Raw genomic sequence first — 72,089 nt, forward strand, 5'->3', positions numbered from 1 at the left:
ATTATTATGTGAAGAATGCTTTCTCCCACAGAAAGGATACAGTATTGAATACTCATTTTCCACTTATTGAAAGTATATCCACGTGTGTCTGGAGTTGGGCTTGCATTTTCTTTTGAGTGACTTAAATACTAACAATCGGTAAATGCCCATTACAATTCACAGAGCATTTTTATTTTATTGTGAAATTGTGTACATGTAAGGATTAGGGCTCTAGAATATTTAATAGAAAGTTTTATTTTATTTTTGCTATTGTAACTAGATTTAATTAAATTTTAGTGGAGGATTTAACCTAACTAGATCTGGAACAATTGATAATTCTGTAGTACAACTTTGCAAAGAAACTCTTATCTCACAGGTGTTCTTGTTTGATTGAAGTCTACATTAATAAAAATGGCTGACCTTGTTCAATTTTTTAGGCCCATTTAACAATGCTGGGGAAATCATCCACCTATTGTTCAGTAAAACCCAGGAAACTACACCCTCTTACAATCTGTAGTTACAGGGCTCTCTTCAGCAGCTTTAGATAAGAATCTCATCATCCCTATCTGGATGCCTGCCAACCTCTCAAAAGGTTGAAAAAAATGCTCTGAAAATAAAAAGCCAATAGTGTTTGTTGGAACACATTGGGTAGATAGAGAAGGTGTATAAAATCTCATTCATCTCAATATTATAAAGTGGGCAGTGTAATCATTTTTACAGATGAGGAAACAGACTGAGAGTCAGTGACTGCCAAGTTCACAGAGCTAAATGAGGATTCAGGACCCATGTGATCTGGGATGTTTCACACAAGATTTTCTCTGCCCCCCAACATTCTTTCCTTTTAAACTTTCAAATTCTCTCCTACTACACTTTCCCTTCATTCTCAGTAATCTCTGGCCCATCAGCCCCTCCCTAGTCTAACAGTCTGGTAATATTTTTGTTTCCCTTTCCCCCTACCCAATCTAAATACCATGGGCCACAGTGGGCCATTTCATTCTCATCCACTCTCTCCTCTTCACAGATGCCTAACCTCTCCTTTAATACTGAAGCTAATTATGATACATACACTGAAATTCTATCCACCCTTCCTGTCAAATCTCTGCATCTTTAACCTCCATTTATTCATTGCCTCCATCATTCATTGGCACCTTTGATGACTGTTATCACTTTAACCCTTTTATCTGAAGCTTTTGTTATCATCTCACCTTTTGTCTTTTGGGACCTTCCTCCCTCAAGCACCCTCTCTTAAGGCCTAATTTCAGTATCTCCTGTTCTAAAGGCACCTTTGCCCTCTGGTGTCTCCCTTCCTCCACCCCATCAAGTGAAAGAGTTCCTGCCAGATCATTCTTGAATAATGTCAACTCCCTTCTCCCTTGTTAAAAACCTTTCATTCTTTTCTTTACCTAGTCAATTACCAGGGGCTAAATTCCTTAGCCTGGAATTCAAACTCACACTCACAAACCCACAGTCTTGTCATTGTCACAACCTCCCCTCCAGTCAAATGTTCCACTTTTACTCTTTGGTTTCCTTATATACCCATCAAACGAAGTTCATTTTATCTCAACCTTTTTCCCTTCCCCTGTACACTGATGTATAGTGCTCCCTCCACTCTGGAATGCTGATTCTCAGAATCACAAGACATATGAATCCTACACTCTTTTAAGAATGGTTCAGATTCTACCTTCTCTAGGAAGCCTTCCTTCATTCCCCCTGCTGGAAGAAGTACTTTCTTCTCTGAACTTTTGATCCACTTGATTTTCTTATGGGACTTGCTGGCTTTTATTTTATAATGTAGTTATCTATGTACGTTTGGTGTTTACTGGTCTGAAAGCCCTTTGAGAAAATGTTGGCTTTTATTTTATAATGTAGTTATCTATGTACGTTTGGTGTTTACTGGTCTGAAAGCCCTTTGAGAAAATGTTTTGTATATCTTTATAAATCCCAAAATATTTAACAGTATTTTATAAATGCTGAATTTTTAAAATCAAAAGATCACTTGTGAAAAGGCAATTTAAAGAATATTGATAAAATTTCTCTATTAATAAAAGTATTAATAAAGCACTGTATTCTGCAATTATAATCCAGTTCATGTTATACAAGGTTACACATATTATTGCTCCATGAATTAAAGCTGGAAATTATTTTTCTCTTATCCTACCCCTTTTAGTCATTAGCTGTCAATTTCCACATAATTCTTAAGATTTTAAGATATTTTTCCAGCTTTCAAGTTTTAAAATTGTTTTCCTTTCTTTGTTATGTAAGGGTTTGGACATAATTTATAATATAACTGGTCAGGAAATACAAGGTAAATATAAACTTTTGTTGATACTATTAAAAAAGAGACAACAGAGCAAAATGGAGTCATCTGTGCTAACCCCAAGTCACCAAACTGAGGTTTAATACCTAATTAATTATAATTTCAACCTCTCCCAGGAGTGTCATCTGAAAGCAGTCAATTTAGAATTGCCTGGTCAGCACTAGTGATGTAATCTTCTTGATAGTCCCTGTGGTCCCCTAAAGGAAGGTGACCTAGCCATGAATGATCGATCCACTCTTTGCTGGTAACTTGTCCCACCCACTTCTGCCTATAAAAGTCCTTAATTTTTGTACAGCTCTTGGAGCTCTTTTCTATTTGCAAGAGGTGATGCTGACCAATTCATGAATCACAGGCAAAGCCAATAAGACATTTAAATTTACACAGTAATATGTTTGCTACTTTTTAGTATGTGCCAAATTTTTATTTCATCATTTGTAGAAAACTGTACTAATTAAGACATACCAGAGTATAAAATGTCTTTATACTTTCTAAGAAAATGCTCTTCAAAACAAGTGAATAATTCTATCAACAAGGGACCTGTTTAATTTCTCTAGGATCGAGGGCAGTTTTAAAGCTTCATTTCAACATGTTTTCAATATTGAATGTGTTACTCATAAGCACTTCTTAAAGATGGTATAAAAATAGCACTCTTCTAAGATCTGTAATTGGATTCCTAAAGTTGCCCCTGCCACTTAATTTTTCATTCTCAAACTTTCCTTCCAGATATTTGAAATACCATGAATTACACTGAAATTGCTACTGTCAAGAAACTTATTTTTCTAAATTTTAAGATAATACACAGTAAGGAGTATGAGAAAATTTCATACATAAAGATATATTCATGTAAGACTGGATTTTCTGTTGCTTGAAAGCTGAAGTATCCCATTTTCGAAAGAAGAACAAATGTGTGTTCTTCTCTTTGATATTCATGAAGAAACAATGATGCTACTCTGAAATCATTACCCCAGTCTTCACCCTTTTACCCCACCACAGAGTCCATATAAACTAAAGTGTCTACAAATGGGTTGGGGGTGAGGAGTAATGGGAGAGAATGAATTGTCCAAATTATGTAAGAGGATGCGTTTGTCAAAGTTTCAAGGAGTTCTATCACCTAAATCACTCCCAAGGCATGTAAACGAATTTTAAAGTGAATCACCTGCAAATACTGAAGGCATTTGCCATGGAAAATAGCTATTAAGCAGGGTGAGTCAGAAAAAGGTATCATGGAAGAGAGGAGGGGATATGGTGAAGCACCTCCTTTTCCATGATTTTTTAGAGCAAGGATGTGTTCCTGTGGCTAGTAGGCATCGCTGACGGGAGCTGGTCATGAGTCATCTTGCCAAGATCTCACTAGGAACAAGCAACTGAAACAAGCCCTCAGACTATCCCATTGGGGAGGGAGTTAAAGAGGTTTTTAAAAGATGAAGTTGGAGTGAACCTCCCACTTCAGGTAATCTGTGAAATGGGGAGACCTCCAAGGCCACAAAAACCCATAAAATTCATACACGCAGCACCTAACCAGAGAGAACCACATTTATAGGCCTGCTATACATAAGGCAGCAACAATCAGAGAATGAGTAATAACCAAAAACAAACAACAAACCCTACACTAATTGGATTTAAGTAGATTGCCTAGAACAGAAGCCCTCTTTGGTTATTATAGGTAGCACAAGATAAATAACAGACACATGTCCCTTACTAGTTCTCTGTACCTTTCCTTAACTAAAATTTCCTCTTCTTATAAAGACAAGTCAGATTGGATTTGGGCCCACCCTAATGGCCTCACTTAAACTTAATCCCCTTTAAAGGTCCTATCTCCAAATACAATTATATTGTGAAGATCTAGGGGTTAGGTCTTGAACATACAAATTTTAGGGGAACACAATTCAGCACATAATACCAGACATGGAAGAAAAAAGCTATTTCAAATAGCTAAAAGCCTATGATGTTGAGGTCATTTGTAATAAACATGTAAGGTGGTCCCAAATGGTAAGCACAGGGTGAGGAGTATAATAATAGGCTGAAGTGAAAGTTAAAGGCTGGAGTTTGTAGCTCACCAGAAAGTGGAAGGAGCTCTGAAGATGAGGCCGTGGTTGACATCCATGACCCAGTCCCACTAGAGCATTCAGCTAGAAAAAAAGAAAGCGTTTTCCTGGCCAGAACTTAGCAATAAATGCATAGCCCTGTGATGTAGGGCATGGGAGGAGGGTACTTCAAGCAGTAAACTTCAGTCACAAACAGAATCCTTATGATCAAGCAAATTCCAAACACTTGGAAGACATAAAAAAAAATGTGTGAGAGAAAATAAAAGGTAAAATTCAACTCAACTCTTGAGTTGGGGGAGAGAGGAAAAAAGGGCGATGAAGCACGTACTGGCGTGCTGGCCCTACATACTCTGGCAGCTGGCCTGCTGCAGGAAGGTGAACTAGGGCCATTTTAGGGAGGCTAGAGAAAGGATCTGAGCAATTAGACTTCCTATATCACCTTTAAATAGTACCATAATTAAACACTGAATTGTTTCAATGTCTATGAATATTTAAATAAAAGTAATTCAGCTGAATTGTCACTCCTTAGCTTTGTTCGAAGAAAACTGGACTGCTTCATCCTACTACTTATACTCTCCCCAATTCCATCTCTAAACATATTACTAGTTTAATCACACTTACATCATGTATTTGTGGATCTTCTGAAAAAGGTATTCCACAGGTTTGACTTAAACTAGCAGTGTGCCACAGTAAAAATCTATCCCTCTTTTGAAGTGAGCTAAATTCAGTTTTTTACTTCATGTTCTTAAAATCTTTAAAGGTTTATTAAGATCCTTATTAACTGACTTAAGTCAGAGAGACTGTCAGACATACAAGGCACATGGTTTCCTTAAAAAAATAAAATTCCCGAGAACCATATAGTTACTGAAATTTTGATGTACCTGCCATGCCACTTATCTGGTACCTATCTATTGGATCTTTCATCACTGGGGCAAAATGCCATACAACTTAATTAAGTTCCTTTGTAGAACCCTCTTCTTCCCTGGCCCCTAGCTTTCCCTGGACAGTACTGTAATAGACTGTGATCATAAACTGCAAGGGAAGAGGTGGGACTTGGGTTACTGCGATAAAAGCATCTAAAATTTGAGGAGAGATGGAAGTTAAAACACAATGGATGTTCTGTACATATTCAAAATACTTGAGTTTCCTGAAAAAGCTATGAAAAGGGATTTGTAAACTATTTCTTAATATCCTGGGAGCAGGTATAACATCCCTCCACAGCAAACATTCCTTAGGTCAGGGTGGCTCCCCACAGGCAGTAAGTCTCCACTACTAAAAGGAAAGCCTGGACACTGAGAATCTGGCAGGTTATGGGAAAGTTGTCCCCAACTTATCCAAGGTCTCCATCTGCTTTGTCATAACCAAATGGGAGGATTTAAAAACAACACTGAAACACAGATTCAATACAATCAAGTATACAATCAACATCACCAAATAATTTATTTGGAATCAAAACTAAAAAGACATTTGGCAGCTGTGAAATGTTGTTTATTGATACCTTCTGATCAATTGTACAACTAATCTAGAACAAATTAGCAGGTAGATTTTATGTATTTCTTCAGGACTGGGGTTTTTCGATGACTTCAAATTTCGGATCTAAGAAGAGGAAAAAAGTTGAAGCTTAGAAGCCTTCAATATTTAATTCATCTATCTTCTAGTTTTATTTTTTAGTGAATATGTACTGTTTTAAAACACCTACATGGAAATATAATTGCTAAAGATTTATTCCGCACTTGCTATGAGCCAGTCTATTAACTATGTATTTCATATCATTTAACTACAACAACCATATGAGGTTTTAAAATTTTCCCTAGTGTCAGATGAGAAATAGGCACCAGGTTAACTATTCAAGATCACACAGCTCCTAAGTGATATTGTCAGAATTCCAGATCAGGGAGTTTGATTTCAGATTCCCACCACGTAATCGCGATGCTTTCTGAACTATAAAATTGCAGACACTTATCTCAGAGCTCCCCATGCACATGTCACTATCCGAGTGAAGTCACATGTAATTGTAATTTAATCTTCCAAACAATTCAAGTAAGTATAAATATTCTCCACTAAAAATAATTTCCCATAAGAATGAATCTGTCTTTAAGGACGCTTACCTTCAAATTTGAAGTTAGGGAATGTAGTCATGTCTCCTTTACCATACATTTGTTTAAGCTTAAAAAGCTCCCTCTCCAGATCTTGTTGATACTCTGGGCCAGTATCAACAGGTCCTGCAGATGACCTGTTGTGTAAATGAGTAAGTCAAATCTCATTTTACGAACTACTTTACAAAAACAAAATTACTTTTCACCATCAAGCTTCAATAGATCTCTATCAAGTATTCATGTAAAGCTTTTCTGAAAGAAAACAAGTACTTCCACTTGAATTTCAAACTATTTCAATATTTTAAAAGAAAATCTTCAAAGGTTTATTAAGACCTGTATTTATTGACTTAAGTCAGATTGTTAGACAGAAAAGGCACAGCTTATTTCCTTTCCTTGAGTGCCATCTACAGTTACTGAAATTTTGATGTGCCTGCCATGCCATTTATCTGGTGCCTACCTGCTGGACCTTCTATAACTGGGGCAAAACACCATATAACTTAAGTTGTATGTAATGAGGCAACTTCACATAAATGAGGTAACTTCAAACAAATCTCTAACACTAAAAGTTTGTTAGTATCAAGGATACTTATTAAGTCAGAATCTCTAAGGGTCCAAGTTGCAATATGGTGTAATGGCTAAGTCTGTGGGCTCTGGAGTCAATGACTGCTTCCATTAGAATGTCAGCTCTACAATTTAGTTAACACAGTAAATTAGAGCAAGGAATGAAGCACTTTAAACTTTAGTTCCCACATCTAAAAGTGAAGGTCTTATCTAATGGTGGTGTTAAGAGAATTATAGAGATAACACACAGGTACCATTTAGCAGTGTCTGGCACAGAGTGAGCACTTGGTGTTACCTATTAAAATGATCTGATTTAAATAAGCCATGACTAAATGGCTTTTAAAAGATTTTAGTAACTTTAAGTCTCTAGAATAAGGGCTTAACAAAGAAGCAAATTAAATCTTCTACTTCAGAGGTTTTGCCCCTTAGAAGAAAAAACAGCATGCTTATAAACATGTATGCTGTAAAGGAGTTACGTGGTGAGCTTCAAAACATGGTTTAACAAAAAGCTACTCAAGCAGAGGAGAGAGCACTTTCACTGAGGTAATCAAGAAAAATTTTATTTTAAAAAGGGGTACTTATGACACATGATGCATTTGAGTCATAATTTGAAACATTGTAAGACTGAAAAAGCAAAAATACAAAGATGGTAAAGCATTGGCTGTATGTCTATGTGGAAAAGCCAGCAGGACCACAGGTCATGGGAGGCTGGAATGTTAAGCCTGGGAATTTGTATTTTATTTGCTAAGCAATAAAATGACAATTAGAGTTGTGCTTTGGGAAGATAAATATAGCATCATGGACCAGCAGCAGAGCCAATTAGAGTTAATTAAATCTTTGCACAAATTCCTCCATATATGGCATAACATTACTGCCCACCTATCAATGAACAGTATAATAGACACAAAAATTTACAAGTGCAAATTCTATTAAGGGTAGTAATACTTTCACACGTCTCTGATAAAAGCATAGGGCCTTACATATGTTAGAGAATTTCCAAAAAAAAAAAAATACGCCTCTAAATTATGAACTTGTTAATGATGTTTCCTGTCATGGACCCAATTTTCTCCTAGATCAGCATGTGCAGTAGAACTTGCTGTGATGATAAAAAAAATGGTCTACACCTGTGCTGTCTCATGTGGTAGCCACTAACCAGATCTGGCTATTGAGAAATAAAAATGTGTTTAAGGCGACTAAGGAATTCAATTTTTATTTATACTTAACTGTAACTAGAATTTGAATAGTCACGTGTGGATAATGGTTACTGAAATATATAGTGCAGTTCCACAAAGAGCCTTCAACCAGATACTAATTAATGATTGTCTTCCAGCTCTGGGATTCACAAGCTTTAGAAACTATTCTGAAAAGATCCAACCAGCTTAGTAACACACTGGTTACTGATACATTACAGCTGTTACAACTTTACTATGTATTCTTATGATTAAAAGGGGCTAGAATTATCTACCTCCTCAACTGAATGTAAGTCTCCCAGCCCATCTTGTTTATTATTACATCTCTAGGCACTAGCATGGTGACAGGGCCAAAGTAGATAGATACTCAAGGGATACTTGGTTTTTTAACTTAAAAAATAGCAGGCATGCTAATTTATTAAATCATTTAATTTTTATACCATCCAATGAAATAGGTATTGATATTATCATCCCCATTTTACATACAAGTAAACCTAGGTACAGAAGTTAAATAACTTGCCCAAGGTCATAAAACTAGTTAAGTGGCAGAGTCCATGCTCAGAATACTTCTCCACCCTGTTTGCACAAATGAATGAGCCACAGACTCCTTAGATTCAGGGTAAACCTAAGGACTGACTTCTTATTGGGCAAGCTTTTAAAGACAACAGAATCAATACAAAGATGCCACAACACCTCAGAACAGAAGACTCTCAAATTCCCCAACCAGCCCTGGACACCTGCTTACTAAATAGTGTAAGTTTGGGCAAATTCTAACCTTTCAGCCTTGGTTTTATCATAATAAAATAGGGCCAACATCTAGAGACTGTTGCAAGCATTCCTAGAAAAATATCTTTATTTTAATCCTTGCAGTTTCCACCGTTAGTTTTGGTAATGACAAAATCTTTTTATTGACTAGCTTCAAAGGTTTCAGTGTTCTTTAACTCTTCTCTTACTTCTACCTCTCCACCAGGTAACTAAAACCAGTTCTCAGTCTATCTGTGACATTCTGTCACTTTTTTCCCTAACATTTTTATACTGTTTCGAGAAACATCTTAGGAGGTGCAACAATTTTTCAAAGGCAGGTAATAACATTCAGCTTATCAATGTTAACTGGATTTAGCCCAAAGTGAAGTAAGAGTGAAATAATGCAATTTTATATATTGTCAAATGACCCCTCTGTCTCTGAAAGGCTGTTCTCCACCATGCCCCATGCCTGTGCGGCCCTAGGGACAGAAACCCTTTGCCGCACTTCAGAATCCACTATTACAATAATTTCAAAATGGTCATTCAGATTATACTCAATAGCCCTGAGAACTGGAGGGCCCTGAAGGCCAGCCAGTACCAACTGATCTTACCAGGAACAAAGACCCTTCTGCAGCAAACTAAATTACTTTCCAAGACCCCCTTGACCTATGACCCAAACTAAGTGAAGTCTTTTTTTTCCCACTGTATTTTTTTTGTTTGGTGGTGGGTGATCCTACTTTTTTAAAGTATCATTGATATACAATCTTAAGAAGGTTTCACATGAACAATATTGTAGTTTCAACATTCACCCATATTATCAAGTCCTCATGCCTCCCACTGCAGTAACTGCCTCTCAGCACAGTAAGATGCTACAGAGTCGTTACTTGTCTTCTCCATGCTATACCACCTTCCCTGTCACAGACCTATATTGTGATTGCTAATTATAGTGCCCCTTCATCCCCTTCTTCCTCCCTCCCCACCCATGCTCCCCAACCCCTTCCCTTCTGTAACCACTAGTACTTTCTTTAAGTATGTGAGTCTGGTGCTATTTTGTTCCTTCAGTTTTGCTTTGTTGTTATACTCTACAAATGAGTGAAAATATTTGGTACTTCTCTTTCTTTGCCTGACTTATTTCACTGGGCATAATACCCTCTAGCTCCATCCACGTTGTTGCAAATGGTAGGATTATTTTTCTTATCATGGCTGAATAATATTTCAGTGTGTATATGTGCCACCTCTTCTTTATCCATTCATCTACTGATGGACACTTAGGTTGCTTCCACATCCTGGCTACTGTAAATAGTGCTGTGATAAACATAGGGGTACATATCTTTTTGAACCAGGGATCCTATTTTCTTTGGGTAAATCTCTAGGTCAAATGGTATTTCTATTTTCAGTTTGTTGAGGAACTCCATATTGCTTTCCACATGGTTGACTAGTTTACATTCCCCCCAACAGTGTAGGAGGGTTCCCCTTTCTCTGCATCCAAGCCAGCATTTGTTGTTTCTTGTCTGTTGGATGTTGTCCATCCCAACTGGTATGAGGTAGTATCTCACTGTGATTTTAATTTTAATTTCCCTGATGATTAGTGAGAAGGAGCATCTTTTCATTTGCCTATTGGCCATCTGAATTTCTTCTCTGGAGAAGTGTCTGTTCTGATCCTTTGCTCAATTTTTAACTGGGTTGTTTTTTGGGCATTGAGATGTGGGAGTTCTTTATATATTGGACGTTGACCCCTAACTGAATATATCATTTCCGAATATATTCTCCCATACTGCAGAATGCCTTTTTGTTCTGATGATGTCCTTTGCTGTACTGAAGCTTTTTAGTTTGATGTAGTCCCATTTGTTCATTTTTTATTGTTTCCCTTGCCTGAAGAGATGTGTTCAGGAACAAGTTGCTCATGTTTATATTCAAAAGATTTTTACCTATGTTTTCTTCTGTTTTATGGTATCATAATGTACATTCAGGACTTTGATCCACTTCGAGTTTACTTTTGTGGATGGAGTTAGAAAATAATCCAGTTTCATTCTCTTAAATGCAGCTACCCAGTTTTGCCAGCAACAGTTGTTGAAGAGGCTGTCATTTCTCCTTTATCATGTATTAATTGGCCATATATGTGTGGGTTTATATCTGGGCTCTCTATTCTGTTCCATTGATCTAGGGTCTGTTCTTGTGACAGAACCAAATTGTTTCAATTACTGTGGTTTTGTAGTAGAGCTTGCAGTTAGGGAACGTAATCCCCCTGACTTTATTCTTCCTTCTCAGGATTGCCTTGGCTATTTAGTCTTTTTTGGTTCATTATGGATTTTAGAACAATTTCTTCTAGTTTGTTGAAGAATGCTCTTGGTATTTCAATAGGGATTGCATTGAATCTGTATGTTACTTTAGGCAGGATGGCCATTTTGACATTAATTCTTCTTATCCATGAACTTGGAATAGATTTCCATTTATTGGTGGCTTCTTTAATTTCTCTAGAGTATCTTGTAGTTTTCAGGGTATAGGTTTTTCTGCTCCTTGGTTAGGTTTATTCCGAGGTATTTTATTCTTTTTCATGCAATTGTAAATGGAATGCTTTCGTGAGTTTTCTCTCTCTGCTAGTTCATTATTAGTACATAGGAACGCAACAGATTTCTGTGTATTAATTTTTGTATCCTACTACTGTGGAATTCAGTTATTAGTTCTAGGAGTTTTTTGGTGGATTCCTTATTGTTTTCTATGTACAATATCATGTCATCTGCAAACAAGGGCAGTTTAACTTCTCCCTTATCCATCTGGATGCCTTTCATTTCTTTGTGTTGTCTGATTGCCATGTTTAGGACCTCCAGTACCATGTTGAATAAAAGTGGGGAGAGTAGGCATCCTTGTCTTGTTCCCAATCTTAGAGGAAAAGCTTTGCTACTAAGTTGGATATGAGTTTGTAGTACATGGCCTTTATTATGTTGAGGTACTTGCCCTCTATATCCATTTTGTTGAGAGTTTTTATCATGAATGGATGTTGAATTTTGTTGAATGCTTTTTCAGCATCTATGGAGATGATCATGTGGTTTTTGTCAATTTTCCAATATTGTACTACCCTTGTAACCCTGGAATAAACCCCACTTGATTATGATGGATGATATTTATGTATTTCTGAATTCAGTTTGCTAATATTTTGTCAAGGATTTTTGCATGTATGTTCATCAGAGATACTGGTCTGTAATTTTCTTTTTTTGTACTGTCTTTCTCTGGTTTTGGTATTAGAGTGATACTAGCCTCATAAACTGCATCTGGAAGTATTCCCTCCTCTTCTGCTTTTTGGGAAACTTTAAGGAGAATAGGTATTAGGTCTTCTTTAAGTGTTTGATAAAATTCAGCTGTGAAGCCATCTGGTCCAAGCATTTTGTTCTTAGGTAGTTTTTTGATTACCAATCCAATTTTATTGCTGGTAATTAGTCTCTGCAGATTTTCTGTTTCTTCCTGGGTCAGTCTTGGAAGGTTGTATTTTTCTAGAAAGTTGTCTGTTTCTTCTAGGTTACCCAGTTTGTTGGCATATAATTTTTCATAGTATTCTCTAACAATTTTTTGTATTTCTGTGGTGTCCGTAGTGACTTTTCCTCTCATTTCTGATTCTGTTTATGTGTGTAGACTCTTTTCTTTTCTTGATAAGTCTGGCTAGGGGTTTATCTATTTTTTTAATTTCCTCAAAAGAACCAGCTCCTGTTTTCATTGATTCTATTTTTTTTCTGCTCATTTATTTTTTCTGCTCTGATCTTTACTATGTCCTCCTTCTAGTGACTCTGGGCCTCATTTTTCTTCCTTTTCTAATTTCATTAATTGTGAGTTTAGACTGTTCACTTGGGATTGCTCTTTCTTGAGGTTAAGCCTGTACTGCTAGATACTTTCCTCTTAGAACTGCCTGCACTGTATCTCAGAGGTTTTTGGCTGTTTAGTTGTTGTTTTCATTTGTCTCCATATACTGCTTGATCGGTTTTAATTTGGTCATTGATCCACTGATTAATTAGGATTATATTGTTAAACCTCCATGTCTTTGTAGGCTTTTTTGTTTCTTTGCATAATTTATTTCTTTTTTCATACCTTTGTGGTCTGAGAAGCTGGTTGGCACAATTTCAATCTTTTAAAATTAAAGAGGCTCTTTCTCTGGCCTCTTTATGTTGTCTATATTCAAGATGTTCCATGTATACTTGAGAATGTGTATCCTGCTGCTTTTAGGTGGAGTGTTCTGTATATACCTGTTGGTCCATCTGTTCTAATGCATTGTTGAGTCCCTCTGCCTCCTTACTTATTTTCTGTCTGGTTGACCTGGCTTTTGGAGTGGTGTGTTGAAATCTCCTAGAATGAATGTATTGCATTCTATTTCCCCCTTTAATTCTGCTAATATTTGTTTCACATATATGGTGCTATGTTGGGTGCATATATATTTTTAATGGTTATATCCCCTTGTTGGACTGACCCCTTTGTCATTATGTAATGTCATTCTTTGTCTCTTGTTATTTCTTTGTTTCAAAATCTATTTTGCCTGATGTAAGTACTGCTACACCTGCTTTTTTCTCCCTATTATTTGCATGAAATATCTTTTTCCATCCCTTCACTTTAAGTCTGTGTATGTCTTTGGGTTTGAAGTGAGTCTCTTGTAGGCAGCCTACAGATGGGTATTGTTTTTTTATCCACTCTGTAACTCTATGTCTTTTGATTCGTTCATTCAGTCCATTTACATTTAGAGGGATTATCAATAATGTACTTACTGCCATTGCAGGCTTTAGATTTGTGGTTAACAAAGGTTCAACAGCAGCTTCTGTACTATGTAGCAGTCTAGCCTAACCAACTTTTTATGCTATCTCAAACATAAAAGGTTTTTTTCCTCCCCTTCTCTTCCTCCTCCACTGTATATATTAGGTATTATATTTTGTACTCTGTGTATCCCTTGACTAACTTTGTGAGTAGTTGATTTAATTTTGTATTTGCTTAGTAATTAATTGGTCTACTTCCTTTACTGTGGTTCTATCTTCTCTGATGACAGCTATTTATCCTTAGGAGCACTTCCATCTATAGCAGTCCCTTTAAGATACACTGTAGAGATAGTTTGCGGGCAGTGAATGTCCTCAACTTTTACTTATCCCGTAACTGTTTAATCCCTGCTTCGAATTTAAATGATAATCTTTCCAGGTGGAGTATTCTTGGTTGGAGGCCCTTGTTTCACTGTACTAAATACATTAATGCACTCCCTTCTAGCCTGTATGGTTTCTGCTGAGAAGTTTGCTGATAGCCTGATGAGTTTTCCCTTATGGGATCTTTTTTCTCTCTCCAGCTGCTTTCAGGACTCTCTCCTTGTCCTTGATCTTTGCCATTTTAGTTATTATATATCTTGGTGTTGTCTTCCAAGGATTCCTTGTATTGGGGAATCTCTGCACTTCCATGACCTGAGAGACTATTTCTTTCCCCAAACTGGGGAAGTTTTCAACAATCGTTTCCTCAGAGACTTTCTATCCCTTTTTCTCTCTTCTTCTTCTGGTACCCCTATAATGTGAACTTTGTTCTTTTTGGATTGGTCACACAGCTCTTATTATTCTTCATTCCTAGAGATCCTTTTTTTCCTCTGTGTGCCTCAGCTTTTTTTTCCTGTTCTCTAATATATATTTCATTAATCATCTCTTTTACCTCGGATCTTTTAAATCCCTCCCTTATATGTTTCATTTTAGCTACTGTGTTTTTCAAAATTTCTATCTCTTTCTTAAAGTTTTCCCTGAGATTTTGAATATTTTTCTGTAGCTCCATGAGCATGTTTGTGACTTTTATTTTGAAATCATTATCAAGAAGATTGGTAATTTCACTTTCACTAAGCCCTCTTTCTGGCATGTCTTTCCTGAATTTTTGTTTGGACCAAATTTCTTGTTGTTTTTTTTAAATTTTTTCTTATGGGATAATAGATTTGTGTAGGAGGTGCCCTCTAGAGCCCAGAAGCTCTACTCTCTGGAGCTGCCAATCACCTATAGCAATGGTGGGGGTCACAGTTGAGCAGAATTGGTGCCTGCCAGAAGCCCTCTCTCCTTCCTTCCTGGCTATAAGGACTGCCTTCACTGCAAGTTCCAGTGGGCCAAGTGCTTAGGGAGGAGCTTCTATGTTATGCCCCCATAGCTGCCCTAGGCAGGGCCACCCTCCAGATGGCTTAGTGAAATGGCATGGTCAGCAAGTGTATGGGACTGGTGCCTACCAGGAGGAAGGAGCATCAGGCTGTTCACTACAGTATGGGGCCTCAGGGCTGTATTACCAGTCAGGTGGATAGAACATCTTAAGCTCCTGGGAGTTCTCAATCTGCTGGGGTGAGTGTGCTGGAACAATTTTGTCCACCTACCCTTTCTACTCAGCAGCAAGCTCTGTGTAATCTTTCCCCCTTTAGCACCTCTCTCGCTGCTGGAAGTTTTTCACACCACCTGCCTTTCTTTTGTCCCGGGGGGCCAGTTGTGGATATCTGTTTTCTTCAAGTGGCTGGAATCTCAGACTCTCCAAGTATTCCTCCTGTCTTTGTTTTCCACCCCATTAATCTACATAGCACCATGTAATGTGGGTTTGTGATCTGAGAGCAGATCTCCAGGGCTAGGTATACAATGGTCCTGGGCTTCTACTCTCCACCTGCTCCATTTCTCTTCCTGCCACCTGTGCGCTGGGGTTGGGGGGAGGGCTCAGGTCCTGCTGGATTGCAGCTTTGCTACTTTATCCTTTTCTGTGAGGTCGTCTCTTTTCCCCAGATGTAGGCAGTCTGTTCTGCAGTCTTCAGGTCACTTTTGCAGGATTAGTTATATTTGCTGAATTTTTGTGTTTTGTGATTTTGGTAGAAGGTTTCTTCTTCACATCTCATGCCATCTTTTTCTGACTCCCCTTGTCTGTCACTTTTATAATCCACTACTACAAAGACAAGGTTGTCACCAGCCAGTGCTTGGATTATCACATTTTCCTAACATGCCTATCTTTCTTTTCTTCTCATTCCAATTTTCCCAATACACTGTGATTAGAATTCCTATTACAAAGTAATCTTGTTCTACACCACCATCCTGCTCAAAAACCTTTCATTTCTCATAAATGCCTATCATAAACTACCACAACTGCCCAGTCTATAATCAAGGCCTTCCATAATCTAGCATTCCTACCCCATTCTATCTTAACTGCTCCCTACACCCCTCATATAACTTAGAGCCCTGGAACAACATCACACAATTTACCATATATATTGTGCTTTCTAGTTTTTATGCCTTAGCTCACACCATTATTTCCTCCTAAAAGTTATCTTCCTCCTACCCTCATTCATTTGTCCAACCTTCACACCAACTGTTCATAACCTGGGGTAGACCCTTGGCTGTGGGTGTTTACTGATGGCCTTCTGCAGGTTTGAGAACCCTTTTCATCTAAAAGCAAAATTATGTGAATAAATTCTTCCCTTTTTTAAAAAAAATTTAACTGAGACGATGATCCATAGCAGTTTATGACATTTTCAAGAGAGATGAATGACCTCAAACCTTCAAAGCCAAGATAAAACACTCACTCTTTGAAACTGTCTTCCAAAAAATACCTCCAGCTAGAAAGGAGCATTTTTTTTTCCTATATTAATTTTTGTACAATAATAAATATTATATTTATCTGCTTATGAGTTTTCTATCCCTATCAGATTCTAAGAATATTGTAGAAATGAAGTGTGGCTTTTTTCATTGTGGCCCACCAATTAACAGCCCAGTGCTGTGCACATACAGACAAAAAAGGAAAACAGAACTATGAAGTAATGTATACCACTTTTGCTGAGATTTGCAGCTTGAACTTGATGATGGGTAAGGTCATCCTTCATCTCCAAAACTAGTTCTGTATGTTTTTCCAGGTCTTGTTTTATACCATTTCAGTGTCTTTTACCTTTTGGTAGTCCCAGAAATATGTAACTATGGAAACAGCATTAATGAAAAATGCTGTGTTTATACTCTTCCCCCCAGATCATAATGTCAGAGAAAGGGCACCAAATTAAGAGCTAGAATATTTTGATTACATGTTTTTCTCCCAATTAGTCATATGACCTTTGGCTAATGAATGGCTTGTTTTCTCAAAAGATACTTCCTAACTTAGTTCCAAGATCCTACATATTTCTATGAATTGAATCTAGTTTGCAATAAATGACATTATAATAAGGATAAATCATAAATAACAATATATCTAATGGAATTTGCCCTTAGAACCCACATAAGCAAGATAAAATTTGGGACTTAAGAAAAAATCAAGATCCTTGTTTCTTCTTTTGTAGCACCTAAGGAACCTCTATGTCAGGGATCAGCTCAGTGAACATCTTACTTTCACACACTAAGTAAATTTTGTTTTATCATCTCAAAACTTACATACTTAAAATATTTATATTTATACCATGGCTGATTATCTACACACTTACTGTCGCTTAGTTCTGTATTCTCTAATCTTGTCCAAGAAGAGTTTCTGTATAGGATCAAGTTCCTTCAAAGCCACTGCTGTAGCACCAATGTTCCTCCTCAAATGGACTGAGACTGCAGACTGGATGAGAGAGGAGAACCTGAAGAGCCTCTGAAGAATCATGGTGATTCTGTGACTGAAAAGAAGCACCAGAATTTAATATGCTTTAAAATAAACATAATTGTAAAACATATCTAAATATATCATACAGTAGGAAGCTAATTATACTAGTTGCTACAGACCTAAATCCTACCAGAACTCAGTGACTACTAAGAATATAAGCTGACCATAGCTCCCTTCCCTTCTCCACTGTGAGGTTTTTTTTTTTTTGCTTCTTAACCAAAGGGCCCTGGGACCTAGGAGCAGAGAGGAAAAACTAAGGCCTAAATGGATCTCCACTAGGGTTAGATGCAGAAAGCAAACACAAAATCTGGAATGAGGTGTTTCTTCTCTCAGTGAACTAATGTCTCGGGCCAGAAAATACAGTCAAGCTAGATGTTAGAAAACTGCCCAATCCCAGCAGGAAAAGAACAACACTAGCCCCAAATTAATGTGCCAGGTTTTCCTGATTCTGTAAAAAGGCCAAAGGGCACTGAGCAAGGAATCTAGAGGCAGCTACCTCAGTCAGGACTGATAACCTGGAGTTTCTATTCACAGGCCCAGAGCGGGAGTAACTGCTCTGCCTGTTACAACTGCAATATTCCAGGCATTTAAGAATACTGTAACAACCAAATCTAAGCCTGTCCCAAAAACCAGCCCACGGGAGCTCCCCAACAAAAGAGGGAAAATCTAGCAGTTCAAATAACCACTGCAATAGAATTTGTGAAGGAGATGGAAGTCTGAATTTTAAAAATAAGAATTAAAGGCTTTCAAGACCTTAGATTTCCAGAACCTAAATGACACTTTTTTCTAACCAAATAATTGCAGCAGATAGAGGATGATCTCAGTTGAGACCTCATTCATGATCTTCAAAGATCAAATGCAAAAAAACTTTCCAAATTACAATGAATATACGCAAATAGGAATTCCAGAAAGAATAAATAAAGAGGCCATAATGAGAAGAAATTTCTCTGTTTTAGAAAGACTGAATCTATTAAACTGAAAGAGCTTACCAAACCCGATGCTGGAACAGTCGTAAAAAAATTCACAGCTCAATATAGCCCGGTAAAATTTCTGTATCTTAAAGTGAAAACCTGACAAGGGTAACATGGCCTCCCAAAATTACCTAATAATCATCATCACTGTCATATGGATACTGACTTCTATTAAGTTATAATATTACTGCTCAAAGTGTGGTCTGTGAACCTGTGGTAGTATACAAGTTGTATTACTGGTCTTCAGTAATACAAGAATTGGAAATAAGCATTTAGAAACTTTTATAGCAATATAGCAGAGTAATTCACATCTGTTGAATAAAAAATTAAGTTTGTGTTTTGTGTCTTTATTTTGTCTTTCATCTAATTTTTCCAATATTTTTACATCTATTTTTACAATAAAAATAATTTTTATTTTATTCTTCAAAAGTACCCACAAGGTTGGGGGAAAATGGCCCTTTACCCCTGAGAAGCACTAACCTAGAACACAGTAGATTAGTATGGTAATTTCTCAATAGGGGTAGGTGTTCCCAAGGAGATACTTGGCATGAAGACATTTCTGGTTGTCCTGACTAGGGTGAGTGTTCCTGGACTATAGTGGGTAAAGGCCAGGTATGCTGCCAAACATCCTAAAACAACAATAATAGTAACAGCCTTCCTGCAACAGAGAATTATCTGGTCCCAAATGTCAATAGTGCAAGGTTAAAAAGCCCTGGTATAGCACACAAAAGCTACTAAAAGAAATCTTACAATCAACTAAATGCCCTTCACTTGCCAGGATGAAAACAACCTATCAGACAAAATTAGAGAATTCATCATTTATCACTCTTATAACCCATCAGAGAAAAGTACTTGAGAAAAGATTCCAAGCAAATAACAAATGATAACAAATGACCTTAAGGGGCTACTTATTATCATTCCCATTTTACATATGCAGAAACTGGTTATTAGAGGTATGTATAGGCCTGCTCCAAGGTTACACAGTGGAACCTGGACACAAATATATCTTAAAAACTGTGTAATTCGATGTATATTTTTCCTTTTGGCAACTTAAGGACATACTTAACACTGCAATACAGTCATCTACTGTTTTTTCAGTCCTATTCTGCAAAGTACTTCCATATATATTTTCTCCTTTTATCTTTATAGCAATACTGTTAAGAATTAGAAGAATGTTTTCTTATCTCTCCTTTAGAGATCATAAAACTATGTCTAAGTTATTAAATTGTCCATATTTGCACAGCTGATTTGTTCTGATGGCAACAATCAAGTTATTCCTACTGCAACATGGGTAAAAATGTTTTCATTTTTAAAAAATTTTTATCACCTAAGTATTAATTAATGATTCCCAAATCACATCTCTAATTTTGGTCTTTTTCCTTAAGTTCAAACCTATACTTTCAACAATTCTCATCCCTTCATAAGTCCTACAGGGCTCTCAAATTCAACTTGTCTCAAAAATGAACACATAGTCTCCCCATCAAAACTTATGCCCTCTCCTTTATTCCCTTTCTTTTCACTGGCTAAATATGAGTTTGTCCAGTGTCAAACACAAGGCACGTTATTACACAAATTGTTGTTAAATACCTACTGTTGTAAGATCTCCACTTAAGTACTGGGGGCGGGGGAGGGGGTGCCAGGAAAAACTATGACAGGGATTTGACACAGGAAGACTGGGGGAAAGGGTACAGCAGGTGCAGAGGCTTTGTAGGAAGCAGCAGCATGGTTCTCCTGTTTACAGTGATTACTGACTGGCCAAAGGTTAGTTAGTCCTTTCCCTGCATTTTCCTGCACATATTCGTAAAGTCATTCCACAATGCGCCTAACTGGACCCGCCCTTTTTCCCTTCTGGAAACCTTGTGATGTGATGGCATGAGCACTTTGGTCTCTCCCATAGTTCAAGTATTCCCCTCGTTCTCCCCCAGTCAGCGTCCTGTTCCTTGGGGTTGTTCAAGCGTACCATTGTGCAGGTAAAGTGAGAGTCAAAAACAACGGTGATTAACTACGTTTTAACACTATAAACATTTTTAGGTAGGTTGCAATCTTTTATGATTACTATCGCCCTTTACCTCTTACGGTGCACATTCTGCTTTAAATCGTGAAGAATAATCTCCCGCGTGTCCTCGTAGGACTCGCCTGGCTACAGACCTATTACCCCGCGGGCATGACCTTGGGATGCCCCAGCCGGACTAAGGGTCTTTTAACTCCCGGCCTCTCTAGTTTCCGCGCCACCCCGGTTTGCCCTCCGAGGGGTTACTATTAGAGCTACGTACAGTCCACAGCAAACCTCAAGGCCTAAAAGCGCCGAGATTAGCAGGGCCTCGGGGACAGGTCGTGAAGGTGCGTGGGACATAAGGCTGTTCTCTACTGAAAGAGCAGAGGCAACAGGCAGCCTGAGCACTATAAAGAAAAAACAGAATCGGAGTCCTAAGAGGCCAAGCCAGTTTAGCTACCCTCCCGGTCACCTTGCAGTCAGTCTTCAGCTGCCAGAGCCGCCGCCGCCACCGTTCCACTTCCGGCCCTGGCCCCGCCCTCACCCGCCGACCCGCCATCGCAATGCATTATGGGCCACCGTTTCAATCGGTCGACGTTCACCGAACAGGAAGTCTCTCGTAGACGGTCTGCGACGCGACGGCTCTAGATGTGGCAAAAGCCGAAGAGAAGGAAGTGGAGGGTAAGTGCTTCCGGGTCCCCTGGCAAAGATTCCGCCATCTTTCCTTCGCCTAATTTGACCGGCTTTCTTTTTCCCTCCAGGAAGTCTTTTGTACGCGTGCGCACCTTGGCCTTTTCCCTAGTTCAGTTTCTCCCGCGACCAAAGTCAGAGACCAGTTTCTTGGGGTTGTTGAGGTATATGATTGATTATACAAGGAAAATGAGAGTGTAATACAAAGCGGATTGGGGCGTTGGCCTCGTGAGCCTCCGTTGCCTCAGGCTTTCGTTCCGCGCAACCTGCTGGGAGTTGTAGTAGTGGACCCCGGGGTGCCTGGGAGGCGGGAGGGGGGTTGGAGTTCCTCAGCGCCGATTCCGCGGGAAGGGCCCAGGGCCTCACCCTGCCAGTCGCGGGAGCTGCGGGGCTTCCCGGGAGAGACGCTGCACGTGCAGCCCGCGCCGCTGCTGCTCTCAGTTGCCTCTGGAGCGCGTGCAGGGGCGACTGCCGATTCCGGAGCGGGTGAGTGCGGCCGCGGGGGAGGAGGGGAGCGCGGGCCGGCGTCGTTCCGGGGCCTTCTCCCCCACAGCGGCCCCCCCGCGGCCGCCTCTGTGTTTTGTTTCCGCTGGTCCTCGGCGCTGCGACTCCCATTTCCGTTCGTGGAGACTTGAGGGAGCCGGGTGGGGAGGGGCGGGCAAGGCAGTGCGGGAAGCGGAGGGAGGGGCGCGCGGCGCGGGACCCTGTGAGGCCGCGCGCCCCGGGGCCGGGGCTGTGCGTGTCACCTGCCGCTGCTGCTTCCCTTCACCGCTCCCTCCTTGCCTGCCGCCGTCGGCAGCGACCATCGCGGCGTTCCTGATGTGATCCTGAAGCCCCCGGGATTTCGAAGGAAGATGCAAAACCGGTCTCCTCGCCGACTCAGTGATCCGCTCTCGTTTCAAATTCAGTTGTCTTTCTAGAATTGCCCTACAGATTGCATCAGAGCCCTTAATGTATATGGTGTCCTTTGGGTTTCTTTTGAAAACGAGGAAGAAAAGGGGAAACAATGGGTTAATGTAGCTTCCCAACTCTTGGTTTTTGTGTATGAGAAGATAAGCCGTCGTGCGTGTTTCTACTGTTTTAAGGGATCCTCGCATGATAGGTTAACGGCAGGGAGGACAGTGCCTAGTATTGCATTGCAATTAGTAACTTAGACCTACTAGTCACTTCGTAAATAGATTCTACTAACAAATAATAGGAATTTCAGGTCTGATGAGTGGAAGTAACAAAGATAAAAGAAGGGTTCACTAGAGCAAAACAAAGATCAGTATTTGATCCAGGCTTTCTAGGCTTACATGTTTTTAGACTTTCTGACACTAGGTGGATCTAAATTTTACCTGGATTGCATATACATGCATATGTCATGAGGAGTGTAGTCTTGAAGTAATAAAGTAATGAGCTAGATGTAAAAGTGAGGCAAATCATGAGAGCATGTGAAGGTTGAATACTGTATTAAAAACTTTTTTTTAACCTTTATTTCCCTGCAACTTTTATTTATAAAATTTCAAATCTACAGGAGACTTGGGGAAAGAATTACACAATGAACACTAACCTGGAGGAGTCACCTATTGTTAATCTTTTCTCCATTCTTGCTTTCTATCTCTACACACATACATATACAGATGTATGTGCTTTTCTTAACTATTTTTAAAACCAAATTAATTTCCTTCGGTATTTAAAAGTATTTGTTCACATAGGAGAATATGCTGTTTATCACGCAGGGACTCCCAGACTACACTTATTTATTTATTTTATTTACCTTTATTGGGAAAAACTGTCTTTTCTAGGAATTTTTTACTAGTTTTTCTGGGAATTTTTAATTAAAGTTAAGTATTTTGTGTCCATTTTGTGAAGTGTTCTGAACCCAGGTTAGATATTATCTAGGGGAAACCAGGGTGTCAGGTAGGGGGCAGCCTTTACGTGGAGAGGCTTCAACTAATGTTCCTGCTCCATTTTTTGAGGTACTTGACATAGAATTCTGGGGAATTGGTTCCAGAAAAAGAGCTAAGATCCACTCAAGCAGTGATTTAAAGTATTTGGACAATTGCCCAAATTTATCCATTGCTTCCTAGGCTAAATATAGAGTACAGAGAGATAAAGCTCAATTCAGAGACTATGAGTAACATGATTTTTTTCCCAAAAGTATATGAGGTTCATTTTTTCCTTTATTTGGCACCTTCTAGGGATTAATCAATACTTTGGAAGATCACAGGATAAATTTCTTTTCAACAACTCCCTGTTTTAGTGCTTATATTAATTATCAGCAATGTATCCTTGCTGATAAACATTCAGGGCTATTTCTCAGGTTCTGGTTACTTCCTCATATCCTCTTCTATTTTTTCCAGTTTCCAGAAAACTCACTTGCTTTCTAGTCTTTTTTTAAAAAGTTGTTATGGCAATGAAATAGAATCTTCTTGTAAGCCCTGAAAATAAAGCATAATGTAAGTATTATTCTGCTGTAAATCTTACTGTTTCTCACTTTTAATAGAACCGGTTTTATGATTGTGTGTGTGCGTGTGTGTGTGTGTGTGTGTACATTATTTCCTTATTCCTTACTGCTAATAAAGTTCTATAGTGTGTGCTTCTTTCACATTTTCTTGTATCATGATAATGTTCTTACTATGGATATTCATATTGGCTTTAGCTTCCAGCTATCATCAGCAAAGCTGCCCAGAACATCTTTTTTCAATGTGAAAATGTCTCTGGAATGCTTATCTAAGGCAAACTTGCTGAGTCATAGGTATAAAGCATACTTGGTTTGAGCAAGTGCTGTTAGATTTTTCTCCAGAATGGCTAGACCTGTCTACCTCATCAACAGAAGTACAGGATTCGTCCCTGCTAATTCTCTTTTGTATTCAACGTTATGATTTTTGCCATACACACAGACACGCATCATATAAAAGTGGTGGTAGTACTTTGTTTTAAATCGCTTTGTTAAATTGTTAAATTGAATTTGAATGATTTGAATCTGAGCATTTCTTCATATCCCTAGCCATTTTGGTCTTCCTTTATGTGAATTTCCTTTTCTTATGCTTTGTTTTTCTAAGTTGTCCTGACTTTTTGTTATCAACTTGCAGGAGTTTGTTGTCTAGCCTAATGATTAGTCCCTTGTCACTCCTAGATATTGGAAATACTGTGTAGTCTATCAAACATAAATCTTAATTTTTATGTAATCAGGTCTATTACTTTTTCTCTTTATGGTTTGTTTTTGGAATTTTACTTAAAACATCCTTTTCTATCTTTAGGCCACAAAAAAGTTTAAATTTTTTCCTTAGTTTTATTGTTTTACCTTTAATATTTAAGCCTTTACAGTATCTATAGTGAATTTATATGGTGTGCAATAGTCCTTAGAGCGGTCACTTATTTAACATATTAATGGAGTGCCTACTAAAGGTGAGGCACTGTTCAAAAGTACTTTCTATATATCTGTAAACAAATACTCCTGCCCTTGTGGAGCTTAAGCTGTCCTACAAAGTAGGGCCCTCCTGGGTCATCAGCTGTTTTGCTATAGTGCTCAGAATGAATTCCAAAATTTTACACATAATATTAGTTAAGGAATAGGCATTATTGGGGAAGGGTAATACTTAATTAGGCCAGGGTAAGCAAGAAAGGTAAACAAAAGTCCTTCGTCCTTTTAATTATTCCTAAACAAAAGTCTGCTGGGGCCTAGGCAAACTGCTGGATATGTATGTTTGTGTGTCAAGTGGAGAGCCCCACCCCCTTATTGTTCTTTCTAATAGCGTGGGTGTGATAGCAACCTTAATGTGGGAAAAATCAGACCATTTTGTGACAGGCAGCTTTTTGTAGGCTTATATTGTCAGAAAACCAGTTACCTGTTGGTTGGAGATGTTGGGACCTGAAGAGAGTTCTAGCCCCACTAAAGTGGGAAAGAAGACAGTGTTGCCTATTACCACTATAAAACAAGTTACTACAAGCAAGTGGCATAAAAATATCAGTTATCATACAATTCTGGAAGTCAGAAGTGTAAGCCAGATCTTCTGAGTTAAAATCAGATGTTGACAAAGCTGTTTACTCCAGAGGCCCTAGGAGAGATTTTTTTTTCCCATCTTCTAGAGCCTGCCTGCATTCCTTGACTTGTGGCTCCTTTCCTTCATCTCTGGAGCCCAAGTCAGTTGAGTCCTCAATTTAAATAACTTTGGATATCTTAGGATTCCCTCTTCCACTTTTAAAGATCCTTGTATCCTTGTGATTTCATTGAGCCCACCTAGATAATCCAGGATAATTTTTATTTTAAGGTCAGATAATCAGTAACCTAATTCTCTCTGACTAATAACATATTTACAGCTTCGGGGTAATTATTATGTTTACCACAGAGATCTCGGTCCCTTGAGAGGCTGAGACCTGATAAAGTCTGACCCACTTCAAGAAGTGAAGGAAGGGCCTTAGTTCAGACAAATCAATTTAAATTCCAGGAGTAACTTTAGGGCAGTTTTAGTCTTTGCACTTTGATGATGATCAAACAGGAAAGAAGACAATAAATTTAGAAAATTAATGATACAGTATGTGAGAGGACAAGTGCAATGGACAAGAAGAAAGAATAAAAGGGTAAGCAGAGGAGACAAATTACAGAATTGAGTGGGGTGGTCAGGGTAGACTTCATGAAGAAAATGAGCAGACTTGAAAGAGGTGAGGGATTTAGCCAAGAGGACAACCTGGGGGAGTAGGTGCCAGGAAGACTAAACAGCAAGAACAGGCAGGCTATAAGACAGGAAGGTGCAACAACAAGCAAGGTGATGGAGAAGAGGGAGTCAGAACCATAATGGCGTGGGGATTTGGGGGCAGACCACCTAGGGCCTTGTTGGCCACAGAAATCTTTAGATTTTACTGTGACTAGCTAGTTTCAAAGGAATGCTATGATGTAACTTCAGTTTTAAAAAGGATCACACTGGCTGTTGTATTGACTGAGAATAAGCTGTAGGGGGGAGCACAGGCACGGAAACGGCAGGGAAACCTGTTAGGGTATTGCAGTATTCCTGGTAAGATGATGGTGGCCCTTATACTAGTGTACATATACAGTACAGAGCCTGTACTTTAGTCTCACTTGGAATAATGTGTAGTTAAGTTGATATCCCTAAAGTGTAACATTATGGAACCCCAGGCAGTTTAGCCTCACTAACCTCTGGGTGGACTCAAAATAAGAGTGTTCTACTGTAAAGACTAAAGCATTTGGAATGCAGTGCCTGGCACTCAGTAAATAACGGTTATTAATGGGAATGAATGTTTGAAATTTTCATATTGTCAAATATTGTAGGTTAGAGCACAGAATCCTTTGCAAATATTTAGAGAACCATTCTTTTTAAGTCAAAAAGAGTCAAAAGCACTTATAAGTACCTTTTTAGATGTGCTTGTAAACTTAGGAAACTCTACCCTGTACTAAGACTGTATGTTAAATCCAAAGACAAATTCATTGACCTATAGTGTGATAGGAACAGAACCTGGAACACCTCAGAAACAGCCACAAAGAAATACCAACATATGCAAATATTAATGTATTAGCATTTTTTAAATTATGTTTTTGTATCAGTGGTAGTTTAATAATCAAGTAATAACATTACATGAGAGAATTAAAACTGACATAGTGGTTTAAAATGTGTAAAACCACATGTGAATAAATAAAATTTCAGTGTGTAATCAGGACGTGTGTATATCTATAATTTTGTTATTTTATTTTGCTGTTTTAGAATAATACACTGGCATTTATAAAATGTGACTTGTAACAAATCCAGCTATAATTAACTTTGTATCACTGTCAGTACAGTGCTTTGCAGTAAATTCTAATAAAATACAGTTTTGAGTCAAATAACTGTAGTTCATCTCCATGTTGATTTTTAAGGTTTAAATCATTATTAAGACTGATTAACTGTATAGATGATGTATTTTTCACTTGGTTTTGAAGTTAACTTGAATTAATTTATTGACTGGAATTGACCCAAAAAGCACCCTACTTAAATCCAATGGAATGATGAAGTCATGCCATTAATCTATTAATAGGTTAATAAACACTATTTAAACAAAAACTGACTTATAAATATCATTTGTGGATTTTATTTTATATATGAACATTACTTCCTCCTCTTCTACTTACCTTTCTCTTCTATTTGAAGTGGGTTTCTGCTTGTGTAGCATCTATGTTTTACGAAGATAATTTCAACATATCTTAATATTTAACTCTTGCAGGACTGAGCTTTTGAAATACTTCAACCATGACCAAAAGAGAAGCTGAGGAGTTGATAGAAATTGAGATTGATGGAACAGAGAAATCAGAGTGCACAGAAGAAAGGTTGGTGTTTTCTGAGTTTAGCCTGTTTATATTATCAATGCACCTAATTAAAATGAAGACTCAAGCTGTAATTGCTTTTTTTCTCTGACGTAATGGGTTTATAACTGGGAGGGAAAGAGTTTTAAACTAAAGGTAATAATAAGCATGACTAATAGTGATCAAGGAATTGATTGTGATAGTTCTTTCCCCTAGGGCACTGATTTTTTTTTTTCATTTCCTCAGTCTTGGTTACTATTATTTCAAAAAGAGTTTTAATTCACAACCTGAACTAACTTAACAAAATCTATAAGTAACTGCCATAAGTTAGTAACTGTCAGGAATATATGAATAAATGAGACAGCTACCTGCCCCTGTAGAGGCCACATTGTAGTTGAGGAGACATACAGGTATATGCATACTTAGGTGTACAATACTAGGCATATAACCCAGTAAGAGGTGTTAGTTACTGGAACAGTAATAGAATAATGCTTGTTGAGGGAAGAAGGCAGTGGTAATGAGTTCAGAATCCAAGGAGAGAAAATGGGTAAAAATAGAAATTTAAGAATCAAGAAGATGATTGAGGAAGTAGTAGTAATGGTCCCTACATTATTCTGTAAAGCAGATGAGATAAGATAATATGCTGAAAGTAAAAGGAACTAAAGAGTAGCAGAGGGCTTCTGTAGACTAACTATGTTGGGAATGGCAAAGTTACAAAAGTTGAATAGGAGGCTGAGTGTTGAGAGCTGAGATTTAAAACCTTAAGTTTTTAATAGGGCTTTTAAACATGTTTGATTATGTTGTTTTCTCCAGCAGAAGGAAAAATAGACTACATGCCTTTCTTAAATTTCAGGTGTGTGTGTGTATGTACATACATACATACATATATTACTTTATGTAACAAAGTATCCCAAAACTTAACCACTTAAAACACCCAGAATTTATTATTATACACAGTTCTTCAGTATCAGGAACCTGAGAGCCATTTACCTGGATCGTTCTAGCTCAGGATATTTCAGGAGCTTGCAGTCTGGGCTACAGTCATATGAAGAGCTGACTGGGACTAGCACATCTGCTTCTAAGATCACTCGTGAGACTGGTGTCAGGACTACCCACCACTTCACCACAAGAGTTTCTCTTTATGGCTGTTCATGACAAGGCAGCTGGTTTCCTTTATAGCAAATGGTCTGAGAGAGAGAGAGCTCAACAAAATGAAAGCCACAGTGTCTTTTTAAATAACCTAATATGTGAAGGGAAATATCACTTTTGTCTTAGTCTTTTGGTCACATAGACCAACCTTTGTATAATACAGGAGGGAACTATAAAAGTATAGAATATTAGTTGGTGAGGATCATTTGCGTCACCTTGGAGCCTGACATGCATATATTTATTTTTATATATACACACACAGAAGTGGTTCACAAAGCCTAAGGTTTTTACTGTTTGGCCCTTTACAGAAAACGTTTGCATGTATCTAATATAAGAAATTGGTGATTACTGTGTGGACCTGGGGAGTAGCTGTGCAGGAGGAACAGTTGTTGCTATGTACTGTAGCACATTGTTGCTGTGCAGGAATTTAGGTCCAGTGACGTGAAGATCATCCATATTTTTTTAGGAGAAATTGGTAATTCAGATTTTTGTATGAAGTCTCCCAAGGTTTAAATGGTAGCAAATGAAATATATTTTTTTTAATTTAAAATGTTTAGCTCATGTAAGGTCTATTTTAAAGTGGCATCTGACTCTCTTAAAGAACGATTTTTACAAAAAAGAAAATGTAGTCTACTCTGCTGTAGCTGAATAATTTAGTTAAAACAACTTGGCCAAAAGACCCACCTATTGTACCTTAACATATAATAATAGTAATAATTTACTACTATATAAAAATAACCTTTGTTTTTAATCAAGACTATTTTATAAATACTTAAAGTTTCAGGAGAAATTGAGGCTACATTAATTTATTGGACATCATGTATTATGACATACTTGGAATTTATGTGAAAATGGAACTCGACAAATTTTTAAATACATACTATTTTTGACAGTTGCAATGACATTTAAATCATATTTAAATTAAACATACCATGAAAAATAATAGAATTCCGTAATCACCAATTTGGCACCTATAACTTGGTGTCTGTCTTCTTGGCCTCATGTAAAGATTTTTAAAAATATGCGGAATTATTTACCAAAGATTTTACCCTCAAGAGCCTATGATTCCATAGATTTCAAAGTATAAAATAACAATGCAAAAGAGCCCTTAGAGTTTTAAAGAAAGGATATTAATTTTTTTAATGTAGAGCTATGCCCATAACCAGTAGTTCTCAGGTAAACTAATTGGGAAGTGTTTTATATAAGTCATATTTATGTGTCTTTTGTTACATTGTATTTATGTTGGGAAGGGAAATTGACTAGTAGAGATACCAAGACAAATTTTGAGATTTTATCTTCCTTTCTGAGCCTAAAAGTCTTCAAAATAACTTGAAAATATAAATGCAAACATTTCCCTGTAAATATTGCATATGTATTATTTATATGTGTATACACTATATGTATATGTACATAATGAGACATATTTGCAAAGGTACTTTAAATTTCAAAGTAAAATTTCTCTGCCATTCTGTATTGAGTTTGGCGACACTGGAGGTAAGCCTACCACTGTGAGTAGTATCTATGCAGAAATGAGTTTTAAGGCCTAGAAATGTGTTTTGGCATTGAGTTTTGTTTTGAGCATATGGTTACTTTAATATTCACAGTAAAAATGTAATTGTTAATCATTGTATCCTTTATTTAACATATAGCATTGTAGAACAAACCTACACACCAGCTGAATGTGTAAGCCAGGCCATAGATATCAATGAGCCAATAGGCAATTTAAAGAAACTACTAGAACCAAGACTGCAGTGTTCTTTAGATGCTCATGAAATTTGCCTGCAAGATATCCAGGTAACTTCTTTTTATTATTTATTTTTCAAGCATTTAAGTCTGTGTTAGAAGTTAGGCTTTTATTTCTATTTTTTTTTTTTTGGTATCATTAATGTACAATTACATAAGCAACATTATGGTTTCTATAGTCCCCCCATTACCAAGTCCCCACCACATATCCCATTACAGTCACTGTCCATCAGCGTAGTAAGATGCTATAGAATCACTGCTTGTCTTCTCTGTGTTATACTGTCTTCCCTGTGCTCCCCCAACCCACATTATGTGTGATACTCATAATACCCCTTTATCCCCTTATACTACCCTTCCTCCCCATTCCTTTTCCCTTTGGTAACTGTTAGTCCATTCTTGGGTTCTGTGAATCTGCTGCTGTTTTGTTCCCTCAGTTTTTTCTTTGTTGTTATACTCCACAGATGAGTGAAATCATTTGATACTTATCTTTCTCCACCTGGCTTATTTCACTGAGCATAATAACCTCTAGCTCTATCCATGTTGTTGCAAATGGTAGGATTTGTTTTCTTCTTATGGCTGAATAATATTCCATTATATATATGTACCACATCTTCTTTATCCATTCATCTACTGATGGACACTTAGGTTGCTTCCATTTATTGGCTATTGTAAATAGTGCTGTGATAAACATAGCGGTGCATATGTCTTTTTAAAACTGGGCTCCTGCATTCTTAGGGTAAATTCCTAGGAGTGGAATTCCTGGGTCAAATGGTATTTCTATTTTGAGTTTTTTCAGGAACCTCCATACTGCTTTCCACAATGGTTGAACTAATTTACATTCCCACCAGCAGTGTAGGAGGGTTCCCCTTTCTCCACATCCTCACCAACATTTGTTGTTTGTCTTTTGGATGGTGGTGATCCTAACTGGTATGAGGTGATATCTCATTGTGGTTTTAATTTGCATTTCTCTGATGATTAGTGATGTGGAGCATCTTTTCATGTGTCTGTTGGCCATCTGAATTTCTTCTTTGGAGAACTGTCTGTTCAGATCCTCTGCCTATTTTTTAATTGGATTATATGCTCTCTGTTGAGGTGTGTGAGCTCTTTATATATTTTTGATGTCAACCCTTTATTGGATATGTCACTTATGAATATATTCTCCCATATTGTAGGATGTCTTTTTGTCCTATTGATGGTGTCCTTTGCTGTACAGAAGTTTTTCAGCTTGATATAGTCCCACCTGTTCATTTTTGCTTTTCTTTTCCTTGCCCATGGAGATATGTTCATAAAGAAGTTGCTCATGTTTCTGTCCAGGATATTTTTGCCTATGTTTTTTTCTAAGAGTTTCACGGTTTCATGACTTACATTCAGGTCTTTGATCCATTTTGTGTTTATTTTTGTGTATGGGGTTAGACAGTGATACAGATTCATTCTCTTACATGTAGCTGTCCAGTTTTGCCAACACCAGCTGTTGAAGAGGCTGGCATTTCTCCTTTGTATATCCATGGCTCCTTTATCATATATTAATTGACCATATATGTTTGGGTTAATATCTGGACACTCTATTCTGTTCCATGGGTCTATGGGTCTGTTCTTGTGCCACTACCAAATTGTCTTGATTATTGTGGTTTTGTAGTAGAGCTTGAAGTTGGGAAGCGAGATTCCCCCTGCTTAATTCTTCCTTCTCAGGATTGCTTTTGGCTATCCGGGGTCTTTTATGGTTCCATATGAATTTTAGATTATTTGTTCCAGTTCGTTGAAAAATGCTGTTGGTATTTTCATAGGGATTGCATTGAATCTGTAGATTGCTTTAGGCAGGATGGCTATTTTGACAAAATTAATTCTTCCTAGCCAAGAGCATGGGATGAGTTTCCATTTGTTAGTGTCCTCTATAATTTCTCTTAAGAGTGTCTTGTAGTTTTCAGGGTATAGGTCTTTCACTTCATTGGTTAGGTTTATTCCTAGGTATTTTATTCTTTTTGATGCAATTGTGAGTGGAATTGTTTTCCTGATTTCTCTTTCTTATAGTTCATCGTTAGTGTATAGGAATCCAGCTGATTTCTGTGTATTAATCCTGTATTCCACAACTTTGCTGAATTCAGATATTAGATTTAGTAGTTTTAGAGTGGATTCTTTAGGGTATTTTATGTACAATATTATGTCATCTGCAGACAGGGCCGGTTTGACTTTTCGTTGCCAATCTGCATGCCTTTTATGTCTTTGTGTTGTCTAATTGCCGTGGCTAGGACCTACAGAACTGTGTTGAATAAAAGTGGGGAGAGTGGGCATTCTTATCTTGTTCCTGATCTTAGAGGAAAAACTTTCAGCTTCTTGCTGTTAAGAATAATGTTGACTGTGTGTTTGTCATATATGGCCTTTACTATGTTGAGGTACTTGCCCTCTGTGTCCATTTTGTTGAGAGTTTTTATCATGAATGGATGTTGAATTTTGTCGAATGCTTTTTCAGCATCTGTGGAGATAATCATGTGGTTTTTGTCCTTTTTGTTGATGTGGTGGATAATGTTGATGGATTTTCGAATGTTGTACCATTCTTTCATTTGATCCCACTTGATCATGGTGTATGATCCTCTTGATGTATTTTTGAATTTGGTTTGCTAATATTTTGTAAGTATTTTTGTATCTATGTTTATCAGGGATATTGTTCTGTAATTTTCTTTTTTGGTGGAGTCTTTGCCTGGTTTTGGTATTTGAGTGATGCTGGCCTCACAGAATGAATTTGGAAGTATTCCCTTCCTCTTGTACTCCCTGGAAAACTTTAAGGATAATGGGTATTAGGTCCTCCCTAAATGTTGGATAAAATTCAGCAGTGAAGCCATCTGGTCCAGGGGTTTTGTTCTTAGGTAGGTTTTTGGTTACTAATTCAATTTCATTACTGATAATTGGTCTATTCAGATTTTATGTTTCTTTCTGGGTCAGCCTTGAAAGGTTGTATTTTTCTAGAAAGTTGTTGATTTCTTCTAGGTTATCCAGTTTATTGGCATATAATTTTTCATAGTATTCTCTAATAATTCTTTGTATTTCTGTGGTGTCCATAGTGATTTTTCCTTTCTCATTTCTGATTCTGGTTATGTGTGTAAACTCTTTTTTTCTCAATAATTCTGGTAGTGGTTTATCTATTTTGTTTTTTTTTCTTGAAGAACCATCTCTTGCTTTCATTAATTCTTTCTATTGTTTTATTCTCGATTTAATTTATTTCTGCTCTAATATTATGTCCCTCCTTCTACTGACTTTGGGCCTCATTTGTTCTTCTTTTTCTAGTTTCGTTAATTGTGACTTTAGAGTGTTCATGTGGGATTGTTTTTCTTTCCTGAGGTTGGCCTGTATTGCAACATATTTTCCTCTTAGCATGGCCTTCGCTGCATCCCACAGATCTTGCAGTTTTGATGTGTTGTCATTTGACTCCATGTATTGCTTGATCTGTTTTTAGTTGGTCATTGATCCATTGGTTATTTAGGAGCATGTTGTTAAGCCTCCATGTGTTTGGAGGATTTTTCATTTTCTCTGCATAATTTATTTCTAGTTTTGTATCTTTGTGCTATGAGAAACTGGTTGGTACAATTTCAATCTTTTTGAGTTTACTAAGGCTCTTCTTGTGGTCTAGTATATGATCTATTCTTGAAAATGTTCCATGTGCACTTGAAGGATGTGTATTCTGCTGTTTTTGGGTGTAGAGTTCTGTAGATACCTTTTAAGTCCATCTGTTCTTATGTGTTGTTCAGTGCCTCTGTCTCCTTATTTTCTGTCTGGTTGATCTTTCTTCAGAGTGAGTGGGGTGTTGACATCTTCTAGAATGAATGCATTGCATTCTATTTTCCCTTTTAATTCTGTATTTGTTTCACATATGTAGGTGCTCCTTTGTTGTATGCACAGATATTTATAATGTTTATGGCTTCTTGTTGGATTGACCCCTTAATCATTATGTAATATCCTTCTTTGTCTCTTGTGACTTTCTTTGTTTTGAAGTCTGTTTTGTTTGATACAAGTACTGCAACTCCTGCTTTTTTCTCCCTATTAGTTGCATGAATTATCTTTTTTTCCATTCCTTCACTTTTAATCTGTGTATATTTGGGTTTAAAGTGAGTCTCTTGTAGGCAGTATATAGATTGTCTTGTTTTTTAATCCATTCAGTGACTCTGTCTTTTGATTGGTGCATTTAGTCCATTTACATTTAGGGTGATTATCAATAGGTATGTACTTATTGCCTTTGCAGACTTTAGATTTGTGGTTACCAAAGGTTCAAGGTTAAGTTCCTTACTACCTAAGAGTCTAGCCTAACTCACTTAATATGCTATTATAAACACAATCTAAAGGTGCTTTTTTTCTCCTTCTTTTTCTTCCTCCTTCATTCATTACATATTAGGTATCATATTCTGTATTCTTTGCCTGTCCCTTGATTGACTTTGGGATGGTTGATTTAATTTTGCATTTGCTTAGTAATTAACTCTTCTACTTCCTTTACTGTGGTTTTATTACCTCTGGTGACAGCTATTAAACCTTAGGAACACTTCCATCTATAGCAGTCCCTCCAAAATACACTGTAGAGACGGTTTTTCAGAGGTAAATTCTCTCAGCTTCTGCTTATCTGCAAATTGTTTAATCCCTCCTTCAAATTTAAATGATAATCTTGGCAGATAAAGTGTTCTTGGTTTGAGGCCCTTCTGCTTCATTACATTAAATCATGCCACTCCCTTCTGGCCTATAAGGTGAGAAGTCTGATGATAGCCTGATGGGCTTTCCTTTGTATGTGATCTAATTTCTCTCTCTGACTGCTTTTAATAGTTTGTCCTTATCCTTGATCTTTGCCATTTTATTACTATATGTTTTGGTGTTGTCTTCCTTGGGTCTCTTGTGTTGGGCGATCTGTGCATCTCCATGGCCTGAGAGACTATCTCCTTCCCCAGATTGGGAAAGTTTTCAGCAGTTACCTCCTCAAAGACACTTTTCTATCTCTTTTTCTCTCTCTTCTTCTTCTGGTACCCCTATAATGCAAATATTATTCCGTTTGGATTGGCCACACAGTTCTCTGAGTAGTCTTTCATTCTTAGATATCCATTTTTCTCTGTGCCTTAGCTTCTTTGTATTTCTCTTCTCTAATTTCTATTTCCTTTATCGTCTCTACCGTATCTAATCTGCTTTTAATACACTCCATTGTGCTCTTCAGTGATTGCATCTCTGACTGGAATTCGTTCCTGAGTTGAATATTTTTCTGTACCTCCATGAGTATGTTAATAATTTTTATTTTGAAATACCTTTCAGGAATATTCATGAGGTTGATTTTATTTGAATCTTTCTCAGATGTTGTATTTGTAACTTTACTTTGAACCAGGTTTCTTTGGTGTTTCAAATTTGTATATGGAGATCTGTGGGCTTCCATGGTCTAAGAGTCTGTTTCCTTCCCCAGCATGGGGAAGTTTTCACCAATTATTTCTTCAAAGACACTTTCTATTCCTTTTTCTCTCTCTTCTTCTTCTGGTACCCTTATTTTGCAAATATTGTTCCATTTGAATTGGCCACACAGTTCTCTTAATATTCTTTTATTCCTTGAGATCCTTTTATCTCTCTCTGCCTCAGCTTCTCTGTATTCCTGTTCTCTGATTTCTACTCCATTAACAGTCCCTTGCACCTCATCCAGTCTACCCTTAAGCCCTTCTATTGATTGTTTTATTTCTGTTATCTCCCTCCGTACTACATCCCTTAGCTCTTGCATATTTCTCTGTAGGTCCATCAGCATGGGTATGACTTTTATTTTGAATTCTTTTTCAGGAATATTGGTTATGTCTATCTCGCCAGGCCCTCTCTCTGGTGTTGTTTGAGTGATTTTGGACTGGACCAATTTCTTCTGCCTTTTCATGGCAATAGAAGTGATCGCTGACAGGTGGCGCATGTGTCAACTGGGAGGACAAAGTTTCTTCCTGCTTGCTGGTCCCCTTACCCTTCTCTGCTGCCTTTGCCGGTTACTTGCACACAGTGAGCAGTCTCTGGGTTAATGCCCTGAGCTGCAGTGGGAGAGGCAGCCCTCAGAGGAGCCTAGGACACTACCAATTGTCATAGGCGCCCAGCGTGTGTTGTCCTGCAATAACGGTGCCCCTTCCTGCCTTCCAGACTTTGTGCTGGCTTCCTCTGTCTGTGCTGGGCAGCTGTGTGCTGGCGGCAGCCCCTGGGTCTCACCTAGTTAGCTGTGCACTGGGAGAAGACTCTGTGTGGTTGCTGTGGGCAGAGCTGCTCCCCATCTGGTCTGCAGCAATGGTGGGTCAGCGGGTTTGCTTGCAGCGCTGGTAGTAGGGAATGAACAGCAGGCTGCTTATCACTGTGAGGGGCTTCAGAGCTATGTTGCCCCCCCAAGGTGTTAGGGGGCCTGAAGTTCCTTAAGATTCTCAGCCTGCTGGGCTGAGTGTGCCAGGATGATTTGGTCCACCTGTTAAACCCTTGTCCCTTTAAGACTTTTAAAGCGCCCGCTTTTCTTTTGTCCCAGGGAAGCTGGCTGTTGGGACCCGCTCTTAGTCTCTGTCTCGGATTTTACTTTTCTGTTTCTCTAATATCCAGTACACCATGCAATTTGTATCTCTGCCCCAGGTGCAGATTACTAGGGCTGGTTATTTAGCAGTCCTGTGCTTCCATTTCCTCCCCACTCTGATTCTTTTCCTCCCACCAGTGAGCTGGGATGGGGGGAGTGCTCGGGTCATCATGCATTCACTGTAAGGATATATGGAGGAAAAAAGCACTAAGACTAAAGAGATAATAGAATTATGATTAAAGCTATTCATAGGTAGGTCAGGTAGTAAGATTATTAGTCCTTTAACTTTATTAACTTTGGGATTGGCAGTTAATGAGTTAACCCTGATCTTAAATGTGTAGCTTTGGTTACAAGGGAGATATGGCAAGAATTATGTTAACATACTTATATAAAGTCCCCACTAATTAAACGCCCTTGTTTATTCATGACAGCTAAATTACATTGTCTTCTACTTTAAATATATTTACAGAATTAACAGTTGCCTTTTGACATCTAAAATCTTGAACTAGACTCCAGAGCTAGAGAAAACTGCTACTTAAAATCAAGGTTATGTTGTCCTTACTTAACTACCACAGTGGTTAAAATATGTTCAGTTTTGGCAAAGAAATTATGTGACAACTTGGATAATTAAATGTATTCTTATAATTTAATTAGCATGTCTCAGTAATTAAGTTTTGTTTGGTACATCCATTTATATTAAACCTGGTAATTGAGCTAAAATAATCTTACTCATTTTACCCATGTTTAGTTGGATCCAGAACGAAGTTTGTTTGACCAAGGGGTAAAAACAGATGGAACTGTACAACTTAGTGTGCAGGTTATTTCTTACCAAGGTAAGTTACTTTTAGTGAACTTACTACAAAATTTAGCATGTGTTTTTCTAATATAGGAACTCAATTTTAAGGTTTATGTGTTTTAGATGGTTGTCTAAATTACTTAACGTGATGTTATAGCCAAATATTCATACTTTTAGCTTAATAATTGTATCTGTGAAGGTGAAACAGATAGTATAACACATTCTACCTAGTTTAATCAGGAAGGGATTTATTGTAGGGTAGTCATAGAATCACAGAGAGCTGGAAGGACAGATTCTAGTTGACTTTCTAAGAATGCCTTAGCCACACTGTAGAACTGAACAGCCAAGGAAGCTGTTGCCCAAATCTGATAGCCACCGCTGTAGCTGTCAGCCTGGAACCGTGCTACCTTTACAGTAATTTAAGCTAAATTTGAGTACTAGCTGAAAAAGGGATGTCATGTTCCTACTCTCCCTTCTTAATTCATTTCCAAGTAAAAGGTTTATACTAGTAATCCTAGAGCCTAAATCACACCTGGAACCCTAGCCACAGGAAATTTAGGCTTCACAGTTTAGCACAGAGAGGAATTTGCAGAGGATAATAAGTGACCCAGTCTGCCACATCCACCACAGTCTTTTACTAATCCGTGTAAGTACCCAAGTTAGAAAGAAAATTAGGAAGTCATTTTTGGTGTGTTGAATTTTAGTTTTTAAAAAGGAGACTTACTGGGATTTCTGATCAGAATTTTAGAACAATTTCTGAACATATTATATTGCTTACAATTACATTTCTTAAACCAGTTTTCTTCAGATCGTGAAAATGGTATTTCTCTACTTCTGACCTCTAATTTCCATAGGATTAAGGTTAACTATTATCAGGAATAGGAAAGAAAGTCTGTTTTTATCTTTAAAGCCCTCTCAATGTAGGTGTGTTTTAAGAGGAGTTGACTTCATGAAATTTGAGTAGAGGATTAGGGAATATATCTCAGGGGAAAAACTTTTTTAAAAATTATGATTATTTTCTCATTTATGTTTTAAAAAATGTGTTATCTTTATACTGTATGTATAAAACTGTTGCTCTAAAAATAGAAGCAGTCAGTGAATAATTGTAATTTGCTTAGGACTTTTTAAAATCCTGAGGGTGGGTAGCTACTCATTTATACTCTCCCTAGTCTAGTTTTTATTTTCTATTCCATATTAGTACTTTTTTCTAATACTATTTCTAAGTAGGGATGTGTGGTAATGGTGATATTTTTAATTAATTTAGACTTACAGAAAAGCTATAAGAGTAGTAAAAAAAATCCTGGATATCCTTTACCAAATTCCCCAAATGTTAACTTTTATTACATTTGTTTTATTCTTTGTCTCCCCGCTCCCACATTATTTTTTTGACTTATATAAGAATAAGTTGCAAACATGCTCTCCTATCCCTAAATACATCAGTGTATGTGTTTTCTAAAAACAAGGAATTCTTTAAATGACCTCAGTACAACTGTCAAAACCAGTAAATTAATATTGACACAATACTGTTACCTAATCTACCAAAGTTCTATTAAATCGTTGCTGTATTTATCATTTAGTAAGAATCTGCTAAATTCTCTAGACATACTGCTAAAGATACTTAAGGTGGAGTTTTGCTCTACCATTTGAGAACATATAACTAAATTTTATTTCTTAGTGTCTATTATATTTTAGTTTAGATTTATGTTTTTTTTTAATTCTCTCCTAAGGAATTGAGCCTAAGCTAAACATCCTTGAAATTGTTAAACCTGCGGAAACAGTTGAAGTAGTTATTGATCCAGATGCCCACCATGCAGAAGCAGAAGCACATCTTGTTGAGGAAGCTCAAGTGATAACTCTTGATGGCACCAAACACATTACAGCTATGACAGATGAAACCTCAGAACAAGTGACAAGATGGGCTGCTGCATTAGAAGGTTATAGGAAAGAGCAAGAACGCCTTGGGATACCTTATGGTAATAAAATGTTTAATTACATGTTAGGTAAATAATAAGAATTAAGCTTGACATAGGCAGTAGGGTAAGTTATCTACTTTAAAAAATAGAATTTTTGGAAGAATACTGATTTTTTTGTATCTTTTTTTTTTTTTACTGTAACACACATGATGGACAAATACTATTCTTGGTGCTGGGAATACAAAATTGTTTTTTAAAAAAACTCTGCCCTTAGGGTATTCACAGTGTAGTTGAAGAGGGAGAAGATAGATGAAAAGAGGTAATTGCCATAAAAGAAACATGTTTTTTAAGCTGTCAGTAACTTGTATAAAGGGAACATGCTATTAGAATCTCAAAGGGATCATAACAGGCTGGGAGAAAAGTATGAAAAAGTTTATTATAGACAGACAAAGAAACTTGGGTAGAAGAGGACATTCCAGACAGAAAATGTATGTGCAAAGCTTTGAAGTGGATGTGTGCTGAAGTACTAAGATTTAGTGGGTAAGGAGTTAGTCTGTGGCATTATAGAACTGCTTTTGATTGATGGAAGTGACAGTTGGAAGTGAATGTGATAGTGGTATATGGCATAAGTTGGAACAGGTAGAGACTGAGTGAAGGGAAGACAGAAATATGTTATTTGGTTTATGTGTGACTATGTGATAATGTCTATGTTAGCTGAGACTAGCTGATTTACATGGGAGGAAATGGATAAAAACAGTAATAGGACTGAGACAACTAGTTGATGGATTGTGTGAAGGTAGAGAAAGGAGACTGAAGTATTGATCTAACTTTTTAAGCTTGGGTGACTAGACAATAATAGTATCGATAAGAATTGATCACATCTTCATTACATATTTAGTGAACTGCATATGCCTGGCACCATGTTAATTCCAGGCTTTCAATGGTACACAAGAAAAGCAATCCATGCCTTCGAAAACCTAGTGGGGAGAGTAGGGAAGTCTGATATTGGAAGATTTTTCAAGGGGAAGTGTTGATAGTACTTGATTTTGAAGTGGTAGTATATATTCAACTGGAGGTAGCCAGGAAGTAGTTGAGGTACATAAGATCTGGGCTGGAGTGAAAGATGTTATCTGGGACTCATGTTGAATTTGTATTGAAGCCATAAAGTATATGCAGTCTTTGATGGAAAGAACAAAACACTAAAGACTGGTTCCTATGTTGTCCAAGGAAATGTTTCAACATTTAGGGTTGAGGCAAGGAAGGGAGACATGGAATGACTAAAGAGAGAGAAGGGAAATAAGTGTATATAGTATCACAGAAATTGAGAAAGTCAGAGTGCCTACTGCATAATGTAGGTTAAATTTGATGATCAAGAGGTTCATTCGTAGATTTAGATAAAGGTAACTGTAGAGTTGCAGAGACAAAGCTGAATTATAAGAAAGAGACACTACAAAAATGGAGAAAATTAACTTTTGTGGGGGTAAATGGGAAAAGTGAGGGGGGAATAGACAAACAATATTGAAGGTTCAAAAGTTGGTGACCTGAGTGTGTTCATAGATAAAATGGTATGGAACTAGTAGGAGGAAAGATTAAAGAAGTGAGGAGAGGGATTGTTAATTGGAGCATAACAAAATAAAGAGCTGCCATTTGAAGGACAAGATAAGCCAATACTCAGAATGGTTAAAAATAGTCAGTTAGGAGTCATCTTTTGAGAGGGAAATGCTTAGAAGGAAAGAAGAAAGTACAGAAACCTTTGAAATAATGTTTTACAATTTGTCACACTTATCAACAAGAACTCTTCAGCACTAGAACTTTTATGGAAAGTAGTATTAAAAATGAATGATAGGTTCCAAGATTATAAACTCTGACTCAAAGTTCCTAGCAAAAGTATTATTTACTTAGAATAAAGATCTTAAAAATACTTGAGATTTATTTAGGTATAAGAAGACTTTAAAAATCATTGGTGATTTTTTTGTCATGCAATTGTTACCTACTAGAAAGTTTTAAAAGTGACTAATATTTTCTTAGCAAAGTATTGTTTCAGGTTTCCATTTTTGCACCTAAGGGTAGTTATTTTTGCTGATTGCTTAATTCTGTGCAAAACTGAAATAAGGTTAACTGGTCACAGTTACTTAAATCTCTTGGAAATACTGATCCACATTGAAAAAATCCCTAAGTTCACTTTATATTTTGTCACGAGTTTAGAGCCCTTCCCCATATGTATATATATATATATATATATATACACACACACACACACACACACAGTAAGTATAATATAAAGTATAAGTATATAGATATATAGCATATATTATATGATGTATATGTGTTTTATATATTTGTAAATATGTATGAATATATTTTTTCTGATCTATTTTTTTTAACTATTTCATAAGTTAAGCAACAGGATGATAGTCAAATCAATGAATTTATAGTAGTTACAATTCTGGTCAAAGAGATGAGCTACAGGAAATGCTAAAACTGGCTAAAAGTAAAATAAAGGTCAATATTCTTTATCCTTTATTAAATAAGAATATTGAAAGGACAGATATACTTAGATTATTATTTTTTCTTTCAGTTGTTTGAATAACTAAAAAAAGACACATGCTCCTGTTTAGGTTCCCAGGGTTGTCACACATTAACATTTTTAAATGTTATATGTTCACACAAAAAATAAAATATTACAGATAAAGTTGATTTGCATCTAATTAGCAATCCAGTTCCATAGCTCTCTCCTGTCGTCATGGGTAAGCTCTGCCATTTGTTGTATACCTTTCAAGTCTGGTTTGAAAAAGTCTGAGGAAAAACAGTAGTTCTCTAACACAGTTTTCTTTTCTTCAGTCCTGCTCCTCAGTTACAACCTCTTTTTGCTTTATTGCTTTTAACCATTATTGACTTACTGTTACAGTAGATGAGGGTTACTTCTCTAATACTTCCCCCCTGCAAAGCAAAATCAAACCTTTTCCCATTTTGTTGACATTGTTATGTGACTTCTAAGTCAGTAGTCACTTACATCTTTGTGAGAATCTATTTCTTGTATGACCATGATTACATTTTACAACTTTGTTTACTTGACGTTCAGAGTTAACTTGTTTTTTAGTTGTGTAGATTTCTATATATGCCAAGACTTACTTTCTCCCATTTCTATCAATCTGTTTTGTGTCATTAGTTTTCCCAAGTTCGCAACTATGTCCTGGTTGAATCTTCTCTAGATCTGCAGTAGAGCTGTCATCTTAGGACCTCCTTAACTTGCTTGCAGTGCCGAATCCTCCACTTTCCTGGATCTCATATTTTCCTTTTTTCTAGTTTTTTTTTTAATTATCTCATGTACTAATTATTCTTATTTTCTCTCTTAAATGTTCCTTAGAAAGGACACCTAGGAAGTACATACTTATTTTTTATTTTCTTTTAGTAGGGAATCTTTACATATCTGAAAATGTCATTCTGCTCTTTCTGATTGATAGTTTGGGTATAGAATGTTAAGTTTAAAAGTCATTTTTCCTCAAAATTTTAATGACTTTGTTCCATTTTGTTATAGTGTAAGATATTTAGTGGGGCATTCTGATTCTAGTTCCTTTATATCCTTTATTTTTTCTCCTTCTTTCTGGAAGCTGCTTGTATCTTCTCTATATCTCTGGTCTTTATCTTGGTTTAGTAGAATTGTGGGTCTGTTTCATTTGCTGTGAATTTATGGTTTTATGGTGTAAGCTTTTCAGTTTAGCCCTACACTGCCCAATATAGTAGCCACTAGTCCCATATAAGCACTGAAACTATAACTAGTTTGAATTGAGATGGAAGTATAAAATACCCAGTACAAAAAAGAAAAGAATGTAAAATCTTTTAATTTTTTATATTGATTACAAATTGAAGTGGTAACATTTGGATGTATAAACTAAATGAGATTATTATTAAAAATAAATTTCACCTGTTTCTTTACTTTTTTAATGTAGCTATTAGAAAACATAAGAATTACATAGTGGCCTGCATTACATTTATGTTACATAGCACTGATCTAGACAGTTGTAACCTTCAGTTCTGGGAAATTTCCATACTATTATTTAATAATTACCTTCCATATTTCTCTTTTGTTTTTTTCTGTAACTCCTGTTGAATCTGCTGGGTTGATCCTCTCTACATCTTTTTTCTTCCCTGTTGTTCGTTTCCATTCTCTTTGTACTACTTTCTGCTAAATTTTCTTGTCTTTTATATAATAACCTATCTGATTTTTATTTCCCACTTAATAAAGGCTCTTTTTTTGTTCCTTTTCCATAACATTCTAATCTTCTGGGTGTATTTTCTTTTACCTGAGTATGTTGATTAAAGTGGGATTTTGTTTTGTTTTGTTCAGTTACTATATTATATCTGCTTCCTCCAGGTTGTTTTTCTATTTATTTTTGTTTAGTGGTTTTTTTTTAGTCTCTCAAATATCTGATTATTCTTTCCCACCTATTCATATTTAAGAGTGAACAACTTTAAAGCTGACTAATTTGAAGTTCTGGAAGTGGTTTGTATACTATACACTGGTAAAATGGGGTATTGGTCATTTCCTTAAAAGATTTTCAAGTGTCAGTATGTATAGGTCTTTTTCTTGGATCTCTTCAACTTCTCCAGAGAATTGGCCAAACAGCTGATGTAACATTTGGATGTATAAGCTAAATGAATAGAAGGTTGGGGTGAGAGTTTAGGGCTGATGTGTATGTCAATACTGCACTATGGAAGTGGAAAAGGAGGGGAGGTGGAGAAACTCTCACTCTTCAGTTCGCAGACTTTTGTTCCTGGGATCTGTTCTCCAAGTGTTTCCTGTCTCTCCCGATCCACAGTGTTCCTGATGTCCCTGTGTGCAGGGATGCTTCCATTCAGGTTGCTCCTAAGAATGGAGGAGTGACCCTGGAAATTCTAACCACACTGTGTACTCTAAGTCAGTCCCCTCATCTTCCACTGAAACCTTGCATGCTACCTGGAACCTGAGCTAGTGAGGAGGTTCTGCAGGTGGAAGCACTCTCACTTCTTCCTGGCATCCTTCTTGGTAGATACCCAGAGTGCTAGCTTCTCCTATTCCACTTGATTTTCACTGTGCTTACTGCCTTTAAGAAATTATTTGAAATATCCTGTCTATATATGTCATTTCCCACTTGTGTTCATATGAATTTACATCTTTTAAAAATTCCTTTACTCTCATTTTACCTAGGATCTTAGAGAAAAGAGGCAGGAGAACATGCATGGCCAATTAGTCATGTTAAACCAGAAGTCCTGATACTATTTAAGAAAACAAGTCAGACATTCTATTATCCCCCATTTTTATATTGATACTTTTTTGTTCATGTTTATTTACAATGAGCGTACTTGAACTTTTAAAGGGAAGTGTGATTTGAGATAGTTATTCTAACTTTCCCAAACCCCCTCTTCTGTTATTTTCAAGTAGTAGTAAAAAATACAGCCACTTGCTTCTCAGTTCCTCTCCTCTGAACCTTTACTTTACTTTATTCCCTCTCCTCTGAACCTTTCTCTCCTTTTCATTGGTCTTCCTATGCTACTCAGTTTTGATTCCATGCCCTCCAGTCTCTCCTTGCTGTGGCCCATTCTCCTGGAAGGGATCCTTTTGATCACTTTGGTTCAGTTTGAAAAACTCACAGGTGCTATGCTGCTCCAACCCCTAAAGCCCAACCACAGACCTTTGTGCTCATCTGTTACTGGTTGGGCAAAACTACTTGGAGCTCTCCTTTCATCTTGGCCTATTATGCTTTTAATGAACACATGTTGGCTGTGTTCAGGTTTTCCTGGGCTTAGAATGGAGGATGGGTCTTTGCTTTTTCCTGTACATATGCCATTGCCACAGAGGTATTGTGGCTAATGCTTTGTCTTCACTTAACGTGTATTTCACATTCCATGGGGATATCTTGTCACCCAGTGTTATTGTAAATGTCCATGGAATTTTGGTTTGCGCTCTAGTTGCTTTTAGTGAGTTTTTTTAATGTGTGCATCAGAGATATTAAAAAACACTGCTGTCATCTCAGAATCTTCCTCCTTCAATTTATTTTTGAAAATGATTAAAAATCCCTTCTGTGGCTGTCAATCTTGTATTCTTATGTTTGATTCATTTTTTAGTATGAATTGGCTCTTGTACCTAAATAATCTAAGTGTTATTTTTCCCATTTATTTTCTTATTGAATAACATGCATCTTGAAAGCATATAACCAATATTATTGGATGGATTATCTTCTCCATGAAGATATACACCAGAATTAATTCAGCTAGTATTCATTAGAGTTCTGTGGGTAAAATGTTCTGTTAGGTGCCAGGGATGCAACAATGAAATATTTATACATGTTAACCATCTTTTTCATTTGCAAAATCAATTCAATAGTAAAAATGTTGAGGAAAATTAAGTTATCTGGATCACCTTTTATAGATGAAGTGAATGTATGCACAAGGTACTGTGGTAAGGTCTCATATAGTGCTTTACAATACAGAGTCCTTGTGTTTAAGTCCTTAAGGTCTTACGGGAAGACAGGTGAGGAAACATGCAGTTAGCATGTTGTATTGTAAGTGCCACCATTAGAGTAAATGCAGGAGCAACCAGCTTTTTACAAGAAGCAAAAGAAAAGAAAGATTACATTTTTCACAATTTGGAGACTAAGTCTAGCTTCCCAAAAGCTCATATTTTTTTTTTCCAGTGCACCAAATCATACGCTCCTACAAAGTAATTTTTAAGACTTAGCTAACTTAACTGCATTCTCGCCAGAGTAACCACATATTTTATTCTCCCATTTGACCCACTGGAGAATAATTTTGCATTTTATTTTTCCTGATAAAATTCCAGACTAACTGGTGTAGAACCAAGTCACTCCATCAGAAATTTGGATTACAAAATTGAAAAGAGCTGAAGAGAAAATATAGCATAAAATCTTTCTACTTCATATCATGGGGAAAAAAAAACCTGTTTGGATTTTATCAACGTGAATGTGTGTGTGTATTGACAAGTACAATCATGAATTTATAAAATATCTAAAATGGAACTAAGCTAATGGTAATACTTTTCTCTTTAGATCCTATACAGTGGTCTACAGACCAAGTCCTGCATTGGGTGGTTTGGGTAATGAAGGAATTCAACATGAGTGATATAGACCTAACCACACTCAACATTTCCGGAAGAGAATTATGTAGTCTCAATCAAGAAGATTTTTTTCAGCGGGTCCCTCGGGGAGAAATTCTCTGGAGTCATCTGGAACTTCTTCGAAAATGTATGTGAAATTATTATCTATTTGCATTATAACTTAAGTTTAATTTTCATTCTTTATAACTTTGGTTTCTTCTTAATTGTTCATTGATAATAGCAATAATAATTAACACTTATTTATTGTATAAGGTGCCGAGCTTTATATGTATTATTTAATTCCTGTACTAATGCTAATAATTGTTGTACTAATTCATTAATTCCTGCACTAATACTAATACAAATAATTAACTTCCCTAATTTTTTAGATAGATGCTGAAACTTAGGCCCACAATTTTATAGAGCTAGGGAGAATGGCAGAGCCAAGATCCAAACCCAGGCTGGCTAACACCAGAATCCAAGTTCTTCAGTAAGATGCTGTGCCCCACGCTTAGCCCTCTTCATGGAGTCTAGTTGTTGACTTCTGTTTCATCAGTCAGTTCTTCCATGTACTGTTCATCTTTTAGGAATTTAAAACTGTTCACAGATGGCTTCCTTTCATTCTCTTCATTAATGGGATTGAATTGTTTAAAATTTCATGTAATTGAATGGGATCTTCAGAGAGAAAGAAGTGTTAGGTATGCAAGCCACCATCCTGAAGTGGAAGCCACTGATTGTAAGTGTTTCTACATAGACATTATTATGGTTCAGTGACTATACAGAAATTAGAAACTATTTGGCTGTCTAGCAGAGAGAGCTCAAATAAATGTAAATTTTTTTGCTTGAATTTTAATCATCTCATATTTCAGTAACTTAAAATATCTTAGCAATAATCTTAACAGTTATTCTAGATCAGAAATGCTAGTTAGACCCACGTATTTTTCAGAATGTATGAATAGGAAAAACTCTAATTTTGTTTTTGTAGTGATTATAGATGAAAATCTAACTGGTAACATTTCATTCTATGTGCCCAGTAAGAGGACAGCTCAATGAAGAAATCTTCCACAGTAATTGAACGTTTAGGGCTTTCATCCAGGGTGCATTCTCTGCTTTTGAATAAGAAATGGAGGCTTTCCATCCTTGTTTATATCTGTAGTTTCTCTCTTACATAGATTGTCTTAAATTGGTGGTGGTGGGTGGGGGTCTATGACACTAAAAGATTTAGTATAATCATTTATATTTATAGGGTTTATTTCTAGTTTCAGTTCTTAGATAAATAAGTTGAATGTTCTGGTTGAAGGTTTGTCCTTGATCTCACAGGTTTTCTTCTCTACAGAGTTTTTCAAATGAATAAGGTAAACTGAATTGTTTCAGGTTTTTAACATGCGAGTCATGGTTACTGAAACTTTTTGTAGGAACTCTCAAGAATAGAACAAAGACAGTGCTTAGATTACAGTTTAGTTCTTCTTAAATTGATGGCTTTTCTGTCTCCACCAGGTCAGCACTTTGTTGTGGTTTTCTCTTTCTGGTTTTCCTAGTGCTGCTCAAACTTGAAAGCTAGTTCAGAGACTTTTTCCTAATACCAGGGCAGAGGAATCTTAAGAGGCTTTCCATTTCCTTGCCACAGAATGGGTCTTCCTCAGAAAAGCTCTGCTGTTGTTTTGTTTTCAAAAGTAAAGGTCCACAGTCTAGTTTAGTATATCAGTGAATTTCTTCTTTGGCCATGATTGATTGTTCTGCCCTGGCAGGGAAATCCCATCTGGCTTAGGAATGTAATGCTTAGTTCAGAATTGGAGGATTGGTGGGATGATGTAGGTTATTTCTGGCAGACTTTCTATAATTCACAAGCCACACTTCTCAGAATAGCCCCCTTTGAGCACAGTCCAGTCCTCTGGCCCCTTTTGTAGAAAGAGGTCTACAGGGTATCTCTGAAAGACACCAACCTAGCATCTGTGACCTATTCTCCCTCAGTGATCAAGGAGAAGCAGTCTTATGCAGGCGGGGCTCCTTCTTTAGAGATCTGTGTTAGATTACCCACCTGAACCACCTTCCTGCATTCCCCTTATGTTGAAATATCATCCGAGGCTTACTGTATTTGGGAAGGATAATCAGGAAAGGTTCCAGTACTAAGAGCTCTATGAGGTGCTTTTGGGTGTAAATATCTGTCTTCTGTCACCAAAAGCAAAGCTGTCAGTTTGCTGAGTTTTCTTTAGGAAAAAGAATTGCCTTATGCCTTCAGTGTCTAAAGTTTCTTCATAAACTGGTTCCATATCACCCAGAACTTTGCCTCTTAGGACTTGACTTCTTTTGTGCATGGCCACAGTTTGAGAGCTGCAGAGAAATATGACATTTAGATACCCATAAAGACTTGAACCAAGCTTTCAAAAACCCCTCTCTTTTTGTGTTCTGCCTTCTCTCTTGAGATTTCTCACAAATCAGACCAAACTCTATTCTGAGAATCAAGGCTTAGAAGCTGATCTTATAGGTTGGTAACACCTGTGCTGTATGACAGTGACGTTCTCTTTTGCCTCTTTTTAGGCTGAGGCACTTGTGTTCATCTACAGTCAACATATGGAACAATTTAAATAGCACTTTGCCTCTTGAAGGCACTTTCATAAAATTTTGGGAAAAATCTACCATAAATATAAGACATGGATTTTTCTTTAAGACAGTCAACAGTTCTTGGGGAGAATGCTTAGAACTAGAAATGTAGATAGAACAGTAGCATCTTCCACTTAACTGAAAGTTAATCTATGTTTCAGATACTGTGCTTCTTTGAAACATTTTCCTTTAATCCTCGCAACAACCTCATGAGGTGGTAGGTAGGGGTCTCTCATGAGGAATTTAATGTTCAAGTTAGTTGAGTAATTTGCCAATCACACAGCCAGGAAGTGGGTGCTAAGATTATTACCCACATGGATCTGAGACTAGTAGTACCATGTAATTATTTAAACTGCCAAACTAAGGGTCCCCCCCCTCCCCCTGCCAGAAAAGTACCATTTGAAGGTAGGATTGTGACCTTTTTTTAGTGTTCCAGCTATTTCTAGCTCTATATGTCTGTAACTAGGGCCTGGCATGGCATCCTAAATGGAACTGTGAGCCCCAGGACTCAAAATCTGTGATGGATACTAAATGGGTGAAAGTAACAGACTGGGAGGTGTAACTCTTGTTTAAAAGGTAAAGAATAACATTTTAATAGGGAATAACAACAGATAAATAAGAATGGTTCTCTAAAGGGTTATATTAGGACCTTTTCTGGTTAACTCTTAGGTTAGAGAGCTGTATTTGTAGACATGTTGAATTAGTTTATTTGTGACTTTAGGACAGCTACAATTTTATTGAAAATTTAGCTATCTAAGAATATTCTCATCTTTGATCTGATCTTGAAGATTTCCATGTTTTACATGGTTTTACATAAGTAGATTTAGATATATTTATATTTAGAAAACCATTGTTCTCTGAAAAACTTTTCTGAATATGCAAAGAAACTGGAGCTTTCCCTTTGTTACTGCTCTTTAAAATATCTTTTCCTTATAAAGTGGCTATCAAGTATTTTTTAAGTTGTGGTGCCAGCTAAGTTTCAGTTGTTTAATGTTTTTCTTGTTTATTTGGTTGGTTGGTCTTGGTTTTGTGTGGTCTTTTTTCTAAAAGGATCATGTTTATTAAGTTGAGTTTTACTGTATTGGGGCTTGACTTTCTGGTTTTAAAAGAAAACAAAAATTTTTATGTGTGTTCTTCAGATGTATTGGCAAGCCAAGAGCAACAGATGAATGAGATAGTTACAATTGATCAACGTGAGTATTCATGCCCATAATGTATGGACCATTAATAAATTTAAAAAAAATTTTATTCAGTACTGCAAGGTAGTAAAAAGGAAAACTAATTTTTAAATTTTCTATGAAGTATTTTAGATATACCAAAAAATAAATTAATAACATATCTGCATATACCATAAGAATTGAAACTTTGTATATCAAGTTTGCCTGCCATAGATCCCTTTTTAAATGATTCCTAAATTTGATATTTTTAATTCTATGCATATTTTATGTATTTACCAACTATGTAGTTACTGTAATGTTTATAGCATTATTTTACACGTTCAAAATTTTGGGATAAAATGATAATAAATTGTACATACGATTTTATAACGTGTTCTTTCGTTTAAGTGATGAGGCCTGTGTTAGTACTTGCATGTTAATACCTTCATTTCATTCATGTTCACTGCTGTTATTTTTTTAAACTTTTCATATTATCATTGAATGAGTGTGCAAGAATGTGTGTGAGATCTTCGAGTTGCAAAATCATAGGGTTTCTGCCCTTTCAACCTTTCTAGGTATCTGCCAAAGTCTTTCTCAGAGTGGTGGTATGAATGAGTTCTCAGTTGTCCACATTTTCTTCAACATTGGATAAACCATTTTTAATGAACAAATATTTTTAAAATAAGTGTTTTCATAACTCTATATGTACCACTAAGTTATTTGAAAATAAAACATTCACTAAACTAAGATTCACAAACTATAGTACACACATCATACTTTATCCTCTGAACTTTTTTTGTAATTTTGTTCAAAACTTGTAGATTAACGTTTTTTTTAAATAATGTCTTTGTTGAGGTAATTAGAGGAGCATTGCATTTTATGTCTTTCAGTAATTTTTTTTTACTGCTTGTATTGGAAGGAAAAAAAATTTCTTCCTTGCCTTTCTTCGCAGCTGTGCAAATTATTCCAGCATCAGTGCAGACTGCTACACCAACTACCATTAAAGTTATAAATAGTAGTGCAAAGGCAGCTAAAGTACAAAGAGCTCCAAGGATCTCAGGAGAAGATAGAAGTTCACCTGGTAACAGAACAGGTATTTTTGCATTGTCTTGTATTTATAAATTTTGTTGGAAGTATCTATATTTTGTTTTATTTCTCTGTATGAAAATGTGAGTATGACTATTCTCTGGCAATACTTAGATAGCATTGTAAAACACATTTCTTTTTAGAATGACTGAGATACAAGCCAGAGAACCTGTTTATTGCCTTTGGCACTCTGTTAATCCATAGCACTGTGGTCTATGCTTGTTCCTTCTTGTCAATTTAGGAAACAATGGGCAAATCCAACTGTGGCAGTTTTTGCTAGAACTTCTTACAGACAAGGATGCTCGAGACTGCATTTCCTGGGTTGGTGATGAAGGCGAGTTTAAGCTAAATCAGCCTGAACTGGTTGCACAAAAATGGGGGCAACGTAAAAATAAACCTACAATGAACTATGAGAAACTCAGTCGTGCATTAAGGTAAGCGTATATTACTTTTTGAAAAAAATATTAAGCCTTCCTAAAAAATCTTACCCTAGGTATAGACATTGTTATATAATGATATTAAAATACTTAGCTTGTTCAAGAAATGTTTTCTTTATATATAAAAGCTACAATTTTCACAGCTATGTGAAAAATGACTTAAATTTTGAGATAGAAAATGTTTTTTAAAACGATGATTCTAAAATTATTTGTCTTTATCTGACTTAAAAGCATAATTTACTCTATTTAAAAGCAACGTATTTGTTCTTTGGGATTTTTTTTATCATTTATGTAATAAAAATGTCACATAGGTGAATTGAGTGACTATAGATTTTAGCAAATAAGCAGATGCTGTTTTTATAATTAGATATAAAATATTGACTCATTTCCCTGTTTTCTTCCTGTACAATGTGCCTAAATCAGAATATCCAACCTTTACATTAATTGGAATACAATAAAATTATTTGATCTCCCATAAGTAATATGAAATTTTTGACAGAATTACTGTCAAAAATTACACTTTAGCTACAGTGATGGAACATCAGTATATGCATTTACATACCTGAGAAGCAGGATATATAGGAAAGATATGGAATTATGTCTGGTTTTTTTTTAGAAGAGGATATATATTAAATTAGTTCTGCACTTTGCCTCTGTATTTTGAAGTAATGTGTTTTCTGCTACTTCATGTTTCACCTGGGCATTGTCTATGAATTTCACACAGATGGTTTACCCCTCATCACTGTATGCACACACACACATCACCCTTTCTCCTCTCATTCTAATGTAATTATATAATGATAAAGAGGTTTTGATTTGATCAGTATTCGTTGTTACAGGATCATGACTATGTAATAAGAAATATTACATGTCTACCATGATTATTTTTCTTTCTCCAAATGACTGTTTTCCTTAGCATTCATAAGTAACTGAAATGCTTTATTTTCTATTTGTTTATCACTTACTCAGTCTCAAACTCTTTGCCAACTATCTGTAAAGATCCTTTCAGTATAATCAGAAATAAAACTGTCATTTTTCACCATCAATAAGATTATGTACGTATATGTCCCCTCAAAATTACAGATGAATTATTAGAATTAATAATTAAGATGTCAGTTCTCCTCACATTGGTCTAAGCTTCAGTGCAATAACCATCTGAGTAAGTTTTTTTGTAGAACTTGACAAGATAATCTTAAAGTTTATATGGAAATATTAAGTACCATGATAACCAGGACACCTGAAGAAGATTTAACAAAGTGGGAAGACTAGCTCTGCATGCTACTGAGATTCACTGTAAAGCTACAATAATAAGACATTGCTGTTTGCTTAGGATAGATAAATAGACTGTAGATTACAATAGATACAAAGATGGTAGGGAGGAGGAGATAGGAAGGAAAGTCCTACTTTTCAGTCAGTGGAGCTGGGACAGTTGACTGTCCATATGGACAAGAAGAGAAACTTAACTCCCTCCTTGTACCATACTAAAATCCAGTTCCATGTAGCTTATAGATGTAAATGTGGGAAGTAAAATAGGAAAGCATCCAGAAATACCTCCATGACTTTGGTAGTGAGGTAGAACATTAAACAACCAGAAGCAGTAACGCTGGTGGAAAAGATGAATGGATTGGACTACATTTAAATTTTTGGTCTTCAGAATCCGTCATCAAGAGAATGAAAGGCAAGCCACACATAGCTGACATAAGAGTTGTATCTGGAATATCTAAAGAACTTTTATAAATCAGTAGGAAGAAAATAGAAAAAAATGGGCAGGAGACTTAAATAGACACTTGAGACTAGAGATTATGCAATAGCAAATGACTATATGCAGTAGTGTACCTCATTATTAACTACAGAAATATAGTTTAAAACCACAATAAAACAGTATAAAATGCACATCCCAGAATGTCTAAAATTAAAATGACTGCCAGTACCAAGTATTGGTGAGAATATGAAACAGAATGCTTCTACACTTTTTATAGGAATAATGTAGATTGTAACCTGTAACCCAACAGTTTCTCTCCTAAATACTTACCAAATGAAAATGTACACTATGTCCAAATACATGTTCATAGCAGCATTATTTACAACATCTAAAAACCGGAACCACCCAAATATCTGTCAGCAGTGGAGAGAATAAATAAATTGTGATATATGAGTGTATGTGTATCCATGAAAATGAACTACAGCTACAAAGCACTGTTATGGATGAACCTCACAGACATAATGTTCAGTGAAAGAGTCAAAAAGCATTTATATAGTAAAGTTCAAAAAGCAGGAAAACTAAATTAGATTATTTAGGGATGCATATTTGGGTGAATATAAATAAGAGCAATGAATTGCTATCATGAAATGGGGTTGTGTTTACCTTTTAGACCAAGGGAGGAGTGATGACTAGAGGGTGTTGTGGAGGGTTTCTGGGGTGCAGGCAGTATTCTGTTTCCTGACCTAAGTCATACTTAACAGTGAATGTTCACTTTGTAATATTGCTGTGCTGTTCACTTTTGTGTCCTTTCTGTTTATGTAATCTATTTCACAATTTAAAAGGTTAAAAAAAGTTTCAAAATACAAAAAAAAGAGGGAAGAAAGAATATCCATGAAAATACAGGTATTGTATACCTTTCTACTTTCTTCATTTTAGGGAGGGAAAAAATGCAGTGAATGCTATTATATATGATTGATGTGTCTACTAGGTGGAAGGAAGTATTAAGTAAATTAACACATAGTGTGTATATTTTTTAGCACCTCTTACCATAAGAAACATAAGATTATACCAATCCCATTTTCATCCTTGTAATATAAAACCACTTTCCTTCATTTTACGTTTTTCTCAGCTGTCTATTTGTTATGGCCTATATAGAAATTTTCTTAAGAAATTGAAATGCCAATAGCATTTTAAACTGCATGACAAGCAATTGGTAGTTTGCAGGCTGAGATCTAAGCTCTATGTTAATATATTGGCACAAAAGGAAACACAAGTCTATGCTCAACGTGTTATACATCTACTGGGAAAGTGAACATAACTGTTACAGTGTTGCTGTTCTGGAATCAGCAGAAGGTGACATAATTTCCTGTGTGTAAGTTAGTCTTTTTATTAATGGACTCTTGATTATAAAAGTCTAAGTGACTTTTATAATAAACATCTGCTAAATGTGGTAGTTACACCACTGGTACTTTTGTAAATAGAAGTTTTGTTGTAGCTGCTTATTGTCAGGTGCAAATGGGCAGTACAATTTTATTTTATTTATTTTTTATTTGTATTAAGGTATTATTGATATATACTCTTATGAAGTTTTCACATAAAAAACAATGTGGTTACTACATTCACCCATATTACTGAGTCCCCCTCCATACCCCATTGCAGTCACTGTCCTTCAGTGTAGTAAGATGCCACATAGTCACTATTTGCCTTCTCTGTGCTATACTGTCTTCCTCATGATCCCCCCCATACCATGTGTGCCAATCATAATACCCCTGAATCCCCTTCTCTCTCCCTCCCTACCCGCCCTTCCTTACCCCCTCCCCTTTGGTAACCTGGGCAGTACAATTTTAAAATAAAGGCTTCACAATCTGCCAGCCTAGAAAAGCCTTGACTTAACCTTTTTTACTATTACTGAAATTGGCAGTACACAGTGGTAAATAGTCTGTTCTGCAAAGTAAATATAAATCTAACTCTATTTCCATCTCCATAGAAAGCAGCCATAAACTAGACTTTTAGAGTGATTTCCCCAAATAGCCTTTGTAGGCTTAGAAGTCTTGTTTCTTTATGATGTCTTCTTTCCTGTTTTTCTGGATCTTCTCTTTCTATCCCTTCCTTAGACTTTTGAGGCTCCCTATTGGGGAGAATTTTTCTGAAAGGAAAACCATTACATATTAAAATGATATAAGTACATGTCATGGCTGCATAATAAAGGACTTTGTGCAAGACAAAAAAAAGTGAGCATTCCAACAGTCTAGAATATGCATATTAAAAATTTCTTCATACTGTAAGGGCTCTTCATTAAGGTAGCTTATATTTTATAGAAGGCTATGTGACAGTCTGTGTGCTAAGCATTTTGCAAACCTTTTAATCCTCAACGACTCTGTAAGGGTAAGTACTGTTTTTAACCTCATTTTATACATGAGGAATAAAAACTTAGAGAAAATGGCTTTCTGTGGTCACAGAGGTAGTAAGTTGAGATGCTAGATTTTGAATCTTGGCATTCTGACTCAGAGCCCTTGTTCTTAGGTTCTATTCCCACTCCCAAGATGTTTTTTTATAATTTAATAATGTTTATTTTTAAGTCAGTATTTTATTAAATTGTTGAAAAGATGCTTTGAAAAATTAGCTTATGAAGTTCTGAAATACTGAGCATTGAAATTTTAGTAAGTCATGTTTTGAAGTTTCTTTGGATAGTAGCATTAAATTTCTATATAACGTCAATGTTAATTGCTGTTGTGGTAGATGAAATACTCTATGAGGATTCTGCTTATGGAAGAGTCGTGAAATATTGTAAGGAGTCCAAAATTATTTTCAGTAATTTTAATGTGTTTTTCTCTTTCAAAGGTATTATTATGATGGGGACATGATTTGTAAAGTTCAAGGCAAGAGATTTGTATACAAGTTTGTCTGTGACTTGAAGACTCTTATTGGATACAGTGCAGCAGAGTTGAACCGTTTGGTCACAGAATGTGAACAGAAGAAACTTGCAAAGATGCAGCTCCATGGCATTGCCCAGCCAGTCACAGCAGTAGCCCTGGCTACTGCTTCTCTGCAAACAGAAAAGGATAATTGAAACCAGGATGTTCTGGTAGTCTTATGTCTTTCTTAAATATTAGAGCAAGTATTGCTCTTACCTTTATTATTGAATTTGAATCTTCTTTTATTTCTAGACTGTACAATCTGATGCATGATTTTTTTATAAATATTTCATACTCTTGTGAATTGGATCTTTTTACTTTGAGCATATATTTTAGAATATGTGTATGTTAAAGGATCACCACAATGTCTTCAGTGTGAAGTCAGGCTCACTGTGGGACAGTTTAACAGTCAGGAAAAAGCTAAACTGGTCAGTATTAATGTCTAGCCCTACCAAAAATAGCCACTAGCATCTGAGGATGAAAATAATTGAAGTATCTCCAGGAAACAGTTAGGCTTAACTATTTTTGAAAATATAACTGTTTCTCCCCTCTGCTGCTTTAGATGTTGCTTTACATAGAACCAGAAAATGGAGGTTTTCATAGCTAAAGCATGTGTGCCTGTTTCATCTAATCAAGCAGAGCTACAATATTCATATCGAATAAAATTATAATAATAAATTACTAAACTAAGTATCAAGTAATTAAAATAGCTTATATATTTGGAAGTAAAGGAGAATAAGTCAACTGGCAGAAGAGCAGTACTGAAGGAAGAGATCCAGGTTTAAATCTGGCTTAACTCAGGCCAATTTTAAGGATTTTCTTTATAGATTACTTGTAATGTCAGGCCAAGAATTTAAATTATTTTAAGAGAGGCATTTAATTTTAATAAACCAGCTATTAGAAAAATCTGAAATGATCGCTGTTTTTCGTGTCAGAGATTTAAAAACTGAAAAGGTATATATACTTCAGACAGAAAATAAAATTTGGTTTAGTTTGGATTCCCTTTTTTTTTAAATTACCTTATATAACATGAAGACTTTAACTGAGTCAACAATACTTTACCTTTTAAGACATTAGTAATTAGTAAATTACTTGCAAATAGTATTAAAAGGAAATTTTGACCTCCAATATAAGCAGTCTTGTCTTAAAATTTCCATTAAATTTTTTCCTTTTGAGTATTATATGTGTGTGAGTATACATATAAATACATGCCCAATTGACCATTATATATATGTGTTTATGCACATACATACATATGAAGACACAATGATATTCAAAAAGGTTTCAAAAGGTAGTAAATCATTAAAATTTCTTAAAGACTTAAATGATTCTTGCACATATGAAACTCTTCACTTCCCACAAGCCATCACTAAACAGAAATGGCTAGAAATGTCTTTTTGCTTGTCTGCTTGCTCACTTTCCTTTTTTTTTTCTGGTGGTTAAGGTATTATGCATGAATCATGATATAAGCTACTGGTAAATAGCTTTTAATTCTCTTATGGCAGAAGATTGGTCCTCACATATTAACTTTATGCACCTTCTCCCTCATCGTTTCCTTTAAATCCATCCCCCCAAACAGCTTTCTAAGAGTTCAGTTAAGGCTTTTGACTAAAGGGCAGAAAAGAGCTATGGTGATACAGTCCTGGTGGCACAGTTAGCAGTTGCTGCTACCAGTACTAAATAGTGGTTTACAATGAACCATAGGAGGCAGGGATATTACAAAAAAGATGGAGAAGAGGAATCTGTGATCTTCTTTTCTGATAACTTCAACTCATAATTTTAAGTGCTGTGTTATAGGACTACAATTTGTAATGTCAGTTCATTTTTATTACTGTATTAAGTCCTTTAAGACCCTGAAGTACATATCTAAGAAGAATAAGATTTTTAACTTCCATTTTTACCTTTTATAAACACAGAATAGACTAGCAGATTATTAGCTTAATTTGGGTGCTGTAATTGCAAGAATAAGTAAAATAGCAATATGAAATAATACATAGAAGTTCTAGTTTTACGTAACAGCTAAAAAGAAGGTTTTTGCACGATCTTATGGCCTGGGAAGTTGACAAGTCAAAGTTTTAAAAGTAAAATATACTCTTCTGAAGTATTATGAAGAGGCTGAAATTCTTGATTTTTAGATTTAAAATGCTTTTGGGGAAACTATGTTAAGGTGTCTGCCAAGAAGATAGCCTTCCTTTATTATATGTATATATCTTTTTAAGGCAAAGAACATCTATATTTCCTTTAGATCACTAAAATCAAACTATTTTTTTTCCTCTTCAAGCATTTCTCAGATGTTTTTTTTTAAATCTATCCATTTTCTTCATCTGTTTTTATTTTATTCTTCATTATAATCTGAACAGAAACAGTTCTCATATGTGATCAGTTGCTAGTTCTCTTCTTCATCCCTCCCCTCTCACCTTCATTTTATATGCCATAACATAGGTAAAATAAGAGAACTAATTTCCCCAGTTCATTCAAGAAACTTCCATTACTTTGTCTCAACTTACACAGAAACTATTTCCACTGTCCTTATTGAAGTTAACAGTTATCAGAAAGCCAGGTAGTTGTCTCTTAATTATTGAGAGAGAACGTGTTGTGAAAGAAAAAGCAATTCATGCTATTCATTCTTTGCTCTGTTTGTATGAAAAGGTTTTCCATAGGAGAATTTCTAGTATAGTCAAAGGACGAAAGGTAAAATTATTGGTCATCTTTTATACTGTGTACGTACAAAAACAATGAGATGTTCATTTTTGTTTTAAAACTTGTTTTCCACATGAGGGTCTCACTGAACCCATTTTTATATGTATCTTGCTGGCCTGAAGTTTTGAAGTTTATGTTGGCATCAGAAAATCAAATTAGGCAGAATTACTTTATGTGGTTGATTTTCATATGGATCAACTCATCACATTAATTTCTTGTATCAGTGAGGAAAAATTAGTTGTTTTTCCCCAATTAATGGTGAAACTCAAGTATGATGTTTCTTTTAAAGGATTCTGCCTCCAAAATACTTTTGGTGAGGTCTTCCATTTTCATTATTTTGTGCTACTGCCTTTTAAAAAAAACTAGCTATCTTTGAAATAGCACAGAAATGCTTCATAATTGCAAAACAACCTCTTGACTTAGTGTCTTCATATCTAAAGGGTGTAAAAATACTGATATTTCAGTGATACTTCACTTGCTGCCAGAAAAAAATATACTCAATCTTTTGTAAAAGGGAGGAGGATTTTTGCATACATTTTTACTCTTTAAATAAAGACAATATACTGTCATAATAACAATTATGTATTTCTTGGTGGTTTTTATTTTATAATTTTACATAAAACAATTACTTTCTATTTTTGCTCAGATAAAAAATATTTGTGCATAAAATGTAAAAATAGCAAAATAAGAAAAATAAAACTATTATATGGTATATTTTTGTGTTTTCTATTTAGAAGTTTCTTTTCTCCATACAAATGTCTCAACTTTCCTGGTTTAGGTTGGATGAAAATATGATAGTCCTTTTCTGATGTATTGTACATATGATTCCCGTAAGCTTTACTCAAAAACTATAATATGAGGAAAACAGATTTCACTGAACTAAAATTAGGTGTTAAGAGTTTAGTCTTTTTAAAAAAATAAATGAAATCCCACCTATAAAGCTGAAGTGTTTTAGAATGGCAACAAAAAAAATGGTGACTCAGTACTTGTCAAAAGGCATACTCATTATTGTTAAGTTAGAAATACAAGGTAAAGCCTTCTTTTTTAATTAAAACAAAATTACTTGTCCATGTTGGCTGAGTAGTAGTAACAGGCTGTTTCACCCAAGATCAGAGTATAAAGGAACTGAAAGGGAAAGGAGAATGCATGACTTGTGCTGTTTATGGTCAAGTAATGATCAAATTGACTGACAGGCTTAAATTCTGGCTTAAGTGAAATAAATTACTATAAAAACAATCCAATTTTATCTCTTTTGAAGTGATGAAAATCATCAGGAAATCAGGTATATTTTTCTCCCAAGACACTGATTTTTTTGTGTGTGTATATGACTTTAATGCTTAATTTGCAAGCTAAGTGCATGTTTAAAAAGCCTTTTTACCACTAGTAAACTGGTTTTGAACACTGCTTTTAAAACTTTCTGGGGTGAAGGACCACTTTTTATTTCCAATTTGTCACAGAGTGAAACTTCCATAAATAAAAATGAGTATATGGGGGGAGGGAAAAATAAGTTGTATAATAACTGGTATATAGCTCACTTTTACAAGACAAACTCCTGGAAGTGAATCACACAATACATATACTTAGTGAAGAACTGTATACTTGGCATATGGTTAAGATGGTAAATTTTATGTGTATTTTGCCACAATTTTTTTTATAATTACTAGAATTTAAAAATTCAATGTAATTCACCAAATTAACAGAATACAGGGAGAGAAAACATTGTCACAATAAATGCAGGCAAAAGTGTATAATAAAATTCAGCATCCACTCATGATTGAAAACTGAGCAGACTAGAATTAGAAGGGAGCTTCCTTAACCTGATAAAAAGTACCTATAAAAAATCTACAGCTAACATAATGCTTTCTTTTCCTCCTAAGATTCGGGTGAAGGCAAAGACATATCTATGTGAGGTCATCATTTTCTATTCAGCACTGTACTAAAGATACTAGCCTGTGAAATAAGAGAAAGAAAAAGCATACATACTGTAAGAAAAAACTGCATAAGGAGGGGGCTCAAAATGGTGGCATGAGTAGGAGGGTGGAAATATCCCAAAATGATATATATTTTTGAAAATACAACAAATACAACTAATCCTAAAAGAGAGACCAGAAGATACAGTACAACAGGCCAGGCTACATCTACATGTGCAAGAACTCAGCATCTCACGAAAAGGGTAAGATACAAAGCTGTGACCTGGTGGGACCCGAGCACTCATCCCACCCCAGCTCACCAGCGGGAGAAAAAGAATCAGAGTGGAAGCACAGGACCACTAAAACCAGCCCTAGTAATCTGCACTAGGAGCACAGACACACATTGCATGGTGCACTGGACATTAGAGAAATGGAAAAGTAAAATCCGAAGTGGGGACTGCAAATGGGTCCCCACAGTCGGCTCCCCTGGGGCAAAAGAAAAGCGGGTGCTTTTTAAAGGTCTTAAAGGGACAAGGGATCAACAGCTGGATAAAATCATCCCAGCACACTCAGCCCAGCAGGCTGGGAATCTTGAGGAACTTCAGGCCCCCTAAGGACCTGGGGGTAAAGCAGACCTGGAGCCCAACATGCCGATAAGCAGCCTGCCATTTGTTCCCCCCGGCCGGTGCTGCAAGCAAACCAGCTGACCCGCCACAGCTATGGAGCACCGGAGAATAGCCCCACCCAAAGCAACCACACAGTATTTTCCCAGCGTACAGCTAACTGGAACAGACCCAGAGGCTACCACCCCCATGCAGTAGCACAGTACAGACAGAATAAGCCGGAGGGAGGTCTGGAAGGCACGAAGGGGTGCCGTTCTTGCAGGAGAACACACCCAGTGCAGCTGTGAACTTCAGAGCCCTAGGCTGTCCCAAGGGCCACCTCGCCCTCGGCAATTCAAGAGATTATAGCAGAGACTGTTCCCAGTGTGCAGGTAGACGGCACAGGCAGCGGAGAAGGGCAAGGCGACCAGCAAACAGGAAGAGACTTTGTTCTCCCAGCTGACACATGGATCACCTGCCTGGGACCACTTGTATTGCCATGAAAAGGCAGAAGAACCTGGTCCAGTCAAAAAGTACTCAGACAGCACCAGAAAGAGGGTCTGGTGACATAGATATAAACAATATTCCTGAAAAAGAATTCAAAATAAAAGTCATAACCATACTGAAGGACCTGCAGAGAAATATGCAAGAGCTAAGGGATGTAGTACAGATGGAAGTAACAGAAATGAAACAATAAATGCAAGAATACAAGGTCATAAGAGCAGACTGGACAAGTGCAAGAGACTGTTAATGGAATAGAAACCAGAGAACAGGAATACAGAGAAGGTGAGGTAGAGAGAGATAAAAGATCTCTAGGAATAAAAGAATATTAGGAGAACTGTGTGACCAATCCAAATGGAACAATATTCACATTGTAGGGGTACCAGAAGAAGAAGAGAGAGAAAAAGGAATAGAAAGTGTCTTTGAAGAAATAACTGGTGAAAATTTACCCAAGCTAGAGAAGGAAACAGTCTCTCAGACCATGGAAACCCACAGATCTCCTAACACAAGGGACCCAAGGAGGACAACACCAATACATGTAATGACTAAAATGGCAAAGATCAAAGACAAGGACAGAGTATTAAAGGCAGCCAGAGAGAGAAAAAAGATCACTTAGAAAGGAAAACCCATCAGGCTACCATCAGACTTCTCAACAGAAAACTTATTGGCCAAAAGAGAATGGCATGATATATTTAATGCAATGAAACAGAAGGACCTTGAACCAAGAATACTGTATCCAGCATGATTATCATTTAAATTTTGTTTTTGTTGTCACTAATCTACAATTACATAAAGAACATTATATCTACTAGAGTTCCCCCTTCACAAAGTCTCCCACATAAACCCCATTACAGTCACCATCCATCAGCATAGTAAGATGTTGTAGAATTAGTACTTGTCTTCTCTGTGTTGCACAGCCCTGCCCATACCCCCTTATACATTACTAATCACAACGCCCCCTTTCTTTTTCCCTGCCCTTATCCCTCCCATCCTCCCCAGTCCCTTTCCCTTTGGTAACTGTTAGTCCTTTCTTGGGTTCTGTGATTCTACTGCTGTTTTGTTCCTTCAGTTTTTCTTTGTTCTTATACTCCACATATGACTGAAATCATTTGGTATTTGTCTTTCCTGCCTGGCTTATTTCACTGAGTGTAATACCCTCTAGCTCCATCCATGTTGTTGCAAATGATAGGATTTGTTTTCTTCTTATGGATGAGTAATATTCCATTGTGTATAGTACCACATCTTCTTTATCCATTCAGCTACTGATGGACACTTAGATTGCTTCCATTTCTTGGCTATTGTAAATAGTGCTGCAATAAACATCGGGGTGCATCTGTCTTTTTCAAACTGGGCTTCTGTATTCTTAGGGTAAATTCCTGGAACTGGAATTCCTGGGTCAAATGATATTTCTATTTTGAGCTTTTTGAGGAACCTCCATACTGCTTTCCATAGTGGTTGAACTAATTTACATTCCCACCAGCAGTGTATGAGGGTTTCCTTTTCTCCACAACCTCACCAACATTTGTTGTTGTTTGTCTTTTGGATGGTAGCCATCCTTACTGGTGTGAGGTGATACCCCATTGTGGTTTTAATTTGCGTTTCTCTGATAACCAGCGATGTGGAGCATCTTTTCATGTGTGTGTTGGCCATCTGAATTTCTTCTTTGGAGAACTGTCTGTTCAGCTCCTCAGCCCATTTTTTAATTGGATTACTTGCTTTTTGTTTGTTGAGGTGTGTGAGCTCTTTATATATTTTGGATGTCAACCCTTTATTGGATATGTCATTTACAAATATATTCTCCCATACTGTAGGATGACTTCTTGTTGTACTGATGGTCTCCTTTGCTGTACAGAAGCTTTTCAGCTTGATATAGTCCCACTTGTACATTTTTCCTTTTGTTTCCCTTGCCCAGGGAGATATGTTCATGAAGAAGTCGCTCATGTTTATGTCCAAGAGATTTCTGCCTGTGTTTTTTGTGAGAGTTTTATGGTTTCATGGCTTACATTCACGTCTTTGATCCACTTCAAATTTACGTTTGTGCATGGGGTTAGAAAGTGATCCAGTTTCATTCTCTTATATGTAGCAATCCAGTTTTGCCAGTACAATCTGTTGAAGAGACTGTCATTTCCCCATTGTATACCCATGGCTCCTTTGTCAAATATTAATTGACTATATATGTTTGGATTAATGTTTGGAGTCTCTATTCTATTCCACTGGTCTGTGGCTCTGTTCTTGTGCCAGTACCAAATTGTCTTGATTATTGTTGCTTTGTAGTAGAGCTTGAAGTTGGGAAGTAATATTCCTCCCCCCCGTTTATTCTTCCTTCTCAGGATTGCTTTGGCTATTCGGGGTCTTTGGTGGTTCCATATGAATTTTAGAACTATTTGTTCCAGTTCGTTGAAGAATGCTGTTGGTAATTTGATAGGGATTGCATCAAATCTGCATATTGCTTTGGGGGGGGATGGCCATTTTAACGATATTAATTCTTCCTAGCCAAGAGCATGGGATGAGTTTCCATTTGTTAGTGTCCTCTTTAATTTCTCTTAAGAGTATCTTATAGTTTTCAGGGTATAGGTCTTTCACTTCTTTGGTTAGGTTTATTCCTAGGTATTTTATTCTTTTTTATGCAATTGTGAATGGAATTGTTTTCCTGATTTCTCTTTCTATTGGTTCATTGTTAGTGTATAGGAAAGCCACAGATTTCTGTGTATTAATTTTGTATCCTGCAACTTTGCTGTATTCCAATATTAGTTCTAGTAGTTTTGGAGTAGAGTCTTTAGGGTTTTTTAATGTACAATATCATATCATTTGCAAATAGTGACAGTTTAACTTCTTCTTTACCAATCTGGATTCCTTGTATTTGTTTTGTCTAATTGCCGTGGCTAGGATCTCCACTACTATGTTGAATAACAGTGGGGAGGGTGGGCATCCCTGTCTTGTTCCTGACCTCAGAGGAAAAGCTTTCAGCTTCTCGCTTTTCAGTATGATGTTGGCTGTGGGTTTATCATATATGGCCTTTATTATGTTGAGGTACTTGCCCTCTATACCCATTTAGCTGAGAGTTTTTATCATGAATGGATGTTGAATTTTGTTGAATGCTTTTTCAGCATCTATGGAGATGATCATGTGGTTTTTGTCCTTCTTGTTGTTGATGTGGATGATGTTGATGGATTTTCGAATGTTGTACCATCCTTGCATCCCTGGGATGAATCCCACTTGGTCGTGGTGTATGATCCTTTTGATATATTCTTGAATTCGGTGTGCTAATATTTTGTTGAGTATTTTTGTATCTACGTTTATCAGGGATATTGGTCTGTAGTTTTCTGTTTTGGTGGAGTCTGCCTGGTTTTGGTATTAGGGTGATGTTGGCTTCCTAGAATGAGTTTGGGAGTATTCCGTCCTCTTCTATTTTTTGGAAAAATTTAAGGAGAATGGGTATTATGTCTTCTCTGTATGTCTGATAAAATTCTGAGGTAAATCCATCTGGCCCGGTGGTTTTGTTCTTGGGTAGTTTTTTGATTACCGCTTCAATTTCTTTGCTCGTAATTTGTTTGTTTAAATTTTGTGTTTCTTCCTTGGTCAGTCTTGGAAGGTTGTATTTTTCTAGGAAGTTGTCCATTTCTTCTAGGTTTTCCAGCTTGTTAGCATATAGGTTTTCATAGTAGTCTCTAATAATTCTTTGTATTTCTGTGGAGTCTGTCATGATTTTTCCTTCTCGTTTCTGATTCTGTTGATGTGTGTTGATTCTCTTTTTCTCTTAATAAGTTTGGCTAGAGGCTTATCTATTTTGTTTATTTTCCCAAAGAACCAGCTCTTGGTTTCATTGATTTTTTTCTATTGTTTTATTCTTCTGAATTTTATTTATTTCTTCTCTGATCTTTATTATGTCCCTCTTTCTGCTGACTTTAGGCCTCATTTGTTCTTCTTTTTCCAATTTCAATAATTGTGATGTTAGACTATTCATTTGGGACTGTTCTTCCTTCTTTAAATGTGCCAGGATTTCTATATACTTTCCTCTAAGACTGCTTTCTCTGTGTCTGACAGAAGTTGGGGCTTTGTGTTGTTGTCATTTGTTTCCATATATTGCTTGATCTCCATTTTAATTTGGTTGTTGATCCACTGATTATTTAGGAGCATATTGTTAAGCCTCCATGTGTTTGTGAGCCTTTTTGCTGTCTTTGTACAATTTAGTTCTAATTTTATACCTCTGTGGTCTAAGAAGTTGGTTGGTAGAATTTCAATCTTTCTTAATTTACTGAGGCTCTTTGTGGCCTAGTATGTGGTCTATTCTGGAGAATGTTCCATGTGAACTTGAGAAGAATGTGTATCCTGTTGCTTTTGGATGTAGAGTTGTATAGATGTCTATTAGGTCCATCTGTTCTAGTGTGTTGTTCAGTGCCTCTGTGTCCTTACTTATTTTTATGTCTGGTGGATCTGTCTTTTGGAGTGAATGGTGTGTTGAAGTCTCCCAAATGAATGCATTGCATTCTATTTCCTCCTTTAATTCTCTTAGTATTTGTTTCACATATGTTGGTGCTCCTGTATTGGGTGCATATGTATTTATAATGGTTATATCCTCTTGGTGGACTGAGCCCTTTATCATTACATAATGTCCTTCTTTATCTCTTGTTACTTTCTTTGTTTTGAAGTCTATTTTGTCTGATAGTAGTACTGCAACACCTGCTTTTTTCTCCCTGTTGTTTGCATGCAATGTTTTTCCATCCCTTGACTTTTAGTCTGTGCATGTCTTTGGGTTTGAGGTGAGTCTCTTGTAAACAGCATATAGATGGATCTTGTTTTTTTATCCATTCTATTACTCTGTATCTTTTGATTGGTACATTCAGTTCATTTACATTTAGGGTGATTATTGAAAGATACATACTTTTTGCCATTGCAGGCTTTAGATTCGTCGTTTCCAAAGCTTCAAGGTTAGCTTCTTTAGTATCTTACTGTCTAACTTAACTCATTTATTGTGCTATTATAAACACTGTCTGGTGATTCTTTATTTCTCTCCTTTCTTATTCCTCCTCTTCCATTCTTTATATGTTGGTTGTTTTATTCTGTGATCTTTTTGTTTCTTTTAACTACTTTTGTGGGTAGTTGATTTTATTTTTTGCCTTTAGTTAGTCTTTGGTTGGTCTGCTTTCTTTGCTGTGATTTTATTTTCTCTGGTGACATCTATTTAGTCTCAGGATTGCTCCCATCTAGAACAGTCCCTCTAAAATATCCTGTACAGGTGGTTTGCGAGAGGCAAATTCCCTCAACTTTTGCTTGTCTGGGAATTGTTTAATCCCTCCATATTTAAGTGATAATCATGCTGGATACAGTATTCTTGGTTCAAGCCCCTTCTGTTTCATTGCATTAAATATATCATGCCTTTCTCTTCTGGCCTGTAAGGTTTCTGTTGAGAAGTCTGATGTTAGCCTGATGGGTTTTCCTTTGTATGTGACCTTTTTCCTCTCACTAGCTGCCTTTAATACTCTGTCCTTGTCCTTGATCTTTGCCATTTTAATTATGTGTCTTTATGTTGTCCTCCTTGGGTCCTTTCTGTAGGGATTTCTGTGTACTTCTGTGGTCTGATCGATTACTTCCATCCCCAGTTTGGGAAGTTTTCACCAATTATGTCTTCAAATACACTTTCTATCCCTTTTTCTCTCTTCTTCTGGTACCCCTATAATGCAAATATTGTTCCTTTTGGATTGGTTGTACAGTTCTCTTAATATTGTTTCATTCCTGGAGATCCTTTTCTCTCTCTCTCTATCAGCTTCTCTGTGTTCCTGTTCTCTGATTTCTATTCCATTAACGGCCTCTTGAACCTCATCCAGCCTGCTCTTAAGTCCTTCCAGAGATTGTTTCATTTCTGTCATCTTCCTCCAGACTTCATCCCTTAACTCTTACATATTTCTCTGAAGATCCATTAGCATGGTTATGACCTTTATTTTGAATTCTTTCTCAGGAAGGTTGGTTAGGTCTATCTCCTTCTCAGGGGTTGACTCTGTGATTATGGTCTGGATCAAATTCTGCCTTTTCATGGCGATAGTGGTAGTTGTGGGGAGCTGGTGCATGTGTCGGCTTGGAGAATGTCCCTTCTTGCTAGTTGTGGCCTTTCTCTCCTGGGAGAACAGTGACCCCTAGCAGCTTGTGCTGGGCAGCTGTGCGCAGACTGTATATGTGTTTCTTGCCCAGCCACTGTGGAAGAAGCTCTGCCTGGTTACTGTGGGTGTGGCCGCTGCCACTATGGTGCAGTCACGCAGAGGGGGAACAGGTGGGAGGCTGTTTATCACTGTGAGGGGCCTCCGAGCTGCTCTGCCACCCAGGGCGTTGGTATGCCCATCTGTATGCTGCTTAGAAGAGACACACCTCAAACCCAAAGATATACACAGACTAAAAGTGAACGGATGGACAAAGATATTGCATGCAAACAATAGGGAGTAAAAAGCAGGTGTTGCAGTACTTGTATCAACAAAATAGACTTCAAATTAAAGAATGTAATGAAATAAAGAAGGCGTTACATAATGATAAAGGGCTCAGTCCAACAGAGGATATAACCATTATAAATATATATGCACCCAACACAGGAGCGACAACATTTGTGAAACAAATACTAACAGAACTAAAGGAGGAAATAGAATGCAATGCATTCATTTTGGGAGACTTCAACACACCACTCACTCCAAAGGACAGATCCACCTGACAGAAAATAAATAAGGACACAGAGGCATTGAACAACATACTAGAACAAATGGACCTAACAGACATCTATAGAACTCTACATCCAAAAGCAGGGGGAGACACATTCTTTCAAGTGCACATGGAACATTTTCCAGAATAGACCACATACTAAGCCACAAAAACAACCTCAGTAAATTTTTAAAAATTGAAATTCTACCAATCTATTTCTCAGGCCACAGAGGTATAAAACCAGAAATAAATTGTACAAAGAAAGCAAAAGGCTCACAAACACATGGAGGCTTCACAACATGCTCCTAAATAATCAATGGATCAATGACCAAATTAAAACAGATCAAGCAATATATGGAGACAAATGAGAACAACAGCACAAAGCCCCAAATTCTGGGACACATGGAAAGCAGTTCTAAGAGGAAAGTATATAGCAATTCAGCCTATTTAAAGAAGGAAGAACAATCCCAAATGAATAGTCTAAATTCACAATTGTTGAAACTGGAAAAGGAAGAACAAATAAGGCCCAAATTCAGCAGAAGGAGGGACATAATAAAGATCAGAGAAGAAATAAAATTGAAAAGAATAAAACAATAGGAAAAATCTATAAAAGCAAGAGCTGCTTCTTTGAGAAAATAAGCAAAATATATGAACCCCTACCCAGACTTATTAGAGAAAAAGAGAATCTACACAGATAAACAGAATCAGAAACAAGAAAGGTAAAATCATGATGGTCCCCACAGAAATACAAAGTATTTTTAGAGAATACTATGAAAATCTATATGCTAACAAGCTGGAGAACCTAGGAGAAATGGACATCTTGCTAGAAAAATACAACCTTTCAAGACTGACCAAGGAAGAAACAGAAAATCTAAGCAGACCAATTACCAGCAATGAACTTGAATTGGTAATCAAAAAACTACACAAGTACAAAACCCCTGATCCAGATGGGTTCACTGCTGAATTTTATCAGACCATAATACCAACTCTCCTTAAAGTTTCCCCAAAAAAATAGAAGAGGAGGGAAAACTTCCACACTCATTCTATGAAGCCAGTATCACTCTAATACCAAAAGAAGGCAAAGACCACACCTAAAAAGAAAGTTACAGACCCATACCCCTGATGAACATAGATGAAAAAATACTCAACAAAATATTAGCAAACGGAATTAAAAAATACATCAAGAAGATCATACGCCATGATCAAGTGAGATTACTCTCAGGGATGCAAGGATTGTACAACATTCAAAAATCCATCATCATCCACCGCGTCAACAAAAAGAAGGACAAAAACCACATGATCATCTCCACAGATGCTGAAAAAGCATTCGACAAAATTCACCATCCATTCATGATAAAAACTCTCAGCAAAATGGGTATAGTGGGCAAGTACATCAACATAATAAAGGCCATATATGACAACCCAACAGCCAACATCAGACTTAACAATGAGAAGCTGAAAGCTTTTCACCTAAGATCGGGAACAAGACAGGGATGCCCACTCTTCCCACTGTTATTCAACATACTACTGGAGGTCCTAGCCATGGCAATCAGACAAAACAAAGAAATTCAAGGCATCCAGATTAGTAAAGAAGAAGTCAAGTTGTCACTATTTGCTGATGACATTGTATTCTACATAAAAAACCCTGAAGAATCCACTCCAAAACTACTAGATCTAATATCTGAATTCAGCAAAGTTGCGGGATACAAAATTAATACACAGAAATCTGTTGCATTCCTATACACTAACGATGAACTAGCAGAAAGATATCAGGAAAACAATTCCATTCATAATTGCATCAGAAAGAATAAAGTAGTTAGGAATACACTTATGCAAGAAGTGAAAGACCTATACCCTGAAAACTATGCGACACTCTTAAGAGAAATTAAAGAGGACACTAATAAATGGAAATTCATCCCATGCTCTTGGCTAGGAAGAATTAATATTGTCAAAATAGCCATCCTGCCTAAAGCAATCTACAGATTCGATGCAATCCCTATCAAATTACTAATAGCATTCTTCAACGAACTGGAACAAATAGTTCAAAAATGCATATGGAAACACTAAGGACCATGAATAGCCAAAGCCATCCTGAGAAGGAAGAATAAAGTGGGGGGGATCTTGCTTCCCAACTTCAAGCTCTACTACAAAGCCACAGTAATTAAGACAATTTAGTACCAGCACAAGAACAGAGCCACAGACCAGTGAAACAGAATAGACCAGATTTTAACCCAAACATATATGGTCAATTAGTATACAATAAAGGATCCATGGACATACAATGGGAAAATGATAGCCTCTTCAATAGCCGGTGTTGGCAAAACTGGATAGCTACATGTAAGAGAATGAAACTTGATCATTGTCTAATCCCATACACAAAAGTAAATTCAGAGTGCATCAAAGACTTGTATGTAAGTTATGAAACCATAAAACTCTTTGAAAAAAACATAGGCAAAAATCTCTTGGACAGAAACATGAGCAACTTCTTCATGAACATATGTCCCCAGCAAGGGAAACAAAAGCAAAAATTATCAAGTGGGACTATATCAAGCTGTAAAGCTTCTGTAAAGTAAAGAACACCACTAATTGAACAAAAAGGTATCCTACAGTATGGGAGAATATATTCATAAGTGACAGATCCGATAAAGGGTTCATATCCAAAATATATAGAGAGCTCACACACCTCAACAAGCAAAGAGCAAATAATCCAATTAAAAAATGGGCAGAAGAGCTGAACAGACAGTTCTCCAAAGAAGAAATTCAGATGGCCAAAAGACACATGAAAAGATGCTCCACATTGCTAGTTATCAGAGAAATGCAAATTAAAACCACAATGAGATATCGCCTCACACCAGTAAGAATTGCCACCATCCAAAAGGCAAACAACAAATGTTGGCGAGGTTGTGGAGAAAGGGGAACCCTCCTACACTGCTCTTGGGAATGTAAACTTGTTCAACCATTGTGGAAAGCAGTATGGAGGTTCCTCAAAAACTCAAAATAGAAATACCATTTGACCCAGGAATTCCACTTCTAGGAATTTACCCTAAGAATGCAGCCTCCCACTTTGAATAGGACAAATTGCACCCCTATATTTGTCACAACCAAGAAATGGAAGCAACCTAAGT

At 36.7% G+C, this 72,089-nt stretch overlaps 2 protein-coding genes across 6 annotated transcripts; one reads left to right on the forward strand and one right to left on the reverse strand.

Annotated features, from left to right (window-relative positions):
* Nucleotides 1–5,813: 5,813 nt before the first annotated feature.
* ATP5PF (ATP synthase peripheral stalk subunit F6) lies at nucleotides 5,814–21,086 on the reverse strand. The gene is made up of 4 exons (XM_017654234.3): nucleotides 20,949–21,086; nucleotides 17,352–17,525; nucleotides 6,450–6,574; nucleotides 5,814–5,937 (listed from the first exon to the last, which is right to left on the reverse strand). Exons 2-4 carry the CDS (start codon nucleotides 17,510–17,512, stop codon nucleotides 5,900–5,902), a joined length of 324 nt encoding a protein of 107 aa, XP_017509723.1. The 5' UTR covers nucleotides 17,513–17,525; nucleotides 20,949–21,086; the 3' UTR covers nucleotides 5,814–5,899.
* On the forward strand, nucleotides 20,967–59,984 carry GABPA (GA binding protein transcription factor subunit alpha). 5 transcript variants are annotated; one of them, XM_073231840.1, is made up of 11 exons: nucleotides 21,509–21,652; nucleotides 27,365–27,467; nucleotides 30,242–30,386; nucleotides 37,619–37,703; nucleotides 39,394–39,639; nucleotides 46,626–46,820; nucleotides 50,413–50,466; nucleotides 51,383–51,523; nucleotides 51,758–51,950; nucleotides 54,498–54,558; nucleotides 56,497–59,984. In XM_073231840.1, the coding sequence occupies exons 2-11, from the start codon at nucleotides 27,391–27,393 to the stop codon at nucleotides 56,506–56,508; spliced, it is 1,209 nt and encodes a 402-aa protein (XP_073087941.1). In that variant the 5' UTR covers nucleotides 21,509–21,652; nucleotides 27,365–27,390; the 3' UTR covers nucleotides 56,509–59,984. The 5 variants fall into 5 exon arrangements, with proteins under 5 accessions (XP_017509719.2, XP_017509718.2, XP_073087941.1 ...); XM_017654230.3 differs by lacking the exons at nucleotides 21,509–21,652; nucleotides 54,498–54,558 and adding an exon at nucleotides 20,967–21,157; XM_017654229.3 differs by lacking the exons at nucleotides 21,509–21,652; nucleotides 54,498–54,558 and adding an exon at nucleotides 21,199–21,330.
* The last annotated feature ends 12,105 nt before the right edge of the window (nucleotides 59,985–72,089 follow it).

This window comes from Manis javanica, chromosome 3, assembly GCF_040802235.1.
Source record: "Manis javanica isolate MJ-LG chromosome 3, MJ_LKY, whole genome shotgun sequence".
Classification (NCBI taxonomy): domain Eukaryota; kingdom Metazoa; phylum Chordata; class Mammalia; order Pholidota; family Manidae; genus Manis; species Manis javanica.

Bases quoted from the DNA above. Each gene is read 5' to 3' on its own strand.
- GABPA (XM_017654230.3), top strand. From the start codon at position 27,391: ATGACCAAAAGAGAAGCTGAGGAGTTGATAGAAATTGAGATTGATGGA. The intron at 27,468-30,241 runs GTTGGTGTTTTC...TTTAACATATAG, and splicing joins TCAGAGTGCACAGAAGAAAG to CATTGTAGAACAAACCTACA. The intron at 37,704-39,393 runs GTAAGTTACTTT...TTCTCTCCTAAG, and splicing joins GCAGGTTATTTCTTACCAAG to GAATTGAGCCTAAGCTAAAC.
- ATP5PF (XM_017654234.3), bottom strand. From the start codon at position 17,512: ATGATTCTTCAGAGGCTCTTCAGGTTCTCCTCTCTCATCCAGTCTGCA. The intron at 6,575-17,351 runs GTAAGTGTGTAG...TTTACACAACAG, and splicing joins GAATACAGAACTAAGCGACA to GTCATCTGCAGGACCTGTTG. The intron at 5,938-6,449 runs GTAAGCGTCCTT...TCCTCTTCTTAG, and splicing joins CCCTAACTTCAAATTTGAAG to ATCCGAAATTTGAAGTCATC.